At 42.0% G+C, this 72,089-nt stretch overlaps 1 protein-coding gene and 1 pseudogene across 1 annotated transcript; one reads left to right on the top strand and one right to left on the bottom strand.

The window, feature by feature from the left end:
• Positions 1-15,497: 15,497 nt before the first annotated feature.
• Positions 15,498-50,139, bottom strand: CDA (cytidine deaminase). Its single transcript, XM_036745719.1, has 4 exons — positions 49,818-50,139; positions 33,653-33,764; positions 26,368-26,425; positions 15,498-16,005 (listed from the first exon to the last, which is right to left on the bottom strand). Exons 1-4 carry the CDS (start codon positions 50,137-50,139, stop codon positions 15,892-15,894), a joined length of 606 nt encoding a protein of 201 aa, XP_036601614.1. The 3' UTR covers positions 15,498-15,891.
• LOC118838423 lies at positions 42,674-43,129 on the top strand (annotated as a pseudogene).
• Positions 50,140-72,089: the final 21,950 nt, after the last annotated feature.

Genomic DNA, 72,089 nt, shown 5'->3' with positions numbered 1-72,089 from the left:
TTGTGTCTATGTCTGTATCTATGACTGTGTCTACATCTATGTCTATGTCTATATCTACGACTGTGTCTATGTTTATGTTTGTGTATATGTCTATATCTACAACTGTGTCTATGTCTGAATCTATGTCTATGTCTACATCTATGACTGTGTCTATGCCTACATCTATGATTGTGTCTATCTCTATGTCTGGGTCTATGTCATATCTATGACTGTATTTATGTCTATGTCTATATATATATATGTCTACATCTACGACTGTGTCTATGTCTATGTTTGTTCTACGTCTACATCTATGACTGTGTCTATATCTATGTTTGTGGCTTGGCTTAAGCCTATGCCTATGTCTATGTCAATGTCTCTGACAATTCTTAGCTGCGTGACTGCGGGCAAGTCACAGAACTTTAAAGCTGACAGAGACCTCAGTGGCCCTCTAATCCAACCCATACCTGAAAGGAGCCCCCATTATAACATAACCAACAAGTGGTCATTTAGAGTTGATGATTTCTTGTGGGGGGAACCCACCTGAGGCAAACCATTCTACCATTTCAACAGTTCTCATCATTAGGAAGTTTTTCTTATCATCGCACTTAGCTTTGCCTCTCTGCAGCTCCTACCCATTTGGCCATTCAGCTTTTATGGTCTTCAGTTTCCTTACTATAAAATGGCACAATTGTACCTCATCTACTCCCAAGGTTATTGTGAGGCTCAAAGGAAACGCTGTGTGGAAAAGGCTCTTGAACTTTAAAGTGCTAGATAACTATGTGATGTTGCTATCTTGATGAGCGCGGTTCATGGGAAGGCGAGAATAGACATCTTTCACATCTATCTAACATATTACAATTGTTTCTTAAATGCCAGAGATGACAATTGAAAGCCAGCACAACATGACGGAAAGAATGTTGGCCTTGTCATGAGAGCAGGGTTCGAGTCCCAGCTCTGATTTACTAATTGTGTGAGAGCAGGCAAGTTGCTTCCCCCTCTCTGAAGTTCAGTTTCATCACCCACAAAATGGGAATGAGTGACAGCATGTGGATGAGTGGCCAACACTGGAGTCAGGAAGATCTGGGTTTAAGTCCTGCCTTTAATACATACTAGCTGTGTGTTACTAGTGTGACCACAGGCAAGTCAGCACCTCCAGGCAACTCTTCAAGAACTGAATTTATAGATAGATTACTGCTCTACATTGGTGGAGGCAATCTCCACACTAGGAGTTCTTCACGTTAATGGAATCACAGGTCCAGACCAAAAAAAAAAAAAAAAAGAAGGAGAGTTGAAGAGATACCTTCTTCCTTGTGTGGTCCCTGGGAGGAAAGTGCTACAGATTAGGACCACAGAGACCATGGAATGGGATAAGTGTTTATTAAGCACCTACTATGTGCTAGGCACTGTGCTAAGCTCTTTACAACTAGTATCTCATTTGGTCTTCATGATAACCTTGGGAGGTAGGTTCTATTATGAGCCTTATTTTGCAGACAAGAAAACTGAGGCAAACAGAGGTTAAGTGACTTGCCCAGGATCACACAGCTAACAAATATCTCAGGTATGGATTTGAACTTAGGTCAAATCCAGCTCCAAGGCCCAGTACTCCATGCACTGTGTCACCTAGTGCATGTCATTTTGCAAGGAATGGAACTGAGACTTAGGGAGGAAGTTTGACTTGGCCAAGGTCACAGAGTCAGTAAATGGAAAAAATGAGGATTCAAACCCAGCTCTTCTGACTCCCAGTCCATTCGCTTTTTTTCCCCACTGTACCACATTGATGGGAATTGTACTTAAGGTCAGTGGCAAATCAATCTGCAAGCATCAAAGTGCCTTCTTTAACCTTGGCACTGTGTTCAGGAATGGGGAAACAAAGGACCGGAGTGGTCCAAACTGACCCTGCCCTCAAGGAGCTTACCTCCTACTGGAGGAGGAGTGGGCCTCAGGAAGGTTGCTCCTAGGTCACATGTAAACAACCACACAACAGACTTCAAGTCAAGGATAGGGAACAAGATGGGCCCAAGCAAGAAAGCCTTAAAGTTCAGCTCTTAATGTGGACCAAGAGTCTGAGGGACCTAATGATCTGGAAAGCAAGATGAGTTAACCAGCCCTGCTGAAGTGCCCAATTCTTTCTACAGAGACAAATGGCTGTAGCTCTCCCAAGAGCTCAAAATGGAAATCCAAACTGGCGGAAATATGCTTGAGCCCAGTGCCTGCAAGACAGGATGTTCTGAGGTTTATAATTAGAAAGGCTCTCAGAATAGGCCTGAGCATATGGAATAATGATGGGGAAACCTAAGCACAAAAACTAATGGGGAATTCTGGACAGGGAGAGCAGAAAGCACTCTGTCCAACACACTCCTATTCCTGCCACCTCCCCAAGAAAGAAATCCTCAACACTGCTGCCATTAGGGTCTAGGCCTCATTATCTCTTACCTGGACTCTTACACTGTCCTCCTACTTGGGTTTGCTGCCTCAGATCTCTCCGCATTCCAGTCTAACCTCCACATAGCTGCCAAAGGGATATTCCTAAAACTCAGATCTGACTAGGTCACTCTTCTGCTCAGAAACCTTTAATGACTCCCTATTCCCATCAGCATAAGATACAAAGTCCCTAGAAATCTGCCATTGAAAGTTCTTGTCAGTCAACCTTTCCAGCCTTTATTTAAAATCTCTCCCCTTCATGAACTCAGTATTTCAGCCAAATCTGCTGTCCTCTGAACTTGACATTCCATTGCCTGTCCTGCTTCCCCCCACACCTTTACATAGGTTATTACTCTGTGCCTGAAAAACACTCCTTTACTTCTGCCTCTTCACTAACGCTCTCAAAGTTTAGCTCAGGCATCATCTTCTTTAGTCTCCCAAGTTATTAGGACTTTCCCTTCTATGATTGCCTTGTAGAGTAGAGACACGTCTTACCTGGGGGTGAGGTTTTAAAGTCTGTGTGGAAAGTGAAAATTGGATAGAGTCCTGCCTTTTCTGCAGAGTCCCTCAAATCACCTACAATTCACATGATCAGAAGACCTCAGTCCCATTGTTACAACTCCTTCCCCGCCTCAAGTATAACTTCAGCCTCACCTCAAGGGGCCCAGGGGAAAGGAGGGCAGAAGATGGGGATTGTTTCGGCAATATAGAGATGAACTCAGAGTGCCAACTCTAGGTCAGGGACACCTTGTTTACCTTAGCTCCATCAATTCAGCTCCTACTGTTAATTCTTCCTTATTCCAAAGATTGAAATCTGACTTACCAGTTTCCCTTACCTATGTCATTACAACATATCAGTGGCTGTTCACCTTGGAGATCTTGGATATAGTGTGAAGTGTGGAAGAGAGAAGGGGTGGCACATAGAGGACTGGTAGGGGTGAGGGGGCAGTGCCAACTCTGGATAGGGTGAAAGTCATGTGTTAAAGAGAGGTCCTAGATATAGATAATAGAGTCTCAACCCTCCCTTCCTCCCTTCTTCCCTTTCTCTGTCTCTGTCTCTCTGCTTCTCTGTCTCGGTCTCTCTGTCTCTTCTCCTCTCTCTCTCTCTCCCCCTCTCTCCTCCCTTTCTCTCCTTCTTCCATCTCTCTCTCTCTTTCCTTCCTCCTCTCTCTTATCTTCCTGTGTCATCACCCCTTTCCTCTCCCTCTTCTCCCTTTCTTTCCTCTTCCTCCTCTCTCTTCCCCCACTTCCTACCTCCCCCCACCCCCACCCCAAGTGCATGGTTGAAGTCCCATAAGTTAAATGTGCATGTGATGTGACTCCACTATATTTACAATGAAGTCTGCTTTCAGCACTCTGTAGGATTACATGTTGTCTGTGACTCAGTGCTCCCAGCAGGCATTTAAAAGTTTGCGCTTATCTCTCAAAACCACTTATCTTCAAGTCTTCCTCCCATCCATCTGAAGTCAGTCTCATCTCCATCCACTCAGCATCGTGGCTCATTATTCTCTCAGGAGTCATGTCCCTTACTTATGCCCAATAAATCCCTGGGCTGTCGTTTAGGAAAACTTCCCCAGACTGAGTGGAAGCAGTTACATAGTTAAATATATGTGTTCTATCCTTCCAGTAGGAAAGGTTTCTGGAGGGCAGAGACTGTTTAATTTTCCTTTGTGTCTCCAGTGTTTAGCAAAATACCTTGCACAGAGTAGGTGCTTAATAAGTGTTTACTGAATTCACAGTATCAAGGGCTTAGAGCTGGAAGGGACCTCAAAGGTCACCATATACCAGCCCCCTCATTTTACAGAAGAGGAAACTGAGGCTGAGAGAGGTTAAGGGACCTGCCTGGGATCACTAGGTTACTAAGGGCAAATACTTAGGCACGCATTTGTTAAATATCACAGGCAGGATCTGAACTCTGGTCTTCCTGCCTCCAAATCCAGTTTTCTATCTACATTGTCACCCAGTTGCCTTGAACTGAATCAGACTCTGACAGCTGGAAGGGACTGTTAGAATGATCAAAGTGGGAACTGAAGAGGCTAGGGGCTGAGACATATAAGACTTGAGCAGCGGCTGACTGGGACTCAGACTATGAAGCAGAGGGTCCTTCCATGGCCATTGTCATAACCTTACTAGCTTTATCTTTAAGAATATGCCATTTCAAGGATGCAAGAACAGAAGGGATGTATGGAAGAGATGAAGGTTCTTTGTCCTTGGGGCTGACAAGAATGCAGAATCAGCATAGACCACGCCAAAATAACAAGAGGACCAACTGAGGCATCAGTAGACAACTTTGAAAGGACCATTGCCAGGATAATGGATGTTCTCCTCCTCCCCTCCCCCCTCTGCTAGAGCTTGGACTGGTCATAGAAGACTGCAATTCACAGTAAACAAAGTACGGCATGTGAGTCTGATGTTTGAGTGCCATTTGGGGAGGGGTTGGGAAGAAGGTGTGGCTACAGGGGAGAGGGATATGATTTGTTGGATTTTTAGCTGCAGTATCCAGAGGGAAGTTGGACTAGGGATGTGTTTGTGCAGTACATTTGTTCCCCATGGTTTTAAGCTGGAGCTCTGCAGGGTTAATAAAAATGCTTGGCTAATTCTAGGCCTCCTCAATATTATTTCGTGACTCCAGTGACTATGATGGAAGACAATGTCTGGGAACAAGCTGCTGGTGTAATCAGCAGGCTCGCTGAGTGGCAGCTGTGCTCAGGCTTTCTAGGGCCAACCTGACCACTTTGCATATGGAGACTTTGAATGAGATATTTGAGGCCATCATGTAACAAGATCCTAGATTAAGAAGGTGAAGCAAAGAAAGAAGCATTTATTAACCACTCACTATATCTAGACACTGTGCTGAAAACTGGGGATACAAATAAAAAAAAAAGAAAGTCAGTCTTTCTGACCTCAGTTTCTGGCCTCAGTTAAGGAGCCTACAATCTAATGGGGAAGACAACATATAGGAGGAAGTTGGAAAAGGGAGGAGGGGAAGCTACCCCACACAGGAGCTTAGTGACAGAAAGACATAAGACTGAAAAGTCAGAAGCATAGCTAAAAGGGAAATGAATGTTCTCCAAAATGGAGGTTCCAGGAGGAACTCACCAGTGGAAGGTCAGAGTAGCAGAGGGATGTTTCAGGGTGAGAAATGACTTTGATTATTTGGGAGCCCCTTCAAAGGGTCCAGAGAAGCTCAAGAGGCGTGAATGGGAGGTGTTTGTGACCCTAAGTCTGAATTCTCTGGTACTGACTCCCGTGATCCTTGAGAACAGGGACTCTTTCATTTTTCTTTGTATATCCAGCACCTTGGACAGTGCCTCACACAGAGGAGGTGCTTGATAAAGGTTTGTTGATTGATTGGTTTGACTGAGCTGGGAAGGGTAATCTTCCAATCTATTTGTTTTCTTCTCCTGGAGCTTGCTCCATTGATCATTCATTTCCTTTCTGTCATCTTCAATCTCTTCCTCTCCAATGGCTCTTTTCCTGTCGTCTATAAATGTGCTCAGCTGTTCCCTGGGACTTGACTTGCCATTCCTTCAAACTATGGTTGATTGGTTGTTGTCCTTTGTTCTTAAAGAGGATCAAAATGACATCCCTACATCGAGGGCAGACTGTGGCTGATCAAATCAATACGAACTTGAAAGGCTCTACCATGAAGTTTATCACTAAAAGGGAGATCAACTACATAGCTGAAACATGAAAGAAATATACGATGAGCAAATTTAGAGATAGCTCCATTCCAAATGTACTTATGGACTATTTGTGCCTGACCTGTGGTAGAACTGGGTTCCAGTTCCATCTTCCAGCTTTTAGCATAATGCCTGGCACATAGTAGGTGCTTAATAAATGCTTATTTGTTGATTGATTGATCTCTGTCACTTACTACCCTTGTGACTTTGGGTGAGTCACCTAAACTTTCTGGGCCTCTCTGTTTTTCTACCTGCAAAATGAAGAGGTTGGACCAAATGGTCACCAAGTTTCCTCTCAGCTCTAAATCTATGATCCTAAGAGTCTAAGAATCAGTCCTCCACTTACCCATTCAGAAACACAGAATCTGAGAGCCAAGAGGCCACCTTATCTACCTGTGCCCAAGAATTCTACAAAATCCCCAACAAATAATTGTCCATCCTCTGCCTGATAGTGTAAAATGAAGGAAAATGCATTACTTCTTGAATCAGTATGTTACACCTTGGGACAACTCCAACTGTTAGGTAGTTTATTATCCTTAAAAATCAGCCTCTTTGCATCTCCCATCCATTGCTCTTAGTTCTGTCCCCAGAGAACTAGTCAGGAAAATAGGTGGCAAGCACTGGATCTGGAGTCAGGCAGATCTGAGTTCAAATCTGGACTTGGACATTTATTAGCTTCATGACCCAGGGCAAGTCACTTAACCTCTCTTTGCATCAGTTTTTTTTTTTGCCTCCGTTTTCTTAACTGCAAATTGGGGATAATAATAGTGCCTACCTTGTGAGTATCAAACAAGATATTTGTAAGCACTTTGAAAACCTCAAAGCACTATAGAAATGCATGCTATTGTTGGTACATACTTCTTTTTTTAGGACAGACCTTCAAATGCTTGAAGACAGGTATCATGCTCTCTCTAAATCTTTTCTTCAGGCTAAGCTTCCCCATTTTCTTCAAGCAGGCCTCCTATGGAACACTTATTATTAAATGTTTATTTATTTCACTAAATTGTTCACCCTCTTCTGGTAGTGCTCTGGCTTATATGCAATTCTAACCTCTCCAGAACTCTAGTCACCCCTTTCTAATTGCTTATTGGGTATCTCCGCCTGGATGTCCCATTAGCATCTTAAATTCCATATATCAAAAAAAGAACTCATCATCTTCCCCCCTCCCCACTGCACTGTTCCTTAAACTGGCTCCTCTTCCAAATTCCCCTCTTCTGGTTGAGGACATCATTTTCCTTCTTGTTACTCAGGTTCACATGTCATTACTGACTCTCCCATTATTCAAACATTTGATAAATCCTATTGATTTTGCATCCACAGCACCCTTACATCCATCCCTTTCTTCCCATTTACATGGCTGTCATCTTAATTCAACCCTTCATCACCTCTCTCTTTGCCTATTTTAATAACCTCCCAGCTTTTAGTCTTTCCTTCTTTCAAATCCACCCTCTACAAGACTGCCAGAATAATCTTAAGTCATGAGTTTGATTAGGCGTTTGGAATCAGGTCTAACTCAAGCAAGTCTGGTGGTCCAGGCTCAGCATTGAAATGAAATGAAACCCTCTTAGGCTATCTAACATTTAACAAAAGGAAATTTATTTAAAAATTGAATGAAAAGGATATTTTGTCATCTCTCTCTCTCTCTTGTCTCTCTCTCTCTCTCCCCAGAAATTAGAGAAATGATACATATGAGAGCATATGCCAGACAAGGAGCTCTCTTACTGGGAGTAAGGTAATCCAACTTACCAAAAGAGAGTCTCAGATTTCACCCAAAAAGAAATTCTCCAAAGTCTCTAATGTAGCAAGCTGGAAATGGGGATATGATCAAAATTCTATATGTTAACTTCTTTCTAGAGCTTTTTCTCCCTTCGGTGACCTGAAGAAATGTTGGCATTGTTCATCTTCCCTCTTGAATCTGGAAGTCAGAAAAAGCCCAAATGTTGAAGAGACTGGATCTCTGGATCTCTCCCACTCCTGTCAACTTTGCCCTGACCCTCATGCAGGTTCAGGACATTGATGTATACTAAAGAGGAGAGAGTCCCTTACCAATGGGTTTAGGGGTTCAGGTTACACTTTCAAATTGAATTTTTTTTAAAAAAAGAATAATAAGCAAAGATACAATATTGGTTGAGGTAGAAGGCACCATGCCCTACCCCATCTCCATATAGAAATCTGTCTAGTTAGAAGCCTGTGTTGACTTTCATGGAAGCAAGACCTCTCTCAAGTCTGAGGGATGATAACTCTTCATGGGTCGGCATTTTATGCCATAGACAATCAGGAAGACACATGGGATGGAATTCACCAGCATCTGGTGTTTTTGCTACAAAAATGGATCCATGGGCCCTCCAACCTTACAACAACTAAACAGGGGTCCCGGTCTTGGTGCCTCAGAGCCTATCAACTCTCCTAGTTATTATGCTAAAAGGATATAGGAATCCCCTTATCCAGAAGAAAAAGAGATGCATGTGGAGATTTTGCTTTTTGAATCTCTTTTAAAAATCCCACAAAGTGTATATTTAGACAGCTTTATTGCTGAATAGTTTTTTCAAATATTCCTTTATCCTTTCAGAAATTCCTTATTCATGACATAGTAAACCTTCATTAAAATATTTCTTAAAAACATTTCCATAAATATAAAGTGTGTTTTTCTCCAAGTTCAGAGTCACAGCTTCAAGCACCAGAATGTTTCTATCAACTTATGGTCAAAATTCTGGGCCCTCTGAAAAAATGCTATAAAAAAATCTTCCTGTGATGCTATTTTCAGACCAATAGCCATTAATAATTGGGCATTCTCAGCCACATTCCAATAAGAGAGATGGCTATAATTATCCACATTTCATAGATGAAGAATCTGAATCACTGGAACATTAAGCATTTTGATCCTGATACTGTATAGCTTAAAAAGGGTAGTGCTAGGCTGATTTTCTATTTTAGCTATTATTATTATTAATCCAATTTCTTTTTAAACTTAATTTTCTTCAACTAATGAAAATCTTCCTCTCTCCCACTCATCTCCTCCTCCCACTGGGAAAAGAAAAAGAAAAATAATAACCTTATAATAATTGTGCACAAGATGGAAGTATACTTGTTTCACTTTTTTTGCCTTTTGCTTTTTCTTTCTTGTGGTTTTCCCCTTTGTTCTGATTCTTCTTTCACAACATGACTAATGTGGAAATATGCTTAACATGATTGTATATGTAGAGCCTACATCAGATTGCTTGCTGTCATAGGAAGGAGGTAGGGGAGGGAGCGGGGGAGAAAAATTTGGAACTCAAAATTTTACAAATATGAATGTTGAAAACTATCTTTTCATGTAATTGGAAAAAAAGAATGTTATTGAGGAAAAAAATAAATATGCATAGTTAAGCAAAACAAAGTTCTGCATTGGCCCTATACAGAAAAATATTTGTCTCAATGTGGATTCTGAGTCCATCATTTCTCTGTGAGGGAGTGGGTAGCAGGCTTCATCATCATTGCTCTGGAATCATGGGTGGTCATTGCGTTGATCAGAGCTCTTTAGTCTTTCAGAGTAGCTTGTCTTTACCAGATGGTTGTTAGAAGATTAATTGTTATTCTGGTTCACCTCACTTTATTCTACATCAGTTCATACAGTTCTTTCCAGGTTTTTCTGAAGCCATCCCCTTTATCATTTCTTACAACAGGATAGTATTCCACTACATTCATATACAGTATTTGTTCAACCATTCCCCAGTTGATGGACACACTCTCAGTTTCCAAGCCTTTGCCACCACAAAAAGAGCTGTGACAAATATTTTTGTACACATGGGTCCCTTTCCTCTTTCTTTCATCTCCCTGGGGCATAAACCTAGTTGTGGCATTTCTGGGTCAAAGCATATACACAGTTTAGTAACTTTAAGGGCACGATTCCAAATTGCTTCCAAACTGGGAAGCTAGGTGGTTCAGTGAATAGAGTTCTGGGTCTGGAGTCAGAGAAGACCTGAGTTCAAATCTGGTCTCAGACATTTACTAGCTCTGTGATCCTGGGCAAATCACTTCACCCTATTTGCCTCAGTTTCCTCATCTACAAATTGAGCTGGAAAAGGAAATGGCAAACCACTGTAGTATTTTTGCCAAGAAAACCCCAAATGAGGTCACAGAGAGCAAGACTTGACTGAAACAACTAAACAACAAATTCTAAATTGCTTTCTAGAATGGTGGGACCAGTTCACTACCCAGTCATGTATTATTGAGTTTATTTTCCCCTGGGGGAATTCTGTACTAATAGAACCCTAAAAGTAGTTACGGGAAACATAAAAATGTAAGGAACTTCCATCTTGGGCCTGAGTGTCTCCAAATAGAGCAATGACCTGAAGTATCTCAGTGTTGTCATAGGTCACAGAGTCACAATATCTCAGAGACGGAAGGGAACCCAGAGCTTATATAGTCTAATGGACTGTTTGATGTTTTTATTTCACCAGGTGATTGGGTAACCCCTTGATCTGCTGGACTGGAGCACCTCCCCTGCCTAGAGCAGGGCATTTGTGCTTTGGCTCCATGGGGAAAGGCATATGCCCCTTGCTAAAGAACATTATTGGCCAGTTGCTGGATGGTTGAGTGTTCCATGGAGTTGGAGCTGGGGTTGGGGGCAAGTAATTAGACCCTTGGGGAAAGATACAAATTGACTGGTGCCCTCCTTCAAAATGGAAAAGGTTCCTACCGATAACAGTGGACTCGTAGCTAGCCTTGCTGAATTCTTACTAAAAGGTTTTGTTGCTCAGAATCCTCTGGGTGATAGATTGGAAGACTTCTTTCCACCCTATTATGGCCAGAAAACTCACCCAAATGTTGAAGTTCAAATGGCAGCTTCTTGAAGCCTAATAACTCATCAAGTGTGGTGGGACTGAAATGGATCCTTTGGATGCCCTATCCTTGTTGCTGATAGTACCTGCTCTCCTCTCCTGCTTTCCTGAAATCTGAAATCTACCAGCTCTTCATTCAATGAAATTAGGCGTGGACACCATATATCCATCCATTTGGGGTTTTCTTGGCAAAGATACTGGAGAGGTTGGCCATTTCCTTCTCTAGCTCATTTCACATGAAAAGTTGGATATGACTGAAATGACTAAATAACATCATCTTATGGAAGACCCTCCTCCAGTGAGCTCCATCTATGGATTCCCAGCTACAGAAATGGGGCAAGGAGATTGGATATTCTCTCTTGAGTGTGAGAACCCAGCCTTGCTCTGTTTCAATTGAATTTAATTGAGGTGGATTAAATTCAATTCATGCAATAAACATTTTTAAATTATTTTTTCAACTATTAAGCATTTACTCCCCCTCCATTGGAAAAAAGAAAAACAAAACATCTTTAACAAATGAGGACAGTAAAAGAAAACACATTCTTATATTGTCCAGGTCCAAAAATGTGTATCTCATGCTGCATCATATATCCATCACCTTGTAGGTGGTGGAAAGCATTTTTCTGTCATTGGTCCTCTGGAATCAGATTGCATTGATCAGATTCAATAAGTATTCATTAAGCCCAATCCTATGCAAGATACCATGAAAACAAAAACAGAACAAAAATCAGGCCCTGCGCTCATGGAGTTTATATTCTACTGGGAGTCAAGATATGAGCAAGAAAGCACATGAGGCTACAGATAAGAAAACACAAGTAGGGAGATCAGGAAAGCCTCCCTGTAGGAGGGGACACATGAGCCAGAGCAAACATGATTGAAGTGGAATGGTTGGTCCTTTTCCTCACCATCTCTTCCTTACCCTCAAAAAATGTCTCCCCCAACAGGCCAAAGTTCAAGGAATTTCCCCACTGAAAGTTCCCCAACTGAGAGTTGTTTTATTGGCTTAAAGCACTGTCTCTAGAAGGCCTCCATTAATATGCCATGAGCAGCCTAATGCCTTAACTCAGCATTTTCCATAGTTTATTATATTAACTGGACATGGAGTCCACAGCCAGGTCAATCCTGGTTGGGGGGGAGAGCATGAATAGAAAGCTTCTTAGATGATTCTTTTGTATTAAATCCTCTTTAGCAGTAAAGGTATGGGATGATAGGGTGGACTTTTGGCTCTTCACTACCTGTGTTTACTTTGGGTAAGCTGTGCCTCAATCCACCCCAACATGCATTAATTAAGTGTTAAACAGAATGCAAGGCCCCATGCTAGGTGCTGGGGATATAAAAACAAAACAAACTAGTCTCTGTCCTGGGAGCTTGCATTCTATTAAGCCTGAAGAAGTTCTTAGATTAGAATCTATATGCTCATTTTAAAAACAATATTTTGATAATTGCATTTCAATATGATTGGTTTCCTTTGTGAGCCTTTATATTTTGTTTCATGTATTTAAAGACATCCTTTTGAGAAGAGGTCCACAAGTTTCACCAGACTGGCAAAAGGGGCCAGGACACTGATATGGTTAAAACCCCAGGACTAGCAGAATGCAATATGTAAACAGATCATAGTATGTATGATAACTTGGTGGGGGGAAGGATAGAGGAAGGGAAAGAGGGAAGGAGGGAAAGAGGGAGGGAGGGAGAGAGGGAGGGAGGGAGAGAGGGAGAGAGAGAGAGAGAGAGAGAGAGAGAGAGAGAGATAAAAGAGAGAGAGAGACAGAGAGAGAGAGAGAGAGCTAGAGGTAGATAATGGAATGCCAAGTTTGGAGATTAGCATGTAGTACAGTTTGGCAGGAATGTAGAGTACATGAAGCTTCCAGATGGTTTTAGGCCAAAGTCTAGCACTTGGTTGATGTTTGGGACCCCAAAGGAAAACCTACCTCTTTTAGAGCAGTCTGTGCTGTGTTATAGTGGAGATCTGAGTAGACTCCTTTTCCCCAGTCCCATGTTCAGGATTCCATTGTATTTACGTGAAAGCTCAAATTCCAGGTTAATGGACTCCAAAATGGAGAGGGGGATCAGAGACCCTATTGGGGTTTGTAAATTGCCTGTAGCCTGGCTGGTTGGTGGTGAAATGGTTTCAAAAGTTCAAACCAGAGCAGCCCTTGTTGGTTCACTATAGGATCTCCTGATAAGTGAAGGATGTATTCCTCTTTGATGCAAATGGCTCCTGTATCATGTCCAAAAGGCTTACACTTGGTCAGTGTTACCTCCACAGATGAATGGAAAGTATCTACTGTCAGAAGGGGAGGAAGGCCTGGACAGTCACACTGTAGATCATTCTTACAGGCACCAGCCAAAGTACCCTCTGGAAAGCCAATGATACATTAATGTTCATGGGACTGGAATACACTTATATTTACCTATCAGGAGGGACTCAACAACACTCCTTTTTTAAAAATAGTATTTTATTTTTCCAATTGCATGTAAAGACAATTTTAACATTCATTTTTACAAAATAGTGAGTTCCAAATTTTTCTCCTTCCCTCCCATCCCTTCCTCTAAAGTATATAAAGCAGGGGTGGGGGTGGGGCTGTGCAGCTAGATGGAGCAGTGGATAGAACATCAGCCCTGGAGTCAGGAGGACCTGAGTTAAAATGCAGCCTCAGATATGTACTAGCTATGTGACCCTGGGTGAGTCACTTAACCCTGACTACCTCTCAAAAACAAAAAAATAAAGTATGTGAAGGGTGGCCTTATGGCAAACGCAGGAGAGGAGATGACAGGTGAAATACATCGGGAGAAGATGATGCAGGCTGATAGCTGGCAACCAGTTTGGGACTCTAGACCATGTACTATGTTTCTTGTGTATAATAATCATTTCCTCCCTTACATTTGTTGAGGCACAGCTGCATAGTAAAAAGGGATCTAGTCTTGATGTCAGGATTGTCTGAGTTTAAGGCCTAACTCTGACACACACTGGCTGCAGAAGCCTAAGCCAATTCTTAACTCCTCAATGCCCCAAGCCATTCTCTGAGACTATAAAGTTTCAGGGAAGGAGTTGAACTGCCTCGGTAGAAGGAATTTCCTCATCTGAGTGTTCCCTATAGCAATGAAATCACAGGTCCCTACCCTAGTCCTCCATAATCTTGGTGCCTTCTTCTGAGATTACCAGAAATTTATCCCATCTTATCTTATTTGTACATAGTTCTATGTTGTCTCCCTCATTCAACTGTGAACTCCTTGAAGGCAGGGACTGTTTTTTGCCTTTCTTTGTATTCCCCAGCCCTTAACACAGTGCTTGGCACATAGTAGACACTTAATAAATGCTTGCTGACTTGTCTTACTTGTTGATTAACCTTATTGTATTGGATTTGTTAAGAGAAGGGGAAGTATTATGGTGACCAAGTGGTTAAACTAGGTATGGGCTGGAGTGAGCAGAGGCTGATTGAGACTTCTCTATGATATTTACAATAACTTCATTAACTTTAAGAATGTAATACTGCAAGTATATCATATCAAGGATTCAGGAAAAGAAATGACAGATAGAACAGTTTGGTAGTTAGTCCTTGGTCCTTGGGGCTGGTACATGAAATTAGTCAGATGCTACAGGAAGATGAGGATAGGTCAAGGTAACCAGAGGATAAATTGATGCAGTGACAGGTCAGCACAGTAGCACTGTTACTAGGACTGTGGGGGACCATCTTCCTCCCAAGCTTGGAGTTGGATGGGACCAAGGTGATGTAAAACGTAATATATGACAACCCAGAAAGGACATAGAGCTCTGACATTTGTCACTCAAACATCAGAGCTGTATGTCCTTTCTCAGTTGTTGTATGACATTTTGGGTTGTTTGAGTGACAATGGAGGAGGAGCCACACCTTCTGGTGTTGGCTGTGGTGTGAGTGGGATGGTGCTTATTGAATATGAAGTATAGCATCCATAGAGGAAGTTGGACTCAAGCCATGAATACAGTGACTTTGGCCCTCATACCTCCAACTGAAGTCATCAGAAAAGGTTGGCTACCAAAGGGTGATTATTTTGGTTCAAACTAAGCAGAATTACTATAGTGACTGGATAATTCTTTTACGTTACTTCATGACCCCATCCACAATAGAGGGTGGAGACAGGGAGAAAGATCTTGGCTCTCAGCAGGATTCTGATTGGCACCTGGTTTCAATGAAGGCTAGTTTCTAGGGAGGGTCTGAAAACAGTAGTTGTTGTGTTTGTCCTTCATTCTAAGAGGACCATGACTTCAGGGAAATGATGACATGACTTGCACTTGACTTTGATTTGAGTGAAGGAGGGCTGTCTGAAAACAGTAGAAACTGGAGAACATAGAATATTAGACTTGAGCTGTAACACAGAGGATGGACCTTTACACACAGAATATTTGATTTGGAAAGAACCTTGGAGACTACCTAGGCCAAAGATTCTTAACCTGGGCTCTGTGAACTTGTTTTTGTGTTTTTTTAAAATTGCTATTAGTATTTCAATAGAATTGGTTTCCTTTGTAATCCTATGCATTTTACTTTGTGCATTTAAAAACATTCTTTTGAGAAAGGGTCCATAGGCTTCACCAGACTGCTCAAGGGGTCCAGGACATAAACAAGATTAAGAACTCCTGATTTGGGCCAACATTATGAGTTGACAGAAAAGGAAGCTGAAGCCTGGAGAGGCTAAATGACTACTGTAAGGACATATAGGAAGTTAGAGACAGAGCCAGGAATATAACACAGCTCTCTCGACTCCCAGGCTGGTGTTCTCTCCACTATCACCATTTTGTATGTTCAAGGCACTTCAGACATAAATGGCAAAGAGGTCCTTAGACTGAACAGGAGATGCAGAAGCAGCCAGTTCTTAGGACCTACTCAGCTTTGGGGTTGATTCATATCAATATTGCTCTGGGGATGATGCTCCTGGACAATACTGAGAGAGAATCTTCTTCCAGGTGGTTGAAAAGGCTTTCAAATGGATAATGACATCATAAGTGTTCACTAGTTCTTCTTCAGGTCCTCTGGTCCAAATGATCCAGGCAGTAGTTCATGGACTGTCCTGACTTCGTAGGTACCATCTGCTTTTGTCATGTAGACATACCAATGTTTTCCAAACTAAAAAAGATACAAGAAGATCAAAAGGGACTCTTAGTACACTTTTAAAAACTAATTTATTTTTAGTTTTCAACATTCGCTTCCACAAGATCTTGAGTTCTAAATTTTCTCTCCATCTCTCCTCTACCCCCATCCCAAGACAGCATGCATTCCTCCCTTCTCCCAATCTGCTCTCCCTTCTATCACCCCCACAACCTACTTCTCTTATCCCTTTCCCTTCTATTTTCCTATAGGGCAAGAAAGATTTCTATACTCCATTGCCTGTATATCTCATTTTCCAGTTGCATGTAAAATTCATTTTTAAAACTTTGAGTTCCAAATTCTCTCCTTTTCTCCCTCCCCACCCATCTACCCTCATTGAGAAGGCAAGCAATTCGATATAGGTTATACATGTGCAGTCATGCAAAACACTTCCATATGTCATGTTGTGAAAGACTAACTATATTTCCCTCCATCCTGTGCCGCCCCCATTTATTCTACTTTCTTCTTTGACCCTGTCCCTCCTCAAAAGTGTTTGCTTCTGATTACCCCCTCCCCCAGTCTGCCCTCCCTTCAATCACCCCCCCTCTTATCCCCTTCCCCCTACTTTCCTGTAGAGTAAAATAGATTTCCATACCCAGTTGAGTATGTATGTTATTCCCTCCTTAAGCCAAATCCAACGAGAGTAAGGTTCTCTCATTCCCCTTCACTATAAAAGCTTTTTCTTGCCTCTTTTATGCGAGATGTTCACCCCATTCTACCTCTCCCTTTCTCCTTCTCCTCCCTCATCCCTTAATTTTATTTTTTATATTCAACTCACCCTGTACTTGCTCTCTCTCTCTCTCTCTCTGTCACTCTCTCCATATATACAGGGGCAGCTAGGTGGTACAGTGAATAGAGCACTGGCCCTGGAGTCAGGAAGACCTGAGTTCAAATCCGGTCTCAGACGATTGACACTTACTAGCTGTGTGACCTTGGGCAAGTCACTTAAACCCAATTGCCCTTCCCCCCTCCAAAAGAAAAAATTAGAGCTATATATATATATATGTATGTATATATATGTATGTATGTATATTCCCTCCAAATATCCTAATACTAAGAAAGTTCTCTTGAGTTACAAATACCAACTTTCCATGTAGGAATGTAAACAGTTCAACTTTAATAAATCCCTTATTATTTTTCTTTCCTGTTTACCTTTTCATGCTTGGGGTTTGTATTTGAAAGTCAAATTTTCTATTCAGCTCTGGCCTTTTCTTTTTTTCCTATTGTTTTTTTTAATTCTATATTTTATTATTTAATATTTTTCAGTTTTCGGCATTGATTTTCATAAGAATTTGAGTGACAAATTTTCTCTCCATTTCTACCCTCCCCCCCACCCCAAGATGGCATATATTTTGATTGCCCCATTCCCCAGTCAGCCCTCCCTTCTGTCACCTCACTCCCCCCCATTCCCTTTCCCCTTACTTTCTTGTAGGGAAAGATAGATTTCTATGCCCCATTGCCTATATATCTTATTTACCAGTTGCATGCAAAACCACCTTTTTTTGAGCATCTGCTTTTAAAATTTTGAGTTCCAAATTCTCTCCCCTCTTCCCTTTCCACCCACCCTCCCTAAGAAGGCAACTAATTCAACATAAGCCACACATGTATCATTATGCAAAACACTTCCACAATAATCATGTTGTGAAAGACTAACCATATTTCCTGCCATCCTATCCTGTCACCCTTTATTCAATTTTCTCCCTTGACCCTGTCCCTTTTCAAAAGTGTTTGCTTTTGGTTACCTCCTCCCCCAGTCTGCCCTCCCTTCTATCAACCCCCCCTTTTTATCCCCTTCCCCCTACTTTCTTGTGGGTAAGATACCCAATTGAGTGTGTATGTTATTCCCTCCTCAAGTCAAACCTGATGAATGCAAGATTCACTCATTCCCCTCCACCTGCCACTTCTTCCTTTCCCACAGAATTGCTTTTTTTTGCCACTTTTATGTGAGATAATTTACCCCATTCTATCTCGCCCTTTCTCTCTCTCAATATATTCCTTTCTAACCCCATAATTTTATTTTATTTTTTAGATATCATCCCTTCACATTCAACTCACCCTGCTCCCTTTGTCTACATATATGTATATTCCCTTCAACTATCTTAATACTGAGAAAGGTCTCATGAATTACATGCATCATTTTTACATGTGGGAATGTAAACAAAATAGTTCAACTTTAGTAAGTCCCTTATGATTTCTCTTTCTTGTTTAACTTTTCATGCTTCTCTTGATTCTTGTGTTTGAAAGTCAAATTTTTCTATTCAGCTCTGGTCTTTTCATTGAGAAAGCTTGAAAGTCCTCTATTTTATTGAAAATCCATATTTTGCCTTGGAGCATTATACTCAGTTTTGGTGGATAGGTGATTCTTGGTTTTAATCCTAACTCCTTTGGCCTCCGAAATACCATTTTCAAACCCTTCAATCCCTTACTGTAGAAGCTGCTAGATCTTGTGTTATCCTGATTGTGTTTCCACAATACTCAAATTGTTTCTTTCTGGCTGCTTGCAGTATTTTCTCCTTGACCTGGGAACTCTGGGATTTGGTGACAATATTCCTGGGAGTTTTCTTTTTGGGATGTTTTTCAAGAGGCGATCGGTAGATTCTTTCAATTTCTATTTTACCCTCTGGCTGTAGAATATCAGGGCAGTTTGCCTTGATAATTTTTTGAAAGATGATATCTAGGCTCTTTTTTTGATCACGGTTTTCAGGTAGTCCAGTAATTTTTAAATTATCTCTCTTGGATCTATTTTCCAGGTTAGTGTTTTTTTCCAATGACATATTTTACATTGTCTTCCATTTTTTCATTCCTTTGGTTCTGTTTTATAATATCTTGATTTCTCATAAAGTCATTAGCTTCCACTTGCTCCAATCTAATTTTTAAGGTAGTATTTTCTTCAGTGGTCTTTTGGACCTCCTTTTCCATTTGGCTAATTCTGCCTTTCAAGGCATTCTTCTCCTCATTGGCTTTTTGGAGCTCTTTTGCCATTTGGGTTGGTCTATTTTTTAAGGTGTTATTTTCTTAAGTATTTTTTGAGGTCTCCTTTAGGAAGTGATTGACTTATTTTTCATGATTTTCTTGCATCACTCTCATTTCTCTTCCCAATTTTTCCTGTACCTCTCTTACTTACCTTTTCCAAATCCTTTTTGAGCTCTTCCATGGTCTGAGACCAATTCATATTTTTCTTGCAGGCTTTTGATGTAGGCTCTTTGACTTTGTTGAGTTCTTCTGGCTGTATGTTTTGATCTTCTTTGTCACCAAAAAAAGATTCTAGAGTCTGAGTCTGAGTCTGCATCCTTTTTCACTACCTGTTCATGTTCCCAGCCAACTACTTGACCCTTGAGCTTTTTGTCAGGGTATGAGTGCTTGTAGAGTACAGAGAATACAGAGAGTACAAGTACACAGAGGGGCTGTGCTGCTGTTTTCAGAGCTACTTCTACACAGCAAGCTTTGCCACACCACTGCTCTTCCTTCACCAGGAACTGCCAACCACGACTGCGACACAGATCCAAGCAGGGCAAAGCAAGCTCTGCACTCCTGCTCTGATCTGCCGCTTAATTCCTCCCACCAGGTGGGCCTGGGGCTGACCACGCACTCCTCTCACCCCGATCCAGCAGTTTTTCCACTAACCTGCTCTGTTGTCTTTTACTCTGCCATCTTGACTCCACCCCCCCCCCCCCAGTACATGTTTTAGACAAATGACATCTGATCCCTTGGGATTACTCCTCACCCAAACGATGGGTAATATCAAGGACTTACCTGATCCTAGAGGGATAGGGTAGAGTGTATGATCACATACATACTCAACCTCTCATTGAATTGACATTGAGAGTGGATTCCAAGCAGAGCCACAGTACATATACCACCTCTGACACTAACTACATGATCCTGGACTATGTCTCAGTTTCTCCATGTATAAAATAAACTGTTTGGATTTTATGATTGTATGACCTAGGGGGTCAGCAGACACAGATACCCTACCACCTCACCCTCATGCCCTCCATCACCTCTTATTCCCTTCCCTACCAGGCCAACACATTGACAGAGCACACAGAATACCTATGAAAAGGAAAACTCCAGGTTCTCCACAGAGCTGCTTGGACAAAGACTGGTTTAGGTGAGTTCCTTTCTTCTCTACGCAACAGGCAGTGGTAACCATCCTCCATTATCATTAAATAAGCAACTAAATACTGATTCTGATTGGAGGAAGCATTTCCCTTGAGTGGTAGAGGGGAAAAAGCCTGGGATTTGAAGTAAAATCCTGGTTCGGCTACTTACTAGCTATGGGACTTTTGGCATCCGCTTTTTGGGTCTTAGTTTCCTTAGCTGTAAAATGAGTGGGCTGGACTAGATGGTCTTAAGATCCCTTCTAGCTCTGAATCTACTGTCCTATGACCAGCTTCCTCACTTTGTTGGCTCTATTAAGCTCTTCAACTTATCATAACAGGTCATAGGATTCACGTCTTCTAGAGCAATGGGGTTATATGTAGGAAGTTTATACTAATATGGTCCCAGAAGTAGTTATTGAGAACATTAAACATGTAAGAAACTTCTAGCATGTGTTTAGGTGACCCCAGAACAGTGCCTTTCAATATCCCACAGTGGTCACAGCTGTGGTCACAATCTCAGAGTTGGAAGGGGCTTCCAAGGTCATCTAGTCCAACCCATTTACAGATTACCCATACCTGAACAAGACTCCCTTTTACCACAAACCTATAAAGTGGTCATTGAGTGTCTGTGCTGTCTCACATTCTTATCAATGACTTGGATAAGATTTTTTTGGCAAAGATACTGGAGTGGTTTGCCATTTCCTTCTCCAGCTCATCTTACAGATAAAGAACTGAGGCAAACATGGTGAACTGACTTGCCCAAGGTCATACAGCTAGTAAGTATCTGAGGCCAGATTTGAACTCAGGAAGATGAGCCTTCCTGACTCCAGACCTGGCACTCTATCCACTGTGCCACCTAGCTGCCCCTCTTGACAGACTAGACTGGATCTATTAAGACAAAATTTGAGAGAATTATACTATTGCATTAATAACTAATTATTGTGATCCAACTTTTTCCCTTCTATTTTCTATAAAGGCCCAACTCTTGTTAAGGTCAGTCAGTCTCTGAAGGGTATGGCTGATTGGTGAGATTGCTCCTAGCCTTCAAAGAACATGCTCATCAATTTTGGGTAGGACCTCACCCAACTAGGAGACCTAATTTCTGTTTAAAATCCATTCTGGGGGAGCTTTTACCCTGAGGGAAGGGACCCCTGTCCTTGGTCCCCTCCATTAGAGTTAAGAGTGAGCCAGCTCACAAAGGAGAAAAACTGTCAGAGAGGCCTGATTGAGGATAGAGATGGATTCTCCTGCCCAGATTGCTGGTAGCTGCCAAGTCCCATGATCAAGCCATGTTCTCAGCTTGGGGAGCTGAAGACTTTTAGCCCACATCCTCTAAATGTCCACCAATAGAGGATGAGCTTCACTTGTCAGGGGAATCCCCTTTCAGAAGGTATTTAAGGCATTTCAGAGTCTCCCTTGGGGTCTTTGGTACTGACAGAAACCACTTACCATCAATTTATTGATTGTGATCTGGTCTAATTAATAAATTGATTATTAATTACCCAGAAACTCTGTCTCTCAGGTTTTTAATTTGTGTCAAATTCAATCAAAAATATAAATGCAAAATGCTTTGCAAACCTTAGATAGATGACTGCTATTATTAGGATCACCAGTATCGTATGCACATTTCTCTCTGCCCCCAAGCACTACCTGGCACTCCCCACTTACAGGCCTAGGAGGTGAGGAAGTCATAAGAAGCTGAAGTCTTCCATACTGGCATCTTCTTTAGGAAGCCACTGTGCTTTTGGTTGTTCTATGATCCTGGTAAGCCCTGCCCCCTCCTGAAAATGCTGATTTTCCTTTGTTTTAGCTGAACTGATCTCAGTGTCAGCTGAACTGATGTACAGATGTCAGCTGTTCTGATCTCAGCACTCAGATTCATTCAAATTGGAGAACAAAATTTCAGAGAGAAAGGGGAATCATTATACTCATTAGATGCTAGAATGAAAATATAGGATGTCTGAGCTGAAAGGGGCATCAGAACGCAGAATGTTAATGCCAAAAGGGACCTTAGAACATGGGATGTCAGAACTGGAAGTGACCTCATGGCATTAAAAAAAAATAAGTCCTTTCTCTTATGCTAGGTTTCTCTTCTCCTAAACTGCCTGGTAGAATCTCAGGGCAGCTGTTCAGATACCTCCTGTGGACCAACAGAGGGGCAGATATATTTCCAGCCTGCAGCGAGCATTTCATACATGTTGCTGTCCAAATCACGGAGTTATTGTCAGGCCAAATCTGTCACCTGGGCTTTTATGGATCGCTTGCAGGAAGGGAATTTTTCCACTTTGCAGGCTGTGCCCTAGGGCCAGGGCCAAGCCCAAGAGCAGCCTGAGCCAAGATTGAGATGTCAAGTCCCTGGTTTAGGATTCTCTTTGTTTTTTATTTGAATTATTTTTTCCCCAGTGTGGTAATTTTTTTCCTGAAGCTTATTCATCTGAACCTTTCTCCTATGCCAGCAACTAATGGGTTTGGAGGCACAGAGAGTAATTGAGCTAAATAGCATTGGAGACTTGGAGCGCTCATCACACCTGCTTATGTGATGACCTCAGGCTCATGATATTGCTATGCCTCAGTTTCTCCCTTTGTAAAAGGGGTAATGGTATCAAGGTACAAATCGTTTGTTTTTAATAGCAACGATGTAGTAAATGCCAAGGTTTATTTCACAGAACTAGCAAATGGATTCTGTTCAATTTATCTTGTTTGCAGATGTTGAAGGTCATTGAATCACAGAATCTAAGTGCTAGATGAAACCTCAGAAGGCACTGAGACCAAGTCCGACCTGAACAGAAAGCTGAAAATAGGGAAGGAGCATGAGCAGGGTTTTGCCCCGGGTTTTGGCATTAGTTTTGGGGTCCATGCCTTCCATACAAGCCTCCAGATTGCTGTCCTCACACCTCACACTCCATTGTCAGCCTGGCTCATTGCTTGACCCCATTCTAGGGTCCTGTCACCATAGTATCCCTTCCTTGGATCCCCTGGACTCCCAGTGGGGGTGGGAGGAGGGGACAGTCTGTAAGGGTCACTCCTTTCTGGATATGATTGCATATGATTTTGGTAGATTTGTCCTCTGAGCCTATACTGATGTCATCTCCTTCTCTACCTCCAAGGTAAAAGAATTCCTGGGTATGGCACAGTTTGAGACAACCTTCCTGACAAGTGAGCACCTTGTCTCTGTCTGAAGATCTCTAGCGATGGGTAACCTATAATGTCCCCGGTCATACCCATTCCATTTCTGCACAGCTCTGATTATGAAGAATTTTCTCCTCAGATTGAGCTTAAATCCAACTCTGATAACTTCCATTGATTGCTTCCGGTCCTACCTTCTGGGGAAAGCAGAACTCTGCTTCATCTTGACTTTATGTCACAAGTTTGAAAATAGGGATCACGTGTCCCAAGACCTTCTCTTTTTTAAGCTATATATTTAGACCTTTCAATCAATCCCCACAGGGCAGGGTTTTGAGTCCTTTGGTGGATTTGATCCAATTCATCCATGTCTTTTCTAAAATGTATTGTCCAGACCTGAGCACACTACTCAAGATGGGGTATGGCCAGGGTAGCAGACAGTAGAACTATCACCTCCCTTCTGGATAGTAGACTTCCATAGACACTGCCTAAGATGTTATTGACTCTTTTGGTTGCCGTGCCTTTGGAAAATGAAGGCAGATGCTTTCAAACCTTAAGGGGTAAAGATGGCAGGACTGTCATTTAGAGCTGGAAGGGACCTTAGAGATCATTTACATAATATGGGTGAGGATTTCTTCCTCCATCTCAATTAATGCAGGTACAGACACCTTAATTGAATCAATTAATCAACAGAGTAAAGTAGGTATTAAAGACTTTCTCTGCAACCTCAATATGTGGACAAATCTTCAAAGTCATTTGAAAGGATCATAGGATTTTTGATCATTGGATGGAAGGCAGACAATACCACACAGGAAACTTCTTGTGTTGGTTGAGAAGACCACATCATGCTTCTTTGTATAAAAAAAGGCTGGTCAAGCAGTGGACCAGCAGTGAAGGACTCCAGATTTAGGTCCCCAAGAGAGAATCACTCTTGGTATAGATTTCTATCTCTGTCTCTTTCTCTTCTATGCCCTTCTCCACTGACCACGTCATTGGAGGGAAGAGACCAATGGGAGATGAGGCACACAGCTGGCAACTGAGACACACTGAAGGCAAACAGATGGTCACCTGAGAAAGGAGAGGCTAGTCTGCACCTTTGTTCTTCCATCTCCTTTCTTGGAAGTGACAAACCTTAGGGCTGATGTACTGAGGGAATCAAAGGGGAAGGGAGGTTGTTTAGTCTCCCACATGGTTATGTTGACCATGGACACATGGCTGCCTCTGACAATGCATCCAGCTGGGAGCAGAGGCCCACATCAAGGACAAATGTGGACAAACACAGACAGATGGATACAGAAAAAGAGCCACCCAAGGGAAGATGTAGTTTCAAGGAGTATTACCCTTTAAGCCAAATAAGAACTTCCAGTCACTGGCAGTTGGGTGTTTTCCACTTTAGGTGTGGAGAGAAGATGTATGCCTTACTAGCATCATATTTTGAGTTCAAGCCTACTTTTCCCCTGGATTCTGTGTGTATTTGTGGACAAGCACCACAGGTTTTTTGGGGGGAAATGTCTTATGGAAACTCTTCTTACTATACTATCTTGGTAAATATTCTTTTCTGAAAGTTCACTGAAGTCTAGTGGACTGATGTCAATGGTGAAGAAGCCAGTAGGCAGTTATGAGCTAGAACACTAGAAGCCTAGTCCATGGTTATCCTAGAGCCCTGTGAATCATAATCAACTAACCCTCTGGGAGCCCCAAACCACAAATATGAGTTGGGGAAGTAAGCCCCCAAGAGGGTGCTATATACAGATGATAAAACTGAGGCCATGGATGATTAAGTGACTTGTCCAAGGTCACACAGATCCAAAGTATCAGAGTCTGGTTTTGAACTCAGACCCTCTGACTCCATTTCTCAATGACTCTTTCTATAGTACCATGCTACTCTCCAGGAGCCACTACATGACAATTTGACACTATTCTCCTATTTCCTGTCCTCCTCCTGCCCATAGCTGAGAGGACTTCTCATTAATTGTGTTTCTTTTTTGTCATCTGCTGGACTTGGAGAGAAGTACGAACTCAAATCCTGCTTCTGACATTTAGTAACTGTATGACCGTGGTACATAAACTTTCTGAGACTTGGTGTCCTTGCCTGCAAAGTGGGGGTCATAATATCTATTATTATTATCTAATACCCTAAATGTATATATGATACCCTATATACATGTATGCAATAATACCCTATTATCTAATGACCCTAAATGCTCTCAGCTCTGGCTTACTAGGCTGCTGCTACCTGAGTAATGTCTATATTTTACAGGGTTATCAAGTAGATAAGCTAATTCTTACGTGCTGTGCTAGATGCCGGAGGTCCAAAGATAAATTAGAATATCGTCACTACCCTCCGAGTGCTTACATTCTATTGGGAGGAATGCAAAATTTAAATTAGGTAAATACTAGATAATTTCAAGAGAGAGGGCAGTAACGGTGAGGAAGATCAGGAAGGGCTCCCCATAGGAGAAGACGCCTGAGCTGAGCCTTGAATGAAGCTAAGGCTTCTAAGAAGAGGAAGTAAGCAGGGAACGCTCTCCAAGCATGGGGACAGACTGTGTGATGGAAGAAACGAAGGCGGTAGGCAGAATGCCACATTGGGGAACAGCAAATGTTGGGCGCATGTGGAACGTCTGGGAAGGCTGGTTGGTGCCAGGTGGTGCCAGGTTTTAATAAAAGTATCGGCTGTTGCTATCCTATTATTTCCTCCCTGTTCCTTGCTCTCAGCTCTGGCCTACAAGGTTGCTGCTACCTAAGTGAGAAAGTTGGCAGGCATTATCATGCAGTCAGTGGCTCTGAGCTGCCAGGATTCCTTGGGGGAGAATAGATGATGTAGGACTCTAAGCTCCTTGAGGGCAGGGACCATCGCCCTTTGTGTTTGTGTCTCCAGTGTTTAACAACAGTGCCTGACACATAGTGGAACCTCAATGAAGGTTTGCTGAATTGAACTGAATATGTCAAATTGGAAGGCAGAAGAGCCTTATGGTACTGTAGAAAAAGTCATGGAGTAATAGAGTCAGAGGACCTGAGTTCAAAACTTGACTCTGATACTTTTGATCTGTGTGACCTTGGACAAGTCACTTAAACCTGTAGTCTGGAAGATTAAAGAATCGATGAAACTCACCTCTCTCATCACTTGTCTGCAGGCTCCACATGGTGCGATAAAGTCATTCTCCAGATTACTGGGAAAGCAAAGCACAGAATCCATCAATTAATTAATTAACTGAACCTTAACTCCCTAATGGTTCACTGAACCAGACAAACTGGCCTAGGTGCTGTTCCCCACGTGTCATTCTATCTTTTAACTTCATGCCTTTGTACCAGGGGTCCTCAAAGCCTAGAATGTTCTCTTTTCTTTGACGTTCTCCCCTCCCCACCAGAGGCCTGAGCTTCCATTAAAGGTCAATTCAAGTGCTACTTTCTCCACAAGGCCTTTTCTGATTGTGCCAGTAATTAGTACTCACCCCCTGTGGAAATAATTTTGTGTATGAGGCAGCTGGTTGGCACACCGGGCCTGGAGTCAGGAAGACCTGAGTCCAAATTGGAATCAGACGCTTACTAGCTGTGTGACTCTGGTCAAGTCACTCATCTGTAAAACGGGCATATTAATGACACCTACCTTGCAGGGTTGCTGTGAGGATTAAATGAGATAATATTTGTCTGACACACTGTAGGTGTTATGTAAATGTTAGCTCTTATATACTCTGGATCTACTCACTCTCCCATTAGAATACAAGGAAACAGCAGAGATTATTTCCTTTTTTGGTGGGGGAAGGAACTATTCCTAGCACCAAGCATAGTGTTTTGTACACAGTATGTGCTTAATAAATGCTTGCTTTTTAAATAATGAAACAAAAGCCATTTAATTCAATAACACCCCAAGATAAAGAACAAGAGGAAATCTTCCCAAATACACACAGGAACATACTCTCTTCACAGATTCCCAGACGACCCATGGAAAAAGGAAAATTTATATGGAACATAGTAGCCAGGGAACACTGGTAAGAGACTTGCTTGTTGAATTTAGTGGAATCAAATAAACAAAATATTAATTAAACCTCTATTCTGTGATCAGCCCAGGGGAGGTACAAAAGTTAAAGACAGTCCTTGCCTTCACAGAGTTTATAATTTAACCATAGGCAGTGGTGGGATTCAAATAAATTAACCACAGAACTGACATGGCGGGTGCAGGCCCCGCCCCGCCTCTCCAACAACTGGTTTGTGGAACTCAACCTGAAATTAGGTACTGGTTCTGCAAACCAGTGTGAGCCAGCTGGGTTATGGATTTTGAGCTGGGAGGGAGCTTAAAAGTCATTTAATCCAACCCCCTCATTTTACAGAAGAGGAATTTGGGGCTCAGAGAGGTTAAATAACTCATTCCAAGTCACAAAGGGAGGAAGTTGCAAGGTCAGGCTTCGAACCCAGGCCCTGTAACTCCAAAACCAGTATGATTTCCACTCTACGACGCTACCTGCTTCCCATCAGAGAGATTAGTTATGGACACAAATAACAAACAAAATGGATGGTGATACGTATACAAGGAGAGTACAGAATGCTATGAAGTCAGAACTGTAGCATCTAAGAGCTGGAAGGGGCCTCAGAAGGCACTGGGGCCAGACTCTACCTCTGACAAGCAGTCAGAGAAGCCTCTGCTTGAATGCCCTGGTTAGGAGGACCTCCCTGGCCACTTTGGATCATCTGATTGTAAGCAAGTGCATCCCAATGTCAAATTTAGACTTGTCTCCGCAACTTCTAACCACCACCTCCTGGGAAGAGATCGTGTCTAGTTGGGGCTGGGAGGGAAGGCTTTTTGGGGTGGGGTGGAGGGGAGAATGGCTTCAAAGGGAGATGCTTGAAGGGGAGGAAGGACGTCAAGAGATGCAGTTGAGGGATCCAGAAGATGAGATTATGGAACATAACCCAGCTTGCCATAAGTTCCAAACTCTTTTATAAGGAAGTGAGTCAGTCTGCTAGATAATTCATGAATCACAAGCCAGTGATGCAGATGGTGGGCAAACCAATAAAGAGGCAAACCTAGGCTTGATGTCAGGAAATATCCAACGATCAGAGTTGTCCAGAGTGGAATAGGACGCTTGAAAGGTAGTGAGTTGTCCCTTGCAGGAGATCAGCAAGCAAAGGCTGGATGACCACTAGTCAGGTATCTTTTGAAAGGTAGTATGGCATATTAATTAGAGATCTGGGCCCAATGATCTGAGTTCTAATCCCACATCCTCACTATCTGTGTGGCCTTGGGCCAGTCATTTAACCTCTCTGAGCTCCAGTTTTACATACATACATACATACATGCATACATACACACAAATATGCATACGTACATTTATATATGACAATAAGTGTGATATCCGTCTCACAGAGTTAATGTATGCTTCCAGTGAGGATAAGGCAGTTTTAAAACCTTGAAGGGCTATTATGGTGATGTAGGGACAATTCTGGAGTTGCCAATTAGACTAAATGGCCTCTGGGGTTCTTCTAATTTCCTTTCACGTTCTACGAACCTGCAGATCTCCTTTCTAATAATGATATGAATGAACCAGTGAGGCAAGATGTCTACTCACATGGCAACCACCCCCGTTCACAACTTCATCACCTCTTGTTTGAACTATTAAAATAGCCTAATTGGCCTCCCTGCCTCAAGTCTCTCCCCTCTCCAGTCCATCCCCCACATAGCTGTTCAGTGATTTTCCTTAAGTACCTCTCCGCCTATGTCTCTCCTCTACTCAGCAAACTCCTGTGGTTCCTATTACCTTCCAGGATCAAATCTAAACTTCTCTGTTTTTTAAAGCCTTTTATGATACAGCTCTTTCCTGTTTTACAGTGTTTATACATTACTTCTCTTTTTAAAAATTTTTAGTTTTTAAAAATTTTTTGGTGGGGGGAAGTGAGGCAATCGGGGTTATGTGACTTGCCCAAGGTCACACTGCTAGTAAGTGTGTCAAGCGTCTGAAGCCAGATTTGAACTCAGGTCCTCCTGACTCCAGGGCCGGTGCTCTATTCACTGCACGACCTGGCTGCCCCATGACTTTTCTTCTTGATCTTTATGGCACAGCGGCACAGACCTTGCTGTTCTTCCTCATACATAACACTCCCATCTTCCCCCTCCATGACTTAGCAGTGGCTGTCCACTGTGCCTGCAATGCACTTCTTCCTTGTTTCTGCCTCTTGGAATCCCTAGTTCCCTTTGAGATAGCTCAGGCTAGCTTCCTCATGAAATCTTTCCTAATCCCCTCCCCCCAACTTCTCAGTCCCCTTCCTCCCAAAACCACATCATATTTATTTTGTATACATCTGTTCCCCTTGATAGACTGTAAGCTTCCTGAGGGCAAGGACTGCTTCACTGTCTTTTTACCCTCAGTGCCTAGCACAGAAGCTAAGAGGCGTGATGGATAGGGCACTGGGCCTTGGGTCAGGAAGACCTGAGTTCAAATCCAGCCACAGACACTTATTAGGTGTGTGACCCTGGGCGAGTCACTTAGCCTCAGTTTCCTCATGTGTAAAATCGGGATCATAATAGCACCTACCTCCCAGGGTGGTTGTGAGGAGCAAATAGGTTAATGCTTGTGAAGTGACTGGCACATACAAATGTAAAACTAACATTATTAGTGATTTCTTACTAAATGATGATTGACACTGCGGCACTGGAATATTCCTAACAAATTAGCTCATTAAGGCTGATTGCTCACATTTGTAAAATTTTAAGAGCGTGTGCATCTGTATATTTCTTGACATGGGGAACGAAAGGCATTATGTGTATGCAAAATTCAGAGACTAGGGTGCCCATGCCGGAGCCCTGGAGCTGATCTGTCTGTCTGTGTGTTTTCAAAATCTTACCTGATGATTTTCAACCCAAATGGTTGCAGTTAAAAGACCTGGGTTTGAGTTCTGACTTTACAGATGGGGAAAACTGAGGGTCAAGGAGAAGTAACTCGCTTTAGGCTCCTCCAAATTTCTCTTGCAATTGTCTTGCATAGGCTGATATATGTGCCTGTCATCTCCCCTCAGAATCTAAGCTCCCTGAGGGCAGGGACTATTTAATTTTCAGTGCCTGGCACATAGTAAGCGCTTAATAAATGCGTGTTGTTTGATAGCTTACATTTTTAGGTCTTGAGAGGCATTGGGGCAGCTATGAGGTACGACGGATAGAGTGCCGGGCCTGGAGTCAAGGAGAATCTGGCCCCAGACACTCCCTACCTCTGTGACCCTGAGCAAGTCACTTCGCCCTGTTTGCCTCAGTTTCCTCATCTGTAGAATTAGCTGGAGAAGGAAATGGCAAACTGCTCTATTGTCTTTGCCAAGAGAACCCCAAATGGGGTCGAGAAGAGTCAGACAGGACTGAACGATGACAGCAATAGCGTAAGAGGTAAGAAGACATGGGGGGTAGAGGTCTCAGAGTCGGGACAACCTGGGTTCAAGGCCTGTCTCTGACAAAAACTGGCTGTGTGACCCTGGGCGGATTACTAAACGTCAAGATGGAAAGTGCCGAGCATGGAATCAGGAAGACCCGAGTTCAAATCCTCCCTCTGACATTTGGCTGCTGTGTGATCCTGGCGAACTCACTTAATCACTTTCAGCCTCGGTTTCCTTATCTATAAATTGAGAGGACTGTATTTGACAGCCTCTAAATTTATGATCCTATGACTTAGCCTCTCAAGAACTCCCCCTTGTGCTCCCCCCACCCCCGGGGCAACTCAGAATTATCAATATAGGGCGAGTGGTGATCTGCATTGGTAGAGAGACTTTCCTCCCTGGAAGCCCTTTCTACCAGAGAAAATGCAAAGTCATCTTGCTAATAAGTGACAGCGCTGGGTCTCGAACACAGGCTTTCTAACTCTGAAGCCGAGACTTCTTGCACTCCCCTGCTCCACGAGATTCCAAAGAGGCCAATGCTAATAAGGAGGAAGGCATTTTGTATTCCCGTGGCTGCATGGGCAAGTCAAAATGGAACAAATGATTAGAGAGATCAGACTGAATTCTGGCTCCGGAGAGCAGGTGCCGTCTGAATGCAGATAATAAGCAGCATGGCTGGATCCTGGAGACGTGTGTGGGCTTTGTTTAAATAAGGTGGATGTGCTAATCATTGCTAGGACCTCATTATGGAGCATCAGTAATAACCTAGAGCAAACAACCATGGGAGAAGAGGGGAGGGTGAGATGTAAACAGCCCAGTCTGCCACGCTATTATCCTTTCCGTGGCTCTGGCCTTATGTTCCCAAATATGATTAATTTCTTGGATTTGGTTCCGAAATTGTAATTTTATTTTACTCTACTCTCCTACCTTCTGTGAAATATAATTTGCATCCCTATTCCAGCTCACTGGGACAAAATGTCCCTGGCAAGTTATTATTTGCTCTGGCCTGAGTTATAGAGGACCTGCAGACAAACACAGCAGTGTGGCCTAGAGGAAGGGTGTCCACAGCAGAGAGGGAAGCAGGACATCCAGATGTCCACCACCTACTCTCTCAAGTTACTACAGATGGTCAGGATGGATCTGCTGGAAAAGATTCCTTGGATCTGGACTTGCTGGTGTTGGGGGCTGACAATGGGTGTGGGGGTGGGGGTGGGGTGGGAGAAGGCCAGTGTGGCTTACAGAATATTTTTCAAGAAATAAAATTTTATTTCTTTAAAAAACACGTGGATCCGTGGTCTTTTGGAAGCTTGGAAGGAGCCCTGAAGATCAATAAGTCCATTTCTCATTTTGCAGATAAGGAAACTGAGGATCAGAGAAGTGACTCCTTTAAGGTCACATAGCTATTTGGTGGTAGAACAAGGACAAGAACCCATCTCCTCACTGTCAGTGAATGAGTCTTCTCTCTCTGCCTTGCTCTGTTCCTTCCTCCTTTCCTCTCTTCCTCCTTCCCTCTTTTCTTTCCTCCCTCCCTTCCTCTCTTCCTTCCCTCCTTCCTCCCTTTCTTCCTCTTTTCCTCCCTCCTTCCCTTCCTTTTTCCTTCCCCCTTCCTCTTTCTTTTACCTTCCTTCCTCTCTTCCTTCCCTCCTTCCTCCCTTTCTTCCTTCCCCCTTCCTCTTTCTTTTACCATCCTTCCTCTCTTCCTTCCCTCCTTCCTCCCTCCCTTCCTTTTTTCCTCCCTCCTTCCCTTCCTCTTTCTTTTACCTTCCTTCCTCTCTTCCTTCCCTCCTTCCTCCCTTTCTTCCTCTTTTCCTCCCTCCTTCCCTTCCTTTTTCCTTCCCCTTCCTCTTTCTTTTACCTTCCTTCCTCTCTTCCTTCCCTCCTTCCTCCCTTTCTTCCTCTTTTCCTCCCTCCTTCCCTTCCTTTTTCCTTTCCCCTTCCTCTTTCTTTTACCTTCCTTCCTCTCTTCCTTCCCTCCTTCCTCCCTTTCTTCCTCTTTTCCTCCCTCCTTCCCTTCCTTTTTCCTTCCCCCTTCCTCTTTCTTTTACCTTCCTTCCTCCTTTCCTCTCTTCCTCCTTCCCTCTTTTCCTTCCTCCCTCCCTTCCTCTCTTCCTTCCCTCCTTCCTCCCTCCCTTCCTTTTTCCCTCCCTCCTTCCCTTCCTCTTTCTTTTACCTTCCTTCCTCTCTTCCTTCCCTCCTTCCTCCCTTTCTTCCTCTTTTCCTCCCTCCTTCCCTTCCTTTTTCCTTCACCCTTCCTCTTTCTTTTACCTTCCTTCCCACCTTCCTTCCTTTCTTCCTCTCTCCCTTCCTTACTTGCCCCCTCCCTCCCTTATTAAACAAAATGAGGCCTTTTGTATTTTTAAGCATCAAAGTCATTTATTTCCTTAATATACCACCCCATCCCCACTGAATCCTCACTTATAAGAAAGAAAAACAGAGCAAATGATGCACAAAGTAACCGCGTGTGACACCTGACATTTTCTCTCTCTCTGTGGAGAAGAGGGGCCTGTGCGTCACTACATCATGCTACCTTCTAGAGGTGAAAGGGGCTTTAAAAACCACGAATTCTCATCACAAGAATAATGCTGAAGGACGTCAGGTGTCATGGAATTAGAAGCCTTCATCACTATTGTTTGGTGGTGTTTTTAGATGGCGAATCTGAAGCCAAGGAGATGGAACGATTTGCCTAAAATTAAGCAAGTAGCAGAATTGGGATTCAAACCAAGACCTTCTGACTCCACATCCATTGCTTTGTTTCTTTACAGGCTATATGGCCTCTCACTTCTACCGGTCTATGCTTTGTCCTTGTTAGGAATGGCAGCTTGGATTATCACCGGGGCCTCGTCAGCTCTCCTCCAATGAAGAAACAAGAATAATTTATTGTGTGTGACATTCTGTGTTCCAAGGCCCTTTCCCAGCTATGTATCATTCTGTTTTAACAGCCTGCATTGTAAGGTCCCTTTCCAGCACCGGCAGTCTGCGTTCAATGGTTCTCTCCAGTTTTAGCTGTCTACTTATCAATCTGTGAATTAGTCTTGGACACTCACCTGGTAATAGCAATGGCCCGAAACTCTCTGTGTCCTTCCGAGATGGCCTTCTGAATGGCAGTGCGTTCTGCACAGGTACCTACTGCATAGGCTGCATTTTCTATGTTGCATCCTGGGGACAGAGAATGCAATTGACCAAATAGCTAGGTAAGGAGGGATCTCAAAAAGCCACAAAGTCAGAACGCTGGTTCTGTAGGTCTGTATAAAGCACACAGGTTCTAAAATGGTGGAAGGATTAGTCCAGACCTTGGTGCAATGGGCATCCCATCCAAGGGAGGGGGACCAGGATATTGAGGAGACTAGATGCCATGTCATAAAAAGAAAGGTTCAAGGGATTGAAGACAATTAACTTGGAGAAGCAGAGACTTAAGGGGTATATGGTAGCTTTCTCCAGATACCTAAAGGGCTGTCATGGGGATATGGGGCTGGCCTTGCTCTGCTTGGCCCCACAGGGCAATCAGGAACAGTGGGGGGGGGGGGGGGGTACGGATTTTAGTTTGAGATGTAAGGAAAGCCTTCCTAAGGATTGGAGCCCTCCAGCAATGGGACAGCCTAACTGGAGACGGGGTGGATGGAGTAGAGAGTTCTTTTACTCATAGGAGGTTTTCAAGCAGAGGCTGGACTACCACTTGTGAGGGAGGAAACAACACCTTCAAGGAAGTAAAGCAAAAATGAGGGAGGAAACAACACCTTCAAGGAAGTAAAGCAAAAATAGATACAAATATATGGAGGAGGACATTGGGCAATATCAGAGGAGGCCTTTTCTGGGAGGATGTGACACTGGATCTTGGAGGGAACTAGGGATTCCAAGGGGACAATGTGAGGAGGAAGAGCATTCCAGGTATGCAGGATGGCCTGTGCAAAGGTTTGGAGGTGGGAGAAAACATGTCATTTATGGGGAACATCACATATGCCAGCGTGTGTGAGGGGGAGTAATGTGAAATCAGCCTGGACTTGTAGGTTTGAGCCAGACAGTAAAGAAATTTAAATTCCAAACAAAAGAGTTCATATTTTATCCTGCAGCCACTGAAGGTTTTTGATCATGGGACTGATATGTATCCTTTCGGAATACCAAATTGGTGGCTGTGTGGAGGATGTAGCAGAGAGGGGAGAGACTGGAGGCAAAGATCAGCTGGGGAATATACTGAGACCTGGAAGGAAGTGCTGCAATGCTGTTAAAGATGATATTTAAATAGGGGGAAATTCTATGATTCTGTCAGTAGGGCACTCTCTACATGAAAGCAGATCAGCGCCCTCTCCTCTCAGTAAATAAATATGTCTGAGGAAGTTGCTAGGGACACATAGAGTGTGAATGACTTGACCAGGGTCACATAGCTAGTGAGTGACAAGAGGCAGGATTTGAACCCAAGTCTTCCTAATATCCAGCCTGATGCTGTCTCCATTATGCCACATTAGTTACAAATGATAAACATGAAAAATAGTATGAAATTCTAATGCAATCCAATGATCATTTATTAAGCATCTGCTAGGTACAAGGTCCCCATGCTTGATGCTAGGAATATAGATAAAACAAACAAACGAAAAACCAGTCCTTGACCTTAAGGACCCTACATTCTACTAAAGTAGGATTTAGATGAAGTAATATAAAAAAAGAAACCAGAATGAGAACAATGGTGATAGACAGATGGCTGGCTGGCTGGATAGAGAGATAGAAGAATGAAGAGATAGAAGGATAGACAGAAAGATAAAAGGATGGATTAAGATAGATGGATAGGGAGAGAGCAGTACTGATAGGGGGATGGATAGATGGAAAGAAAGAAAGATGGAGAGATCAGTGAATAGAGAAGGATGGATAGATAGAAAGATGGATAGATAAATAGATAAAACTTTTATTAAGCATTTACATAAAGCAAGCACTGCTAAGTGCTGGGAATACAAATATAAGCAAGATAGTTCCTGTCCTAAAGGAGCTTAAAATGTAGTGGAGGAAGACAGTACATAAAGAGTTATGTGGTCATGAGGCTGTTTCCAGGTGCAGGTACTGTTGGGTTTGAACATACCCAAAGTGGGTGGCCTCTTGAACTCACCATTCTGTATGTCTTAAAAATGCTCTCTCTCTCTTCATTGGTTGAATTTCGCCCATCTCTTAAAGCCCCACTCAAATGCCAGCTCCTCCAGAAAGCTTTCCCTGCTCCTCAGATCAGACATCCCAAACACGATGTGCATGTCTCTGAAGTCCTCACATGTGTAATATTTACCTGGGCTGGTATCTTGGAAAAGCAGAATAGTGTAGTAGGAAGAGCGGTGGATTTGGAATAGGAGAACCTAAGTCTGAATCCTGCTACTTACTACTTATTTGATCTTTGGCAAGTCACTTACCTCCCTAGCCTTTGCTCTTTTATTTGTAAAACAGGGGGGTTGGACTCAATGACTTCCAAGGTGCCCTAAATCTATGATCCTGTGATCCCTTTACTAGACAGTGGCCTCCTTGAAGACAAGAGCTGTGGAGCTACACCTTTTATCCTCCACCAGACAGAGCCCAGTGTTCTACACAGAGTAGATGCTTAAGGGTTTGTGAAGGGAAAACTATATACACAAAATGTGTACAGGTATGAATTGACCCCCACTGTCATTCAGTCAGCAAACACTCATTAGAGGGCAGCTGAGTGGGGTAGTAGATAGAGCATTAGGCATAATGTCAGAAAGACTTGAGTTCACATCTGACCTCAGACACTTACTAGCTGTGTTACCCTGGATATGTCCACTAAACTTCTGCTTCCCTCAGTTTCTGCATCTGTAAAACAGGGATAATAACAGCACCTCCCTCCCAGCATTGTGGAGAGGATCAAATGAGATAACATAAATAACTTTGAAAACTTTAAAGTGCTATATGAATGCTAGCTGATATTATCATTTATTAAGCATTTACTGTATTCCAGGCACTGCATCAATCTCAATATAGAGATGAATGGCTAAACAGAATAAAATAGGACACAGATGGGACAACTAATAAATTGTTAGTCTGTCAATAAAAATGTGTTGAGCACCTACTATATCCAAGCGCTGTGCTAAATGTTGGGAATACAAAAAGAGGCAAAAGACAATATGTTGAGACATATTTTCTATGGAACTGTATTCTTGAGTAATTTTATTTTGGAGTGAAATGTATTTTTGAGTTGTTTTATTTTGGAGCAAAATGTATTCTTGAGTTGGTTTATTTTAAGGGGAATGCATTCTTGAGTTGTTTTCTTGAGTTTTTATTTTGGGGGAATGGGAGAGTAGAGTAGAGAGGATCCAAAATTCTAATTTCAAGGGTGTAGGGAACTTCCTGCATGGAAACTCCATCCCCTGATACATGTCAACAACTCTCCTATATCTTACAATGTTTGAGTACTGACTGGGAGCCCTGAGAAACTGAATGTCTTGCCAATAGTCATATAGCTTTTGTATATCAGAGATAGAACTCAAATCCAGGTTTTCCTAATTTCAGAGCTGGCCTGTTAAACACTACTCCACGAAGTCTTTCAAAGTTGTAAACATATATAGTTAGTTGATAGTAGTGGAATGTTAAGGTCCTAGAGGGCAGGGAAGTGTCTCACTTTTGCCTTGGTATTCCTAGTGTTCAGGTCAGTGGCTGGCACATGGTAGGAGCTTAATAAAATGCTTGTTGATTGTGTGGTTGTTTAGAGTTAAATGTATAGTAAGTAACCTCTTATTATTGTCCCCCCTCCCCTTAAATAAGAGATTTTAGGCTGGCTAGCTTCCTTCCATAAACTTTTAATAAGCATCCACTTACTCCATGCAAAGCCCTCTGTTGGGCTCAGCAGAAACAGAGATAAATAAACAAGGAGCAGTTTCTAACCACAGTATAATATTTAGACGGTTTCATCATCACACCGTCATTTTTATGGATTGTCCCAAGAACACACAAGGAACAAGATGGCTTGAAAAACTCAGTGAGTTCCCCACAGATGGGGAGGGTTACACAAAGGGAAAGAAGTAAATGAAAAACACCCCTCTGCCCCACAAGCTAAGCCCTGCTGTGGCTCAGCCTGAAAAAGCTGAGATTGGAACAGCACCAGTATTCTATAAAAAGCTAATGTCAGAATCCTCCCCAAATCCTTAGCGTCACTCTCCAGTTTTTACTGTAACTCGGACATTTGGAAGCAGCAGAATTGGGTGGAAAGAGCCTTCCCTGGGTTGGCGCTCAGAAACCCCGAGTTCAGTTCCAACTTGGCTGTTTAATTAACTTTGTGATCCTGGGAGCCTTGGTTTCCTCCTCTGGAAAAAAAATAATCCTTGCAATATGCACCTCATAAGGATATTATGAGGAAAGTGCTTTGGGAGCAGTAGAGGACCATAGAATGGGAGCTGGGATTAACATTATTTATAGAAATTAATATGGTTGTCTTGCCAAATAGGAACCTGGAAGGTAGTGGGTGATGTTTTTTTAAATTTTAAGCAGAATGCTCCTTTGATTCTTCGCTATTGACAGCCCCTGCCTTGCACCCCACTTCTATTTGTCCTGCTTCCCCAGGCTGGTCTAATGACTAATCTGTCACTTGCGAAAATTAGAAGACCCACGTCTTTGGCTCAGTATCAAGCATCAGTCATGGATAGACGGAATCTTAGGACACAGAATGTCAGAACATGGCATATTAGAGCAGGGAGGAAATTTTAGAGCACCTAGCTCAAGCCCCTTATTTTACAGATGGAATCCTAAAGAACAATAATCCTGGTGTTCTTTCCCCAAATCCTTAGCGTCACTCTCCAGTTTTTACTGTAACTCGGACATTTGGAAGCAACAGAATGGGGTGGAAAGAGAAGTTCATTGACCAAGATCACACAGCTAGGTAATGGCAGTTATGTGGGGGAGAGGGGGAGAACACAAGTCTTTTTGCTCCTCAAGTCCTTTTTTTTCCATTCTACATAGAGCACTGGGTTTGGAGTCAGAAAGATGCATCCTCATGAGTTCAAATCTAACCAACCTCAGGCACTTACTAGCTGTGTGACCTTGGGCAAGTCACTTAACCTTGTTTGCTTCTGTTTCCTCATCTGTAAAATGAACTAGAGAAAGAAATGGCAAACCCCTCCAGTATCTCTGCCAAGAGAACCTGAAATGGGGTCACAAAGAGTCAAACACAACTGAACAACACCCTGACTACCACTTCTTTTCCAATGATGTGAGATCGATAATAAGCCTTTTCTCTGAAGGTCAAAAGTTATCAGAAGTAACTGTAAGGAAGCTGCTTTTTATGATGAGCCCCTGTTGCCTAAGGAGCTCCTGAGCTCGGTGTTCATGTCCTGGAAAGCAGGCAGGGATGTAATGAGTGATTTAGAGGAGCTGGTTAAGAAAAACGAGGAGTGTTTTGCTGCAGAACGGAAGGTCCAGCTTGGTGGGGAACACTCCATCTTCCCTGCAAAAACCAACAGAGGGTGTAGAAGGGCTTGGTGCCAACAAAATCATATCAGTCCTCATCCCCTAATACCTTTCCCTCTTCAAGGGTACAAATTTTCACACCCACCTCTCACCTTTTGAGTAGAGTATCTGCCCCTCAGGGCGATAATGACCTAACCACTATCCAGCACCTAGAGCTGTCCGAGGTGCCTTGGAGAACATTAGCATCCCAACACACACTATATCCCCTCCCTCCCCCATACCACCTCCTGGCTGGAGTAGGCTAGGCTCTGGGCCAATGGCTGATGAGGAAGACTCCCCCTCCCCTCCTGCCCTCCTCTTTCCTTTTGGGTGGGGCAGAGGGAGTCTCAGGGGGCGCAGGCAAGGATGGGGTCTGATCAGCTTTTCTGATCTTTTCCAAGCGTCTCTATTTCTCCTGATGGGCACCATGATTCTCTCGGTCACTCAGGCTTGAAGTCTTGGGGCTGCCCTCCACTCATCTCTCGTACTCACCTCACAGAGCCAATCTTTTGTCAAGTCTTGCCAATTCTACCCACACAACGTCTCTCCACAGACACAGCCAACATCCTCGTTCAGATTTTCATCACCTCTTACTCACGCAAACCTTCTAACTGATCTGCCTGCCTCAAGTTTCTCCCCACTCCAATTCATCCTCCACTCAGCCATCAAAGTGATCTTCCTAAAGGGCAGATCTAACCAGGTCACTCCTCCCTCCCCCTTTCAATGAACTCCAGTGGCTCCCGGGTATCTCCTACATAAAAAACTGTAACTATACTATATTTTATGTATGTGTGTACATACACATGCGCACACATACATATACATATGCAGCTAGCTAGGTGGTGCAGTGGATAGAGCACCAGGCCTGTAGTCAGAAAGACCTGAGTTCAAATCTACCCTTAGACACTTCCCAGTTGTGTGACCTGGGCAAGTCACTTAACCCTGTTTACTTCAGTTTTCTCATCTATAAAGTGAACTGGAGAAGGAAATGTCAAACCACTCCAGTGTCTTTGCCAAGAAGTCAGACACAACTGAAAAAAATGACTGAACCCACACTATATTATATGAGATACTATAAAAAACCCCCAATTCATGCTTTTCTCATCTTTTTAAAAATGTCTATTTTTGTATAAATTTTATAATGTATATTTCAAAATAATATTATATGTATAACATTTATAAATAATGAAATACTACTCATATTCATGGTGTGGTTCAAAAGTGTTACTGATAGAAGTGAGTAATCAAAAAATCTGTCCTACAATGAAATCCTGATTCTGGTGAAAAGAAAAAAAAAAACTCAAAAGTAATAGAATGGTACTGGTGTGTGTGTGTGGGGGGGGGGGGTTGGAAATACAAAACAACCTTTTCCCTCAAGGAGCTAACATTTTATCTGTACAGCTAACTTGTGTACACAGATAATCAACAAGCATTTATTAAGCATATGGAGACAAAAAGGAGATAGCCCTTACCCTCAAAATAGATAAAACTACATAACAAATAATATATAGTAATATATGCTAATATAAATATATAATGAATAAATAAAATATACAAAATAAAAATAAAAAATATAATAAAATATATTTTCAAACAACAAGGTGATTTTTTTTGACAGGGTGGGAATCATTAGCAGTTGGGGAACTCCCAAAAGGCTCCATGAAGAAGATAGCCCTTGAGGTTAGCTTTGAAGGAAGGGAGGGATTCTGAGAAGTGAGGAGGAGAGAGGCTGGGCGTCCTGTTAGGAAGTGGTAATCTGTCCAAGGGTGGTGTCTGTGAGAGTGAGGAGAAGGGAACAGATGTGAGAGATGTTGGTTGTGAGAGATGTTCTCTAGGTGCTAACAATAAGATCTGGCAACTGAGAGATAATAACCCAGGGAGAATAACTCAAGGATGATGCCAGGGCTGTGAGCCTGGGAGCCTGGGAGGGTGGCGTTGTCCTTCAGTCAGTCAGCAAGCATTTATTAAAGGCTCACCATGTGCCAGGCACTATGCTAAAGGCTCAGGGTACAAAGAAATGGCAAAAAGCAGCCTTTACTCTTAAGGAACTCACAGTCTAATGGGGGAGACAACACCCAAAGAACTAGGTGCAAGCAAAGTCTGTACAGTATAAATGGGGGTAGTCTCAGACAGAAAGAGCTGAGATAAAGGAGGACTGGGAAAGGCTTCTTATAGAAGGTGGGACTTGATGGAAGCCAGCTGGTGAGAATAAGAGTGAGAGAACATCAGGCATGGGGGACGGTCAGTGAAAATGTTTGGAGATGGGAGATGGAATTTGAGAAACAGCAAGGAGGTCAGCGTGCTTGACAAAACTCGCCAAGTTTGGAAGAAGGGAGGGTTGCGGGGAAAGATCATGAATTCTGTTTTGGACATGTTGAATTTGAGATGTCTACAGGACATTCAGTTCAAGATGTTTGAGAGGAGGCTGTTGATATATGTCAGGAAAGAGATTAGGGCTGGACAAATAGAGCTGGAAGTCATCTGCATGGATATGATTATTGAGCCTACGGGAGCTGATGAGGTCATTGAGAGAGCATAGAAAGAAGGGAAAAGGGCCAAAGGCAGAGCTTGGGAGAAAACCTACAGTTAAGGGGTTGTATATAGATGATAGGGCAGCTAGTTGGTGCAATGGATAGATCACCAAGCCTGGAGTCAGGAAGATCTGAGGTCAAATCTGGCTTTAGACACTTACTAACTGTGTGACCCTGGGCAAGTCACTTAACCCCTATTGGCCTCAGGTCCTCATCTGTAAAATGAGGACACACTAGAGAAGGAAATGGCAAACTACTCGAATCAGACATGACTGAACAACAACAAATATACATGACACACATGTGTATGTATGTATGTACATATACATATATATGTATAAACACACACATATATATGTAACTAATAGCCATTCCCCAATATATAAAAGGTCAATAGATATGAGCAAGCATGTCTCCAAAGAAGAATTGCAAACTATTCACAACCACATGAAAGAATGCTCTGAATTGCTATTAATAAGAGAAAAGTAAATCACAACAACCCTGAGGTTTCATGTCACACCCTGAAAATTAGCAAAGATGACAAAAATGCCAAGAGTCAATATTGGAAGGGTTTTGAGCTGAGATGCATACCAATACATTGTTGGTGGACCTGTGAAGTGATACAACCATTTTGGAAAGCAATTTGGAATTATGCACATAAAGTGACTAAAATATCCATACCCTTTGAACCAGAGACTCCATTACTGGACTTATACCCCAAGGAAGGCATTGATAAGTAGAAAGTCTTCATATTTATAGCAGCACTTTTTGTGACAGCTAACTTGAAACAAAGTAAATGTCTATCAATTGGGGAATGGCTAAACAAATTGTGGAGAGAGCAACTTGATAAAAGCAGCTATATTAATTACAACATTACATTTCAGAAACAATAGATTTAGATCTGAAAAGGAACTCAGAGGTTACTACTTAGGCTGACCCCTTTATTTTACAAATGAGGAAACTGAGGCCCAAATGATTGCCCAGGGTCTTATTGGTAGCAAATGGCAGAGTTCAGATTTGAACCCAGGTCTTCTCACCCCTCCAAATCAAGCACTTTATCATGATTTGAAAAATGGCAACCCACTCTTTCACTGCCTGTTCATCACCATCATGGGTTGCATGCATGCTCCCGGGAAGGGCTTGTCCCAATCGGCGCTGCTGTACGGCCACAGCGTGCCCATGTGGCTGAAGCTCACTTCAGATGATGTGAAGAAGCAGATCTACAAGCTGGCCAAGAAAGGCCTGACGCCCTCCCAGATCGGGGTGATCCTGAGGGATTCTCATGGCATGGCACAAGTACGCTTTGTAACTGGCAACAAAATTCTGAGAATTCTAAAGTCCTAGAGACTTGCCCCTGATTTTCCTGAAGATCTTTATCACTTGATCAAGAAAGCTGTTGCTGTTCAAAAGCATCTTGAGAGAAACGGAAAGGATAAGGATTCTAAATTCCGTCTGATTCTGAACGAGAGCCGAATTCACCAGCTGGCTCGGTACTACAAGACCAAGAGAGTGCTCCCACCCAACTGGAAATATGAATCATCCACAGCCTCTGCTCTGGTTGCATAAATTTTGTTTTATGTACTAAAATAATAAAGTCACATCTAACTGAAAAAAAAAAGAAAAGAAAAATGGTAACCCATAAATGTTACAAAGCACACTATTTATTCAGGCTATAGGAGATATGTTTGTTTATTTATTGTACTTAGTCATTTAATGAGATAATATGGATTCTTAGATCCCCTTCAATGACTCCCTGGCCACCTTCATGGGTCTGAGAACCACAGGTAGTCACTGATCTACTCTAACCTCATCAGTCTAGCAACTTCAGTGGGTGCTACAGTCCCTGCCTTCTCAGGACCTGCAGAAAAGAAAGTTTTACCCATCAAAGTTCTTGGCATCGCCAATTGGTCAGTATCCAGAAATGATAGGATTTTATTAATGGAAACATTAAAGATACTTTGTCATCTGTTTTGCTGCTGCACCCTCAGAACCATGGGATCTTTCCATCTGACTTGTAGTTAGAACCTCCTGTCTAAGGGGGAAATAGGATGGAGAAAAAGACACAGATAGAAATCATAACTGTGAACGTGAATGGGATGAACTCTCTCATAAAACAGATGCGGATAGCAGAATGGATTAAAAACCATAATCCTACAATATTCTGTTTACAAGAAACACATTTGAAACAGGAGGATACACACAGGGTAAAGGTAAAAGGCTGGAGTAAAATATATTGCGCCTCAGCTAAAGTAAAAAATGCAGGTGTAGCAATCCTAATCTCAGACAAAAGTAAAGATAGATTTAATTAAAAGAGATAAGGAAGGACATTATATCCTGCTAAAAGGCACCATAAACAATGAAGCAATATCATTGTTTAACATATATGCACCAAGTAGTAAGGCATACAAATTCTTAGAGGAGAGGTTAAGGGAGTTACAGGAAGAAATAGACAGCAAAACTATAATATTGGGAGACCTCAACCTCCCCCTTTCTGAACTTGATAAATCTAACCTCAAAATAAATAAGATAGAAGTTAAGGAGGTAAACAGAATTTTAGAAAAGGCAGATATGATAGACCTCTGGAGAAAACTGAATGGGGATAAAAAGGAATATATTTTCTTCTCAGCAGTACATGGCACATACTCAAAAATTGACCATGTACTAGGGCATAAAAACCTCACAATCCAGTGCAGAAAGGCAGAAGTAGTCAAAGCACACTTTTCAGATCATGATGCAATAAGAATTATTTGTAACAAAGAACCATGGAAAAATAAGCTAAAAATTAATTGGAAACTAAATAATCTAATTCTAAAGAATGAGTGGGCCAAAGAACAAATCAGAGAAACAATTAATAACTTCATTCAAGAGAATGACAATAATGAAACAACATACCAAGACTTATGGAATGCAGCAAAAGCAGTTCTTAGGGGAAGTTTTATATCCCTAAATGCTTACATGAATAAAACAGGGAAAAACGAGATCAATGATCTGAGCATACAGCTGAAAAAGCTAGAAAAAGAGCAAATTGAAAATCCCCAATTAAATACCAAATTAGAAATACTGAAAATCAAAGGAGAGATTAATAAAATTGAAACTGAGAAAACTATTGAATTAATAAATAAAACAAAGAGCTGGTTTTATGAAAAAACCAATAAAATTGATAAACCTTTGGTCAATTTGATTAAAAAAAAGAAAGAAGAACCTCCTGTCTAAGTTGTCTCCCTGTATGAGAATTGGAGCTCCTGGAGAGCCTGGAATGACTCACTTTCCTATTTATACCTCCAGCACTTTGGATAGTGCTTTTGCATATAACAAGTGGTTAACAAATGCTTGTTGATTCATTGATTGACTGGCTCTTTTTCCAGATGAGGAAATTGGATTTAGAGATAGAAGGGATGCTGGCCATCTCCTATTTGACACTATTTTACAGAGGAAGAAACTGAGGCCCAGGAAGCTCAAGTCACTTGATCAAGGCCACACAGGTACAAGTTTGTCCCCATGCTCTAGCCAAGTTGGGACCATGACATCAGGAAGGCGATGTCATGACTTGCAAGTGAATAGGATTTAAGTGTAAGTCACCAGCCTCGCTCTCTCCTCTGGAACCATCTGGGTCCAGTGGCAAGATATAGACCAGTAACTGCTTCCTGACAGGCCATTAAAGGCAATGCCTCTGCCTTCCCAACTCAACCCTGAAACCCTACATGGCTGGCCAACACGTGCTATGCTAGTAACTCCTGGGAAAAGAACAGGGTTATGGACCAAAGGTTAGGACTGAAGAAGTCCTGATCTCTTGGGTGTCAGTGTCCCAAAGTTCTAACCAGCACAATCAGGGGAACTTTGTTTGGGGACAGTCCTGGTACTCTGATCATAGTGACTGGTGCCTTCTCCTACCTAGACTGTAGGCTACTTGAGCACAAGGACCATTTTTTATTTCTTATGTATGTCTTCTCAGGGTTTTTTTGTGGGGGGGGCAGGAATCTTTTCCCAGAAGACTCCCCACACCTTGAATTCCCTTGCTGTTTTATGCCCTGGATGCACCTCTCTCTTTTACTGGCACAGCAATGGCTCCCTCTTCCCAGAGCTTTTTATGCTTGACAAAGGAAGGCTCTTGATCCACAACAACCCCAAGAGGGAGATACTACCAGCAGGCTGAATCTCATTTTACTGATGAGAAAACTGAGGATCAGGAAAGCAAAGTGACTTGGCCAGAGTCAGAGGCACTCAAACCTGGATCTCCTATGAAAGGCAGTGTGGTGTGGTGTTTAGAGTGCTAGACTAGGGAGACCTGGGTTTGAATTTCATCTCAGACACCAAATGTGTTATACTGGGCGGGTCACGCATCTCCCTGAACCTGTTTCCTCAGCTGTAAAGTGAAGGGGATGGATGAGGCAGCCTCTGAGCTCCCTTTGAGTACCCTCTGGGCTCAAAGCTGGCATAGTGGATAACCTTGAACTTGAAGACAGGAAGACCTGAATTTGAATCTGAGCTTTCCTCTCATCTACTGTGATTATCTTGGATGCATCTAGTTATTTACTTGTTGTCTCTCCTGTAGGAATATAAGGTCCTTTTTCTGATACTGACTCTCTGGGTTACCTCAATCAAATCATTTCACCTTCCCAGCTTCAGTTACTTTTTCTCTGAAACGAGAGCATTGTACCGACCACTGAGGTCACTTCTAGCTCTCAGTCTAAATTCTATCACCTTGTCTTGGGGACCATGTTTTCTACTTTCTTTGTGCCCTCAGAGCTTTGCACAGTGCCTGACCCATAGTAAGTGCTTAATATTGACTGGTAGACTGACTGATAGACGGAATTCCACCAGTTTTGTGACCGTGGCCAAGTCCTGTTGCCTGTGATCTTCAGGTTCCTCTAAAACAGAATAATAGCTCTTCTCTCTTGGGGTCAATGAGAGGCTTAGATGAGATAATGTACTTTAAAGAGTTCTATCAATGGCAGCTGCCATTAGTGCTCCAGCCCCAAGGTCAACACTCCTTCTTTCTATTTGTTATACCTTATGACCTCCACCTTGGTTTCCCCTTTTCCTGTCTCCCACCTGGGAGCATCTATTCATAACTGAGCACAAGCATTGGTCATGTAATAAGGGAATAATCATTTATTAAGTACTTACTATGTGCCAGGCTCTGTGCTAAGCCTTTTATAACTATTATCTGATCTTAAGCACCTACTATGTGCCAGGATCTGGGCTAAGCCTTTTACAACTATTGTCTGATCTTAAGCACCTACTATGTGCCAGGCTCTGTGCTAAGCCTTTACAACTATTATCTGATCTTAAGCACCTACTATGTGCTAGGATCTGTGCTAAGCCTTTTACAACTGTTATCTGATCTTAAGCACCTACTATGTGCCAGGCTCTGTGCTATGCATTTTATTACTATGCTGTATAAGAAAGTTTGAGAGATATAGTTCCCGTGTAATTAATCGTCTTATTAATAATGCTAGTATATTATTAATAAAAGGGTGGTCATTTGGCATTCTCTCTTAGATCAAAGACCCCTCATAGAACCCACTCAACACTTATATGCCCTTGGAAGAGTCGGGCATTGCTTGACAATTAGTGAGAGAATGAGTATTATAATGACAGGTGGACCTAGTCTAATGAGGGTCTGGGATACCTGACTCAGATCACTCAGTTTTGGTCAAAGAGAATTTCCCCAGACCTGTCTGAGAACACACCTAACTTTACCTTTCAAAGAGATCTGAGTTATTCCTTTCAGTAGAAGCCCTACATTTCAAAGGCTGCCTGAGAAGCTTACAGGGGCTGACTTCTGAATGAAGTAGAAAAGGGGAAGAACCTTGGTCCTAATTCAATAATTAGTCATTCAATACAAGAGAGAAATAATCATTTCTGTCAAAGACTGTTATGTCATATTAAGCACCAACTACATGCCAGGCTCCATGCTAAGCATTTTATAAATGTTATCTCATTTGCTCCTTACCACCATGCTGGGAGAGAGGTGTTATACAATGGGATATGATGTAATGAGGATTTAATTGTAGTTATTAATGACTTGGTATGTGGCCCATATGTGTGAGGGCCAGAGTACAGGAGTTATAGAGAAAATGGTGGTTATGACCCAGCCGCCATAAGCATCCCTGCTGATCTCAGGTTTACAGGGGCACAAAGCTGTTCTTCAGGGTCTAATACAATGGAGGCCATCATGGAGAGATTCTCAGAACTATGCTCACTGGGGCCATGAGGTGATCCAAGCCCTGGATCATATTAATAACAATTGACATTTACACAGGGCACTTGGCATGCATCATCTCCTTTGCTGGGCAATTGGGCATGGTGCAGTGAAAAGAACACTGCTCTGGAGTCAGAGGTCCTTGGTTCAAATCTTGCCTCTGATGCTTACTACCTGTGTGACCTGGGGCAAGTATATGATCACAGAAATTCTGGATTTTTTTTCTAATTAGAAGCATTGCAAGCCCCATTTTACAGACAAGGAAACTGAGACACAGAGGAAGTGACTTGCTCACACAACTAGAAGTCACAGAGGTGGAGTTTAAGACCAGGGTCAGTGGATTCCAGGCCTCGTTTGCTTTCTACGAAGCCGTGCTGTCTCTCCTAGGCTATGCTTGCCTCTTCACCTTACAAGGCAATTTACCTCATGGTATAATGTTAATAGAGCTGGATGTTGAGTCAGAGGGCTTGGATTCAAATCATAGCTTTGCTGCTTACTCCCAGGAGGCCCTTATACAAATCATTCCTTTTCTTTGGGCCTCAAGTCACCTCATTTGTAAAATAAATCGATTGGAATAGAAGGGGTGTCTAGGGTTCCTTCTAGCTTCTAATGCTGGGTCTTCCCCTCAAAGGTCTCATTCCATCCTAATCACCAAGAGGACTTGTTCTCTCTCCAGTACCTTCAGTCTTTCCAATGAGTACAAAATCCTTTCTTTCACCTCCCTTTACTGCCCCCAGCTCCTACGGGATGACGTACCTGGGTCCTGGATGAAGCCCACACCTCCCCAGCCAGACACCAAAGAAAACTGGCCATCCCTGCTTAGGGGAGAGGGGCAACTTTGCTTTAGTGATGATGGGCAGTGGTGGTTCAAGGCCTTTTGGAAGGGCTATAAAACTGCATACCCTTGGGCCCAGCAATACCACTGTTAGGGCTGTATCCCAAAGAGATCATGAAAAAGGGGAAAGGACTCACATGTACAAAAATATTTATAGCAGTCCTTTTCATGGTGGCCAAGAACTGGAAATTGAGGAATTGAGGAAGTGCCCATCAATTGGGGAATGGCTGAACAAGTTGTGGTATATTAATGTAATGGAATACTATTGTGCTATAAGAAATGCTGAGCAGGCAGATTTCAGAAAAACCTGGAAAGACCTAGAAGGACTGATGCTGAGTGAAGTGAGCAGAACCAAGAGAACATACACAGTAACACCAACATTGTGTGATGATCAATTTTGATAGACAGTTCTTTTCAGCAATGCAATGATCGAAGAAAATTCCAAACGACTCATGATGAAAAATGTTATCCATATCCAGAGAAAGAGCTATGGATTCTGAATGCAGATCGAAGCAGACTGTTTTCTCCTTTTGTTTTTTCTTTCTCGTGGTTTCCCCCTTTTGTTCAGATTCTTCCTTCACAACACGACTAATGTGGAAATATGTTTCATATGATTGTAAAGTATAGCCTATATCAGATTGCATTTTGTCTTGCAGAGGGGGAAGGGAGAAAAAAATTTAGAACTCAAAATCTTGTAAAAGTGAACACTGAAAACCATCTTTAAATGTAATTGGAAAAAAAATGAAATACTATTAAGTTTTAAAAAAAAGGCCCTTTGGAATGCTCTATGCCACAACTGTGAGGATATACCCTCAGAGAGTAAAATGTTGGTCTTTTAATCCACAATTTAGTATTTTTGAAAAACCTTCTGTTTAAAAAAACACTTTTAACAGCATAAAGGTATCCTACTGAAATACAATTTTATTTACAAGTTGGTTTTAACTGATCTTCTAAGATTTGAAAGTTACCAGGAGCATCTCCTGGAGGAGAATCACAGAATCATAGATTTAAAGCTTGGAGGGACCTCAGAGGCCATATAGCCCAAATCCCTAATTTTATAGATGAGAAAACCGAGATCCAGAAAGATTATTTACCCGTTGTCATAAGGCATCATTTGAATCCAGGTTTCCATCCCTCCAAGTCTAGCGCTCTCTCTCTGCCTTTTTCTGTACCTAAGGGCAGGGGATGGGGGAAGGGGTGCACTTTGGGCTTACCTGAAAAAATCTTCCCGTCCAGAGTCAGGAGAGCTGCCCCCACTGGGAAGTTACTGTAGGGACAGTAGGCAAACTTCTTGGCTTCTTGGCCCTTGCAAATGAGTTGCTTAATCTGAGCTGGATCTAAAGGCCCCTTGGTGCTTGGGCATGGGACCAGACCAGCGGGTGCCTGAGCCATGGCCTTGACCCTAAGGAGCTCTTTTCTCAGGTCAGCAGCAGGCGGAGACCAGGCAGGCAGTAGCGGCTGCCGGCTGGGGATGAGAGCTAGGCACCAAAAGGGTGTTGGCTGTAGCAACCAACTGGAGCCCGGGCTTGGGGCCATGACTCCACCCCCCTCTCCCTCCCTCTCATGGGTGTGTTCTCTGCTCTCTGCGGGAGCATTGGTCTAGTAGGTGTGCCTTCAGATGGGTGTGTTCGGGTAGAGGTTGGAGTGACCAGCTACCTCTGTCCCAGCCAGTAGGCTGGGGAGTGGGGGAAAGGGGACACTCCTATGTGCACCTAGGCCCCAAAGGTGGATCTGGGTCAGCGGGCTCCAGGTCCCCCTCACCTCCTTGTGTTCTGGGGTTGGGAATCTGCTGACACCCCAGATGAGAGGAGGAGGGGGAAAGGATAACACTCTCCCACTCTGAAACGCAGAAAAAGCCAACTCCATTTCACAAACATTTAAAAAATATTATTGTTAGTTTTGTTTTCACAGCTTCTTTATTTCTGAATATACCCCATCCTACCCAGAGTCATTTCCTGTAACACAGAATTTTTTTAAAAAAGAAGGAAAAACAGTTCAGCAAAACCCACAACATCAATTAAGTAAAACAGAAAATCAGATATTCTATACCCACTGTCTCTGTCTCTGCAAAGATGGGAGAAAGATGCATTTTTTCAACACGGTCTAGTTTCTCAGTCGTGATAATTACACAGCAGCTGGCTTGGGGGTTTTGTTGCTCCTTGCATTTGCCTCAGGAATTCTTAACCTGAGGTCTCTAAACTTAAAAAAAAAACCAATTATTTCAATATGATCAGTTTCCTTTGCAATCCAATAGATTTTATTTTATTCATTTAAAACATCATTCTGATATGGGGTTCACCGACTACCAGATATTGCCCAAAGGGTCCAGAACTCACGAAAGGTGAAGAACCTTTTAGGTTTATGTCGTAACTGTCAGTTTGTACTTTGTTTCCCTGGTTCTGCTTATTTTACTTTGCATCAGTTTAGACACACTTCTCTGAATTTCTATTATTCATTTTTTTCATATACTATAGAACTACTCCATCACATTCATACGCCCCAATTCCACAAGTGTTTATACATCACCCACCAGGTGCAAGGTACTGTGCCTTTAGATCTTGGAAGGACATAAATTAGACGTGAGAGGTAACTTGGAAGTCTCTGACTTTTACAAATGGGGACAAGGAGACCTAGAAAGGGAATGTGAGTTGCTCTGGGGTGGGGGGGGGTGGGAGTAGGGGTTATACATGTGCTTGCAGGACTCTTGGTTAGGGCTGGCGAGGTCAGAGTTTGGAGAGTTCGTTCAAATGTGAAATAATTCACTTAGACCTTCTCTGTAGCCATTGGGAGCTTTATGGATGCAAAAGCACACAGATCTGAGATTTAGCAAGGAGCTAAACAAAAGGCTCTGATATGGGAAAAGAACCAGACTTATATAGACAGAAAGTTATACAGCCTGTAGGATGATGATGTAATTTTTAGGGTTTCTTCTGGGGATTTTAGGGACAGGATGAGAGCAAACAAGGTGAGGAAGATGGTTGCTTCCAAGATAAGGAAAAATTGTCACAGCACAGGATAAGGAAGATGAATGACAGGATAGGGAACACAGGATGAGGGAGACAAAAGCAATTCTTTTGGTACAAGCTGTATGGTTTTTCAAGATAAGGCGGAAAGGTCATTAAGCCACCCTCAAGTTACAGGATGGGTGTAGAATGAGCCTCAAACCCCTTCAGAGAGCTTGGGAAAGTGACCCTTACTTACCCTTAGGACACCATTTGTATCCACATCAGGGCTAAGCCATCTTTCATGATCAAGTTTGTGTTCATTCAGGTAAAGTCGTGTTTGTCAATGGTCTCGTCTGTGTAACATGGTGTGGCAGATGGAGTGCTGCCTTCAGAGTCAGGACAACCTGGGTTCAAGTTTTGCTTCTAAATTATGGGGGATGCTTAACCCTCTGCAGGTGATTTACCCTCTTAGAGCCCTGGATGACTCTTAAAGACTACAAATTGAGGCTGATCTGCTTTGGCTAAAGGGAGTTCTTCATTGGAGAGCTCTCTATGCCAATGAAATCAGACGTCCAGTTCAGGAAGATAAAAAAAATCCTTGAGACACAGTACTAGGGAAGCAAAGATGGAAAAGTGGCTGTAGGGTTTAATTGAATTTTTTCTTGCTATTTCTAACAGTGCCCCAGTTCTATCTTAAGGAAATCTAATAGGAAACTGGGAGAATCTGTGTATATGAGACTCCTTGGCAGTTTTAAGAAACTCAAAGGTGGCTTGGGAGGTTGTAGGTTTCCTCCCTCCAAAGTCTTTCTGGGGAGCATGGATAATCACTTCTAAGGTATGTTGCTGAGGGAGTTTTTTGCGTAAGTATGGGTGGGTATGGGTGGCCCAAGAAATTCTTTCTAGATCAGGGATTCTCAGGCCTTTCTCTCTTTAATCTCCCATTGTTACCCTATGTGACTATGTTAACAAGGTATCCACTTCTTTTAGCTGGCCCTAATCCCTAGGATACCTCTTTTAAATGCAATAGAGAGCAACATTTCAGATCCCAAACACTTTACAGAGGAAAACAATGGGAAGGGGATAAGGCTGGGGTACTGAAGCTGGGCTCCAAAGGATTTTAGAACTGTGATTTCAATGTGTATAGGGAATGCCAATGCAGATTAGCACCTTCTCTGTAACTGCCCAACCATCTTAAAGTAGGAACCCCTACTTTGAAGTGCTTTTGGGTCCCAGACCCTTTTGCCAGTCTGGGAAGCCCATGAACCCCTTCTCAGAACAATGTTTTTAAATGCATGAAATAAAACAAAATGTATAGGATTACAATTGCTGGGAAAACTGGAAAGCAGTCTCATAAAACTAGGCATAAACCAATATCTTCCACTGTTCACCAAGATAAGGTCAAAATGGGAGATAGCGTAAGAAAATTTTTAGAGCATGAAATATATCACCTCTCAAAATTATAAATAAGAGAATTTATGAATAAATAAGAGATAGAACATTGTAGGATGTAAAATGGACAATTTTGATTATATTCAATTAAAAAGCTTTCATACAAATAGAACCAATGTAACCAAGATCAGAAGGAAAGCAGACAATTGCGGAAAACGCCAGTTTCTCAGATGAAGGTTTCATATCTCAAATATCTAGAGAACTGAATCAATTTATAAGTATGAATCATTCTCCAATTGATAAATGGTTAAAAGATATGATCAGACAGTTTTTGGAAGAAAAAATCAAAGCTATATATAGTCACATAAAAAATGGTCTGAATCATTGTCGATTAGAGAAATGCAAATAAAAATAACTATAATTCTGATGTACCACCACCTTGTACCAATCAAGGTGACTAAAACGATGGAAGCAGAAAATAACAAATGCTGGAGGGAATATGGAAAAATTGGGACACTGGTATATGGTTGGTAGAATTGTGAACTGATTTTGGAGAGCAATTTGGAATTATGCCCAAAGACTTATAAAACTGTGTATGTCCTTTGACCCAGCAATACCACTATTTGATCCAAGGTGATCAGGGAAAAAGTAAAAGAATCTTTATGTTTTAAAAGAGTTATAGAAGCTCTTTCTGTGGTGGCAAAGAACTGAAAATTGGGGAAAGGCTGAATAAATTGTGGTATACGAATATAATGGAATACCATTGTGCTGTAAGAAGTGACAAGCAAGTTGGTTTTAGAAAAACATGGAAAGACTTGCTGAAATAATTCTGAGTGAAATGAGCAGAATCCAGAGAACACTGTATACAGGAACAGCAATATTGTTTGAAGAGTAATAGTGAATAACTAAACTATTCTGAGTAATATGGTCATTCAAGTCAACTATGAAGGACTTAGAAAGGAAAATGCCATCCACCTCCAGAGAAAGGACTGATATATGGATACATGTATTGTATTTCCTTGTGTGTGTATGTGTCTCTCTATCTCTGTATGTATGCATGTGTGTGCATGTTTGTGTGTGTGTGTATGTGTGTGTGTGTGTGTGTATAAGTATAATGCATGGTTGGGAGACAATGTGGAACTCAAAATGTCACAAAACAAACAAATAAATAATAAATTAATGAAAACATGTAGAATTGCAACTAAAATCAATTATGTTGAAATATGGTGATTAAAATATATTCACAAAATTTGGAACTCAAAATTTTATAAAAATGAATGTAAAAATTGTCTTTACATGTAATTGGAAAGAAACACAATTCTATTTTTAAAAAAAGAAGTAAAAATATGTATGTGTATGCGTGTGTGTGTGTGTGTGCGTGTATGTGTGTGTGTTGTGTGTGTAACCCCCCCCTCCCCAACTCCAGGTTAAAAACACCATTTTAGGGAGTTACCTAGAGCAATAAGAAATTAAGTGACTTGTCCAGGGTCATGCAGATAATATGTGACCAGTCAAATGTGAGACTCTAACCCAGACCTTCCTGGCTGGATCTGTTGTACCAGAAGCGAGCGAGACACACCACAGAGTATAAGTTTTAAGTGGAGAATTTATTAGCCGGCGGCCATCGGGGTACGGCACCACAAATCAATGGCAAATGTGTTGGGGTGATGGCTTGGTTTATATAGGATATGGGGGTACAGAGTAGGGGGGAAGAGGAACAAAGGTCCTGGCTGATCAAAAGATTCAGTCAGGTTATCGTACTAGTGGGATAATCTCATTTACATTCCTTGGTGGAGTCCCAGAGTCCCAGGGATATCTCCCAGGAAGGGTCTATCAAGTTATCTCTCAGTGGGATGGTCCTATCTATTGACATTCCAGGAAGGAATCACCGGATCCTAGGGGGCTCGTCAGTAGCTAGGGGTTACTCAGGGGTTCCTAATTTTCCTTGTATTACAGATCTCTATCCACTATGTAATGTTGTCTCTTGAACTTAGAGCTGGGAGGTATCTTAAAACATAGACTATGAAGAGTGCAAGGGACCTTGGAGACCAGCCCCTTCATTTTGCAGATTAGGAGACCGAGGCCCAGGAAAAAAAAAATGGCTTTCTTAAAAAGTCATCCAGGTGGTGAGTGGTGGATCCAGGATTCAAATCCAGGTTCTCTGACTCCTAATCTAGAGCTTTCCCTTACAGACCTGGGAAGAGAGGAGGAGGAGGAGAGAAGGTGGTGTCAAAGAATCCCTCAAAATATAGAAACTCAGAACTGAAAGAGACCTCAGAAACAAAGGATTCTGGAGCTCATTTTAGAAATGTGGAAACTGAGGCCCTGAGGAAGTAGATTACTTGTCCAAGGTCCCACAGCCAGTCAGTGACAGAGTGAAGATGAGAACCCTCGGACTTTGCTAAGGGTGTTTTGTTAAAGTCACAGTTTGGTGTGAATGGCTCAAGAGCTGGGGCTGGCTTCCAGCTGTTTCCAATAGCTGGCTAGTGGTTCTTGTATGTAACCAGTTAGGTCACTATGTAGTCACTGGGGAAAGAAAGTATGAAAACCCACTCATTTGTCAACTTGTTCCCGGTCACTTCCCCACCCCACCTTGGCACCAATTTAGTTACATTTCAAAACATGTTTTAAAGTATTGCTTAAAAGTTCTCTCTTGCCCACTCCTTCTTTCCATTTTGAAACAGGGAGACCTGCCCAGTGAACTTGATTTCTTTTTCTTTTTTAATATATATTTTATTACCCCCCAATCACATGTTAAAACCATTTTAAAACAATTTTTAAAAGTTTTGAGTTCCAAATTCTATCCCTCCCTCCCTCCCTGAGAGGGTAAGCAATCAGATATAGGTTAGACATGGGCAATCATGTAAAACATTTCCATATTAGTTGTTTTGTACAAGAAGACCTGAATAACAGAAAAACAATGAAAGGAAGAAGGTGAAAAAATAGCATGTTTCAGTCTGTATTCATACATTCTTTCTATGGGAGCGGATAGTATGCTTCCTCATTAGTCTTTTGGGATTGTCTTGGATCATTACATTGCTGAGAACAGCTAAATCATTCACAATTCTTCACTGAACAATATTGCTGTTGATGGGGCATAGGCTCTGGGAACCCCCTTGAACCTCACCTTGAATCTTCCCACTTGATCTGACGTTTTCTTGAGGCCACAAGCTTTTCATGCCCAAATCTGTTGCTTTTAACCTAGCCTAGCCCTCCATTACAGCCTTCAGCTATTTCCCACTCTTAATCCCATTCCTGGAGTCTAACCTCTAGTCACCCCAGTCCCATCAAGATCCTCCTTAGACTCCTCCAAGATCCTCCCTAAATCCCTCCTCCATCACCCCAGACTACTTGGCCACCCCTAGATCCCTCCCACAGTCTTTCTGTATATAAAATCCATCTTGCCACCATGAAGGTGCTCAGATTCAATCTAGCTCAGACTCAATCTGGGTCAGATTGTTCTGACCCGCTTGTCAATACAAGCAATACAAATGCTCAGGCTCCTAAACTGTTTTTCTTTTTGTCTGAAAGAAGGCTTGGGTCAAATTCATTCGGGCAGGATCCGGTCTGTCAGTATTTTGGGGTGCTGAGCACCCCAAATCTTAACCTGAACCTCAATACTGTTACTGTGTACAAATTCTCCTGCTTCCGCTCACTTCATTTTGCACCAATTCATGTCTTTCCAGGTTTTTCTGAAATCGTCCTGCTTGTCATTTCTTATAGCACAATAATACTCTAACGCAATCATATAAATAAATACAGATTGTTTAGTCATTCTCCAACTGATGGACACCCCTTCGATTTGGGGAACTTAGTCTCTTACTCTATTCTATCTGAGGGCATGAATTTTGGGGGTGGGGAAGAAATGTGTGGTTATTGGGGCAGGGGTAGGAATGGGAGGCCATCCACACTATGTTGTGCTTGACCTTCACATCAGGGAGGCTGTGTGATTTATTGGTTAGAACTCTAGGTATCAGGTTATGAGGACCAGTGTTCATAGTAGCACTTACTCAAATACTATGTAAATATGAGCTGTTATCGTGCCAAGATTCCCACCCCTGAGAATATCAAATACCTGTTTTGCCAATGATTAATACTGAGTAAACAGAAAGTTCCCCCAACAGCTATAGTATTATGTAAGGAGGCAATCTGGTGTTCCAGCTAGAGGGAGGCCAGAGCTTCAATTCTGCCTCAGACACTGACTACCAGTGTGACTTGAGACAAGTTACTTCTGTTTTCAGTCTCAATTTCTTCATCTGTAAAATTAACATAATAACACGACCCTCACAGAGTTTTTGTAAGGATCAAATGAAATGATTAGATAAATAAAGTATTTTGCAAAAGTTACATTAACTCTTATTGTGATCCTAAGGAAGCATGCATGGTGTAAGTGGATAGAAACCTGGTTGGGAAGGTCGGAGTTCAAGTCTATTCTCTCACACTTATGGATTGTGGCTCTGGGGCAGTCACTTAGCCTCTCTGAGCCTCTAGGATCAAATTCAAATAGAGATGGGGGCCACTAATCTATACATAACAATCTCTGTGGCTGCATATTGATTTGGTTTTAAGATGCAATGTTATCTATGCTTATTGTATTTTTATTTATTTTGTTAAATATTTCCCAATTACATTTTAATTTGGTTCAGCCCCTGAATTTGACATCTCCACTTTAGGCAACACTTTAACATTATAAGTTACTGAGAAGGTGCCCCTTGTATTGATGGAGGGAATTTCTCCATCTGTGAGTTCCCTATAGCAATGAAATCACCAATCTAGTCCTTGTCTTATTATATGAGATAAATTAATAGTATACTATTATGTTAATAACTAATTATTCATCTATGATCCAGCCTTTTCCTCCAATTTGTCAAGACCCCACTCCTGAAAAGGTCTGTCTTTGAAGGGCATAACTGAGTGCTACTTACTTGGGGCCCCCCAAGGTGAAAGTTTGTAAACTAGGATGGGTGGGACTCCACCCAATTGGGAAACCCGATTTCTGTTTATACTATAAACAGAATCCATTCTGGAAGAATTGGGGGAAAGCACCCGTGACCTTGATTCCCTCCTTTAGAGTTTAGGGTGACTCTAAGCTCTCGAAGGAAAAAAACTAGCCAGAGGTTCTAGGTAGAAATGGCTTCTCCCTGCCCAGATGCCTTGAGGCTGCTGACTTTCAAGACCAAGCCCTGTTTCAGCAGTTTCCTCTTCATTAAGGTGAGGGAGTTGAGTTAAATGGTCTCTAAGGCATCTTCCTGCTTTTAATTTGTAATGCCTACGATGTAGAGAAGATTCTTGTGCAGTTACAGGTTCTAGATCAGCTGGCTGCCTAGGGCCCTTCCAACTTCTGAGCATCTCTGTGTTCTAGAAATGATCACAAAAATACATGAGCCATTCATGTAGGGAGAGTGAAGGAGGAAGAATGGAAGGCCCAATGCTGCATTAATGGTAGCCATCAAGTGTTTGAAAAACCAACAAATCAACAAACCTGGGAGATGCATATTACTGTGTGCCCATGGACAGATTGCTGCCAGTGTTGCCACGGGGAAAGAACAAACCTTAAGGTACTTAGAAATACAGGTTATAATTTTCCCACTTTTCATAGCATTTTATTATTACCTGCGGTCGACAGATGAGAAAGCTGACATACCGGGATGTGAGACTGGCTTGCCCTGGGCCATACAACTCCTGGGTGGTGGAGACAGGTTTGCTGGCTGGCTGGCCTTAGATAGAGACTGAGTAGACAGGTGTCTCCTTGGTCTAGCTATAAGAGCTCCAGGAAGGTTCCTCCGACCCCAGAATAACTTTCTCCACCCTCAACAATGCCTAAAAAGTTACCATTAATCCATTGAGGTAAAGTATTGAGTTCCCCAGATTCTCAGTTTAAAGTGCAGATCACCAGGGGAAGGCCTTTGTACTAAGTGATTATGGCTTAGTATCAATATAAATTCATATAGGTTTAGTCCTTGAAGAGGATGAGACAACCAGATTGCCCAGCAGTGCGGCCTGGAGGCTGAGAAAAGAGCCAGTACTGAAGAATTATAGAATGCCAGGTGGTGGGAAGAACCACAGAACCTAGAATGTTAGGGCTGGAAGGAAACTTAGAGCAAAGTATATTCGAACTGGGAGTGGCCTTGGGATTTACAATGTCTGAGCCTAGAGGGCCCTTAGAACCCAGGATGTCAGAGCTGAGAGGAGACTTAGAACACAGAATGTCAGAGCTGGGAGGGGCCTTAGAACATTGGATGTCAGAGCTGGGAGGGCCCTTAGAACACAGAATGTCAGAGCTGGGAGGGGCCTTAGAACACAGAATGCTGTATTTGGAAGAGACTTCAAAACTTAGAGAATCAGACATGGAAGAGACTATGAGGTGACAGATGCCCTGAGTCTCCATTGCTGAGGCTCCTCATTGCTATCCATTGATGGAGACTTTGTCCTGACATGGACATTGACTCCATACACAAGGAGTAAATTTCCCCATAAACACCACATTTGATTATGATTGATTGATCCGTGGTCATACACCTGAGCCATACCCTTGGGCTTAGTTTTTCAGAAGGAGAGCAAAGACAGAGAGACATAGAGAAAACCAGGGCAGAGAGGAAGGGAAAACACACAAAGACTCCTGCTTATGCTTCTAGAGGAGAAGCTGATACATCTCTGAGACCTTCCAGGGAATCACAGGGCCCCAGAGGCATCAGAGGCTGGAGGCAACGGCAGAAAGTACAGGGGAATCTGGGTCAGCCTAGGTGCCGCAGGAATTGGAGCCAGCAGCAGTAAAGTAGCAATGAGCTTCTGGACAAAAGGAGAAATTCCAGGACCAGGCCTCCTAGACTTTAAGTAGAGAGTCACCTGGAACGACCCCTGGGCCAAGATTCTTGGAGAGAAGAGGAAGACTTCCTGGACCATACTGAAATTCCAAACTAAATCTCCTGGAGAGGTGAGGAGGGGTTCCCAGACAATGCCAAGTTCAAGGACCAAGCAAAGGAAGTTTCACAAACCAAGCAGGAAATGGAGCTGATGAGTAGCATGGTATAGAGTCATTGTATGGAGAAACAAACCCAGGCCTTGATCTCCATGAGTTCTGTGAGTTATGCAGAACATGTATGTATTCCAGGGAGAAAGGAGTCAACTCTCTAATGACCCCAGTTGGCTCCTTCTCATGGGCTTAGTATGAGTCTTTTCTACTTTGTGACTTATCTTGCGTTAAATAAAACCTGTCCTGTCTTTGATATGTTTTAGCCTGAATGCTTGCACAATAACTGAGGACCCTTTCACTTTTTCTCTGGAGAATTAGACATCTCTTTCCAGGGAAGACCCTGGGGGCCAATACGAGAAATTTTAGCGTGAAACCTGATTGAATCTCATCCCTATAAGCTCAGAGGTGCAGTTATTTGAACTTGGAACATAGAATATTAGAGCTGAAAGGGACCTTAGGACAGAGAATGTTAGAATGACTGAACTGGAAGGGACCTTAGAACATAGGATGTCAAAGCTGGCAGGTACTTTGAAGACAATCTATCCCAGGACCTCTTAACCTGGGCCTCACAAACTTGTATTTTTTTTTAAAAAAAATTTTATAACTGTATTTCAATATAATTTGGTTTCTTTTGTAATCCTGTGTATTTAATTTTATTCATTTAAAAAACATTATTCTGAGAAGAGGTTCATAGGCTTCATTAGAATGCCCAAGCTGTCTACGATGTGAAAAAGGTTACAAATCCTTGTTCTAGACTCATCTCATCATTTTATAATTGAAAACTGAAATCCAGAGAGGTAGAAAATGTCATCAAGGCACCCAGGCCTCCCTAAGCCCATGTCCCTCACTGTTCCTAACCAGCCACTGTACAGCATTTTGTCCTACAGAGACTGAGATAAAAACCCAGAGTAGCCTCTCCCATTAATCACTGATAATCTGATCGGGCCAGTGACTAGCCTTTGGACCTGTGGCTGAGCCAGGCTAATTATCACCTTTGGCCTCTTCAAAGCCCTTCAACCCCAGGTACTAATAAATGGGTTTACCTGTAACCACAACTATTGTATAAGCAGATGGCCATTACTCTGTCCTATGCTTCCCATTTCAGAGACCAGGTAAACTGACGCCAAGCTAAACTAATCCCTGACGTAGCTCTGCTTCATCTTTTATCCTCTTCCACACTTCTAATGCTGCCTGTATCCCTACCAGGAAATTTCTATTTATTTATTTTCTTTAAAAACAAACAGCTCTTGCTATCTTTCATTTTTATATTGCTTTATTTTTTTAAATATTTATTTTTATTTTCAACATTCATTTTTATAAGATTTTGAATTCTAAATTTTCTCTCCTTCCCTCCTCCCTAGGACAGCATGCAATCTGATCTAGGCTCTACATGTGTAATCCTATTAAACCTATTTCCATATTCGTCGTGTTGTAAAGAAGAGTTAGAACCAAAGGGAAAAACCACGAAAAAAGAGAAACAAAAGAAAAAATAGTGGGTTTCGATCTGCATTCAGGCTCCATAGTTCTTTCTCTGACGTGGTCAGCATTTTCCATCATGAGTCCTTTGGAATTGTCTTAGATCTTTGCATTGCTGAGAAGAGATAAGTCTATCAAAGTTAGTCATCGCACGATGTGGCTGTTACTGTGTATAATGTTCTCTGGTTCTGCTCACTTTTTACATTGCTATCTTTCAAAATATATCCGTCCCCCAGGAGGAGACAGGTCAGCAAAATTAACCAACACTTTATTTAAGCTTGAAAGTACATGCAATGTTCCACACTAGGCGGTGCAGTGGGTAGAACACCAGAACTGAATTCAGGAAGATCTGAATTCAAATCCAGCCTCAGATGCTTACTAGATTTGTGACCTGGGGAAAATCACTTGATCGTTCTCAGCCTCAGTTTCCCCATTTGAAAAATGGGATTGATGATAATATTACTAACTACCTCCCAGGGCTGTTGTGAGGATTAAATGAGATAATATTTATAAACCACTTAGCAACCCTTTAAGCGCTATATAAATGCTGGCTATTATTAGTCCAACTGTCTTATTTTGTAGAGGAGGACACTTAGTCCCATAGGGAGGAAGTGACTTGCCTAAGGTCACACATCAAACCTGGACTAGAATTCAGCTGTTGTTTCTGAGTCTAACCAGTGCTATTTCTGATCCCCTGGGCTGTCTAAAATCCCTGAGCCCTTTGGACAACCAGATCTGATTGCTTTCCTCCTAATTACTTAGAGTGAGCACCAGGCACAGGGGGACCCAGCAGGGAAGGAGAGGACCCTGAAGATCAACTTTACCTCCTTAATAAGGATTACTCAAGGAATCATTTCTGGGGGGGTAGGAGTACCTTCAAACCCCTTTCTCTCTGTCTCTCTGTCTCTGTCTCTCTCTCTGTCTCCCTCTCTCTCTCACTCTTTGTCTCCCTCTCTATCTCTCTCTGTCTCTTTGTGTCTGTCTCTCTGTCTCTATCTCTCTCTGTCTATCTCTCTTTAATACAAATTTTATTTATTCTTATATCGACATATAATATTTAATTATATGAAGAGCAGAAGAGTAGAAAAATAAGAAAAATGAACAGGAGAGCTGAGACTAAGAAATGGAAAAACTCAGGAGATCATCAGTGATTGCATGCAAATTTAACTCACTTTATTTCTACATGGTGACTTAGTACTGGACTTGGAGTCAGGAAGATCTGGATTCTAATCCTGTCTCTGACCCTTCTAACCCTGCAGCTCTGCATCAATAATCCCTCTGAGCTTCTGGCAGTTTGTTAAGACTGTGGGTCATTGGGACAGCTAGGTGGTGCAGTGAGTAGAGCACTGGCCCTGGAGTCAGGAGGTCCTGAGTTCAAATCCAACCTCAGACACTTGACACACTTACTAGCTGTGTGACTTTGGGAGAGTCACTTAACACCAATTGCCCTGCCTTCCCCCCTCAAAAAAAAAAAGACTGTGGGTCACTGATGCCCAGGAGCACCTGCCCTTGAAGAGACCCCAACTCCTTGGGTATTGACCATGCCCACACCCAAGTTCTGTGTATAGACTTGAACGCTGCTTTCTTCCCTAATAATTTTCTGTCTTCTTCATTGGGAGTCTAACTTTAATTTACTTTTGGTTTTTTAAAAAAAATTTCTTTTATCAGGAACTTAACAAACATCAAAAAATATGAACAATTCACTATATGAGGAAGAATGGAAAAGAAGATTCTGTGCGGTGCTGACTTTCTGTATGTCACGAATTGTTTGCAGTTATTATCTTTAACCACAGGGTTATTCTTAGGCTCATATCGCTGGGAGGGTCTTCAAAGACCATTCAGTTCAAACTCTTTCTTTTAGAGATAGGGAAACTGAGGTACAGAGCAGGGGCTCCTTCTAGGTCACAAAGTGAATTGCAGAGGTGGGAGAGTGTCCTTTGGGTCAATGTCCTTCACTGGCCAACCTGGTCCAGCTCCCTCCAGGCCTCTAGAAGGGAGTCAGAGCCCTTTGGACTCCTTCCCTTGGTGTCCCATTAAAGATTAATCTGCAAGGATTGGTACAGGCTTTTGGGAGCAGGCGAGGGGACATTCTGACTCTCCAGGCCCCTGAGGCATCCTTGAGTTTTTTCTAAGGCTCTCCATGGGGAACTGGAGATTGCATGAGTTCCCACAATGCACCCTGACCCCATTGTGGCCCTAGATCTTCCTTTATCCTATTTATATATGAAGCAAAGCATTCAGTGAGTCCTGCCAGACAGCAATGAGTGGCAAATGGTTGGTGACTCATAGAGGCTGGGGCAGGGCAAGGGAAAAGCAGAGGACCTGAGGTTCATGGGCACATCATTGGCTTCCTGTGTTTTGTAAACATTAAATTGCTGTACAAAGGAGAGAGCAGCCTCTGAGTCAGGATGATCTTGATTCTATGCTGCCTCTGACTCATACTGACAGTTTGATACCGGCGAAATTCTTTAACTTTTCAGTAGTCCCAGGGCCATTCTCTGAGATTTTAAAGTTGCATTTAAATTGTCCATCAGCATGGATAGACGGAATTTCCTTTCCCAGTTGCTCCCCACACTGAAGAAATCACAAGCCTAAACAAAACAAAATAAAATAAAACCCCCAAACATCTGAAAAGGTAAGTTGTTTTGAGCTTTGTCATACATAAGTAACAGATGACGTGAAGCCTTAGAGGTGAATCAGTCACTTGTCCTTGATGGAGGCTCTGACAGGTGGAAGCCTGGGATAGAGGAAGCAGAGGTGACTGGACTCATATACAAAGGCAAGAGACAAAAATGAAGCTGTCTCTGACCTCACCTCCTCCTTCTCCTTCTCTTTTTTATTTTAGTTTTTCCATAGTTCCTCTACTTTCCACTTTCTTTTTTCTTTTCAGTCTTTTAATTTTTTTACATTCATTTCTTAATTTTGAGTTACACATTTTCTTTCTCCCTTCAGTCCCTCCCCTACCCTTTGAGAAGGCAAGCAATATGATCTCCATTATATGTATGAAGTCAAGTAAAACGTGTTTCCAAATTAGCCATGTTGCAAAAAAACCCCAAAAAACCAAAAAACAAAAAACAAGAAAAATAAAGAAAGTAAAAAAAAAATACACCTTGTCGACCTGAAAGTTTGGTTAAAGGAGGCAAACAGGCTAGGTGGTATATATTTATATTATTATTTATTCATTTATTCCCTTAAAGCTAGCAGAATACATACATGTATGGAGCCAGATGAAATCTGACTGACTGAACAAAAGAATGAGAAAGCTTAAATGCATCTGAGAACAGTCCCAGCTCAGCATGTCTGTGTCACTCAAAATTTATGATCCCCATGTATGTTTAATCACAGTACAAGAAAGGAATTTTTTAATTGGATAGGTTGTAAATACAGTAAGATAAGAGAGATGACAAAATGTCGATTGAAATTACGATCCAGGACATCTGTATTTTCTTTATCATTACCATACCATAACATAAGTCTATAAAATATTAAGATAAGAAAAAGTCCTATTATTTAACATAGTGTCTTGAGTTAAGGGTCTCATCCTTAATGGCCATGAACAGAGGAAAGAATGCTCTTAAGTCGGCCCCATCTGGGCTTGTTGACATAAGAAAAGGTATTCTCTGAGTTTACTCAGAGAACAAAGAAGCTGTTAGGTCCAGGCTTTTCTTCTGGTTGATTAGTTCAGGTTCTAACCCTTATTGAAGTTACTAAATTGATATTAAATGATTATCAATCTCAATCTGTACTCAGATTTCATCTGCTCTCTCTCTGGAGGAGAATAGCTTTTTTCATCATGAGTCCAATAGAATTGTCATGGATTACTGTATTGATCAGAGTAGCTAAATGCTTCTCAGTTGACCAGTACAATATTGCTGTTACTGTGTACAATGTTCTTTTGGTTCTGTTCACTTTGTTTCGCATCATTTCAAATAAATCTTCCCAGGTTTTTCTGAAACCATGAAGAGCATTACATTTGAAAGGGAAAAACAATGTGTAAAAAACTAGGTACATATAATATTTATATAGCAATCATTTTTCCTCAGTAAAATGGGGATAATTTTATATATATATATACATATATGTATATATATACAGAGAGAGAGAGAGAGAGAAAGAGAGAGAGAGAGAGAGAGAGAGAGAGAGAAAGAGAAACACAGGGATAGAGATAGAAACAGAGTTAGAGAGACAGAGAGAGGGAGACAAAGTGAACAAGAAAAAGATTCAGGTAGAGAAGATGGAAGGTTATCTTGGGAAGGTGCTAGCAATTGGTTGGCAGGAGACAGGACAGGAAAGGCCTCCTGTAGAAGGTGGAATTGCAGCTGAGTGTTGAAGGAAGCCAGGGACATTAAGAGGTGGAGGTGAGGAGGCATGGGGGGAAAACCAGTGAAAAAGCACAGAGGTGAGAGATGCATTGTGTGTAAGGAACAGCAATTAGACCGACATAGCTGGATTATAGGATGCATAGAGGGAAGAAAAGTGTAAGAATAGGAAAGGTAAGAAGGATTCAGGTCAAAAAGGCCTTTACAAACCAAAGAGAGGTCTTTATATTTGATTCTCGTATTGATAAGGAGCCACATCTGGAATATTGTGCTTAGTAGGTGTCCCTAGGTGGCGCCATAGTAGATAGATCACCAGGCCTGGAGATAGGGCGACTCATCTTCCTGAGCTCAAATCTGGCCTCACACACATACTAGCTGTGTGACCTTGGGCAAGTCACTTAACTCTGTTTGCCTCAGTTTCCTCATCTGTAAAATGAGCTGGCGAAGGACATGACAAACAACTCCAGCATCTTTGCTGAGAAAACCCCAAATGGGGTTGCAAAGAGTTGGACACGACTGAAAAATGACTCAACAACAATTTATTACATGAGTGCTTGTTAGGTTTGTTGTAGAGGGGATCAGGTGAGGGTAGTTGGAGGGTATTTGAGAGCCCTTTCAACTCTGGGATTCTGTGATTTTGAGGATTCTGTAATTGGAAGAACTCCAAATCATCTAATTATAGCGAGCATTTATCAGCAATTTAAAGTTTGCCAAGAGTCTTATGAACATTATCACATCGGAGCTTCACAACAATCCTTGAGATAGGTACAGAAGAGGAAACTGAGGCACAGAAAAGTCAAGTAACCTCTATGTGAGGCCGAATTTGAGCCTGGGTCTTCCTGACTCCAAGTCCCACTTTCTAGCCACTGTATCACTTATATGTTAATCTTTTTCTAACCTGACGTACAGTTGGATGAGCACACCAGATCAACATCCATCTGTTGTTTCAGTTGTATTCAACTCTTTGTGGCCCCATTTGGAGTTTTCTCATAAAAAATACTGGAGTGGTTTGCCATTTCTTTCTCCAGCCCATTCTACAGATGAGAAAAACTGAGGCAAACAGAGTTAAGCGACTTGCCCAGGGTCACACAGCAGTAAATATTTGAGGCCAGATTTGAACTCACAAAGAGGAGTCTTCCTGACTCCAGATCTGCCGCTCTATCCACTGCCTCACCTAGTTGTCCATCAACATCCATATTCTTGTAATAAATGAAACTAGAAGACAAAAGGAAGTCATGGCTAACTGGCAGGATGGCCCTCCTTGGTGATGTAAGCAAAGGTGTTATCCCAAAGGCATATCATTCCCTGAGACACCTAGTCATGTCTCCTGGCAGTGTTCATAAGGAACATGAGCAAAAAGACCTGTATGAAGATAACAGCAGCTTATGAGGCTCCACAGAGGAGAAATTACTTGAAGAGTGTGATGAAGTCTTCTCAATGAGCTGACATATACTTAACTTCAATGCAAAAGTGGGCACTGGGGAGGGAAGTGATCTATGTTGGAAATATATCAGAAAATATGATTTAGGATCAAGAATTGGAAGAGATCAAAAATTGTAGACAACTTAGAGGCCTCACATGTACATACAATGACCACTTTCTTCTAGAAAGGCAGTTAGGTGACAGTGGATAGAGTGCTGAACTTGGAGTCACAAGTCCTGAGTTCTAATTCTACCGACTGAATCTGAGCAAGTCACTTAAACACTCAGCCTCAGTGTCTTTATCTGTAAAATGTGGATAATAACAGTACCTACCTCACAAGTTGTTGTGAGGATCAAATGATATGTAATAGGTAAAATTCTATATAAATATTATCTATTATTATTATTAGAAGTGAGTTGGGAAGGTATACATGTTACTACACATTTGTAATCCTTGCTACTAGCAAGGCTGAGGCTGGTGTAACTTTTGAACTCAGAAGTTCTGAGCTGCAGTAGGCCAAAGGAAGAGAGCATCTGCTTAGTGCATGGCATTAATATGGTGAGCCTCTGGAAAGGAGGTGGGGCACAAGTTTGCCTAAGGAGGGGTAAATCAGCCGGGGTAGAAAAACAGAGGTTAGGGGCAGCTAAATAGTGTAGAGGATAGAGCACTGGCCTTGGAGTCAGGAAGACTTGGGTTCAAATCTGGCCTTAGACACTTACTAGCTGCGTGACCCTGGTCAAGTCACTTAACCCCAGTTGCTTCCCCAAAAAACCAACCAAACAAGAAAAATGGAGGTCAAAACTCTGGTGCCAATGAGAGTAATTGGCTCCTACACTTCCAACTTTGGCAAGATAGGGAGACCCAGTCTTCAAAAATAAATAAATAGAAGAGAGTTGGAAGGTGTGAAACATGGAGAGAACTAAACAATATCAGACTATCTTTACAAATAGGAAGATATGTGTGCAGCCCACCATGTTAGCCAAGGTCAAAATCAACATTAAATTAAAAGAAAGGCTAAAGATGAGAAGATGCTATAAACAACTGGAAAAGCTTCCATTCGACCTATTTAAATGAGCCCTTAATATGGAAAATGGAAGAAGACAAAGGTATTTGACTTCATTTATCACAGTTTCCTTCAACCATTTCAAAGACCTGACTTAGTTGCCAGGAGAAGGACAAAATAGTCCAGCAATCACTTTCTCTAGCAAGTACTTCATTCTCTTTGCCAGATGGTAAGAGATGGAAGCTAAGGGTGAAACAAACTTAAAATGCAACCTCAATTATAAAACAATACATAACGGGATGGTGGAGGATTATTAGCCAGATCAGCTTACAGTGAAAAGCAATCGAGTAAATGGAGCCCTTAAATCAAGTGCATTGATAATTGAAACTGGCAGTAGGACAATTGAGATAAACTGTAACGGTGACTTGGCATAGTGAATAGAGAGGCAACCTTGAAGCCAGAAAAACCTGGGTTCAAATCTTGACTCTGGCACATACTGGCTGTGTGGACTCTAGGGAATTTCCTTAATCTGGGCTCTGGTGGACTCGCATGGGTACAGGGTGTTTCTTCACTTGGGATTCCCAATAATAGTGAAATTACGGGTCTAGTTCCTATCTCTATCTGGTAAAATGGAACAAATGTGTCACTTTTTATAATGACCTCTTTTAATCACAAAGGAACCACGATATTTGAACACTATCACTTCCATCCTCAAAATGTTATACTAAGAAATAGAAATAGCACTTATAGAAAAAAAAAGCTGACCTAACTATATAATATCATATCCATAATGGGGGTGATACCATCTTGAGAGTGTTAGGGATCTCTTTAAAAAATATCTTAGAGAGAGTAAGCTAGTAAAAGAACAGAGAAATCACAGATTACCCCTAAATGGTGATCAAGAACATGTTGGTAATTACTGAGGCATATGCCTATCTATGCTGGCCAAGTTTCCTCAGTAATTGGCTCCTTGAAAGCTAACCTAGGTTCAATGCATGCTTTGAGCCAGCATCCCACACAAAAACCACCCATTGGCTCTCACCAATGTTTTTTTTTTTTAATCTGATCAACCAGGCGTCATATTGGTTCAAACTGATTTAAACATAGCAAAATAAATGATAAGAAATAAACTGAGAGGGGGCAGTGCCAAGATGGTAGATTAGGGGCAACCCAGATGAATTCTCTCAACATTCCCCTCCAAACAACTTTAAAATAATACCTCAAATCAAATTTTGGAGCAGCAGAGTCAACAAAAAGATTGGGGGTGAGACATTTTTCCAACCCGAGAAAACGTAGGAGGTTGGCAGAAACAGTTTGTGACAGTGGGATAGAAGCCTGACTGGAGTCCACATACATGGGAGCTCTCAGCCCAAGGATGGTAAGAGGGTCAATAACTGGTCGGAAAGAGATTAGAGGAGACCCTTCGCTGGCATTGGATACAGCTGGTGCTGATTCTGAGCTCTATTGCCCATATGCAGTTCTAGGTCATGGTTCCATGGTGGAGAGGAGTGCTGGGAGTTGGTCACAAGGGAGCAGGGGCCCTAGTTGCAATTCCAGGGCAAAGAGGAACACCAGTGCTTGCAGCTATGGGGAAGCAGGGGCCCTTCCTGTGTAAAGACCAGAGCCCAAATCAGGGCAGCAATGACTATACCTCTCTCTGGATCACACCACTTTGGAAACACCCAAAACTTGCAGACCCCCAGAATTAGCTCTGAAAACAATAGCAGGAAAAAGTCTAAAGCTTGGGACAGTGCCTCCCCTCCCCAAGGTCAACAGAGTCCAACTTTGTCATAAAGTTAAGAGTCAAGATATAGTCTGGAAAAATGAGCAAACAACAACAACAACAAAAGAATTTTACCATGAAAAGCTAATATGGTGGCAGGGAAGACCACCAAGACATAAACTTAAAAGACAACAATGTGAAAACAGCTACAAACAAAGCTTAAATCAAAAATGCTATTTGGACACAAGCCCAACAAGAGTTCCTGGAAGACTTAAAGAAAGGGATGAGTGGAGGAGGAAATTTTGGGAAGAGAAATGGGAGTAATGTAAGAAAATTATGAAAAGAGATGTAACAGCTTCGTAAAAGAGGCACCAAAAAAAAATACTGAAGAAAACAACATCTTAAAAAACAGAATTGGCTTAATGGCAAAAGAGGCATGAAAATTCACTGAAGAAAAGAATTCCTTAAAAAGTAGAATGGGCCAAATGAAAAAAGAGTTACAAAAGCTTGCTGAAGAAAATAATTCCTTAAAAGTTAGAAATGAGCATCAAGAAACAAAAAAACAAAGTCAAAAGAATGAAAAAAATAGAAGAAAATGTGAAAGAAACAATTCAAATATTGTTGAGCCACAGTCAGGATTACACAAGATTTAGCAGTTCCCATGTAAAAGGAGTGGAGGGCTGGGAGCATGGTATTCCAGAAGGCAAAGGATCTAGGATTACAACTAAGAATAACCTATCAAACAAAACTGAGTATAATCCTTTAGGGAAAAACCATGGATATTTAATGAAATAGAGGACTTTCAAACATTCCTGATGAAAAGGCCAGAGCTAAATAGAAAATTTTACATTCAAACACAAGACTCAAGAGAAGCATAAAAAGGTAAATATGAAAGAATAAGCATAAGAATCTCAATAAAATTAAACTATTTACATTCTATGAAAAGATGATACATATAACTCCTGAGAACTTTATCATTATTAGGGCAGTTAAAAGTAGTTCACATAGACAGAGGGCATGGATGTGAGTTGATTATGTTGGAATGACCTCCCAAAAAAATGAAGAGGTGAGAAAGAGGGATGCATTGGGAGAAGGGGGAAGGGAAATATAAATGGGGGAAATTTTTCTCATGTAAAAGAGATATGCAAGGAAGAGCTTTTATAGTGGAGGGTGAAATGAGGGTGGTGGTGGTGGCAGGCAATGTTTGAACCTCACTCTCATTGGAATTGGTTCCAAGAGGGAAGGAGATATATACACACTCAGAAATGTAACTTACCCATTAGGGAAATAGGAGGGGAAAACTATAAGAAAAAGGGCAAGGAATGATACAAAGGAGGGCAGATTAAGGGGGGCAGTGGTCAGAAGCAAAATAGACTCTTTGGAGAGGGACAGGATAAAAAGAGAAAGAAAAGAAGAAAGAATAAAATGGGATGGAGGAAAATACACATTAGTAATCATAACTGTGAATGTGAATGGGCTAAGGCAGCTCACCCATAAAACAGAATTCAATAGAATGTATTAGAAATAAGAACCATTCTCTAGTTGATAGTCAAAGCATACAAACAGGCAGTTTTTAGAAGAAGAAATCAAAGTTATCTATAGTCATATGAAAAAATGCTCTAAATCATTATTGATTAGAGAAAGGCAAATTAAAACAACTCTGAGATACCACCTTACACCTATTGGAAAGGACCAATGCAGGAAGGGATGAGGGGAAAATAGGTATACTAATGAATTGTTGGTGCAATAGTGAATTGGTCCAAGCATTCTGGAAAACAATTTGGAAGTAGGCCCAAAGAGCTATAAAACTATGCATATACCTTTTGACTCAGCAATACCACTACTAGGTCTGTGTCACAAAGAAATCAGAGGTAAAGGAAAAGGACTATATGTACAAAAATATTTGTAGTGACTCTTTTTTGTGGTGGCAAAGAATTGGAAATTGAGGGGATGCTCATCAATTGGGGAATGACTGAACATGTTATGGCATGAGATTGTGATAGAGAACTATTGTGATGTGGGAAATGACAAGGGGTAGTTTCAGAAAAACATGGCCAGAGCTATATAAACTGATTCAAAGTGAAGTGAGAAGAACCAGGAGATCATGGTACAGAGTAACAGCAATGTTGTCATGATGATCAACTATGAAAGACTTAGTTGTTCTCCTCAATACAATACTCCAAGACAATTCTGAAGGACTCATGTTGAAAAAACACTGTCTATCTCCAGAGAGAGA

Source organism: Trichosurus vulpecula, chromosome 2 (genome assembly GCF_011100635.1).
Source record: "Trichosurus vulpecula isolate mTriVul1 chromosome 2, mTriVul1.pri, whole genome shotgun sequence".
Lineage (NCBI taxonomy): Eukaryota > Metazoa > Chordata > Mammalia > Diprotodontia > Phalangeridae > Trichosurus > Trichosurus vulpecula.
The sequence above is the reverse complement of the archived record's forward strand: the minus strand, read 5'-3'. Positions and strand labels throughout refer to the sequence as shown.

What these genes read in the sequence shown, in the direction of transcription:
- CDA (XM_036745719.1), bottom strand. Translation starts at nt 50,139, where the DNA reads ATGGCCCCAAGCCCGGGCTCCAGTTGGTTGCTACAGCCAACACCCTTT. An exon ending in GGACGGGAAGATTTTTTCAG is followed by an intron (nt 33,765 to 49,817) that starts GTAAGCCCAAAG and finishes CTCTGTCCCCAG; the next exon opens with GATGCAACATAGAAAATGCA. An exon ending in CGGGCCATTGCTATTACCAG is followed by an intron (nt 26,426 to 33,652) that starts GTGAGTGTCCAA and finishes TTGCTTTCCCAG; the next exon opens with TAATCTGGAGAATGACTTTA.